Genomic DNA, 69645 nt, shown 5'->3' with positions numbered 1-69645 from the left:
TTTAAAAAAACTAACAAAAAAAAAGAATCTATCTCAGGCTTAAATATACACAAGGATTTTGTCCCCACAACTCTCAGTTCCAAAGACTCTCAGAAGAAATTCCTCCTCATCTCCGTCTTAAATTGACATCTCTTTATTCTGAGACCATGCCCTCTGGTCCTAGATTCTCCCATGAGAGAAACATCCTCTCCGCAGTTACCCTGTCAAACCCCTTAAGAATCCTGTATGTTTCAATGAGATCACCTCTCATTCTTCTAAATTCCAATGAGTAGAGTCCCAACCTGTTTAATCTTTGCCCCGAAGACAACCCCTCCATAATGGGGATCATCCTAGTGAACCTTCTCTAAACAGCCTCCAATAAAATAATATCTTTCCTTAAATAAGGGGACCAAAACTGCCCACAATTCTCCAGATGTGATCTCACCAGCACCTTGTACAGCTGCAGCAAGACTTTGCGACTCTTATACTCCAACCACCTTGGAATCAGGGCCAACATTCCATTAGCCTTCCTGATTACCTGCTGCACCTGTCTGCTAGCTTTCTGTGTTTCATGCACAAGTTCCCCAAGTCCCTTTGTGTTGCAGCTTTCTGCAGTTTTTCTCCATTTAAATAATACTGATCTTTTGTTCTCCCTTCCAAAATGAACTTCACATTTTCCCACATTATGCTCCATGTGGCAACATTTTGTCCACTTGCTTAACCTGGCAATATCTCTTTGCAAACTGTTTGTATCCCCCTCGCAACTTGCCTTTCCATCTATTTTTGTGTTGTCTGCAAATTTGGGCACAGTACGTTCGCTTCCTTCCTCCAAGTCATTAATACAAATTGTACACAGTTGCGATCCCAGCACTGACCCCTGTGGAACCCCACTGGTTACAGGTCACCAACCTGAAAAAGAACCCCTTATCCCCGCTCGCTGTTTCCTGCTCATTAGCCAATTCTCTATCCATGTCCATATACTACCTCCAACAACATGGGTTCTTATCTCATGACTTAATGTTTTGGGAGGTACCTTGTCAATGGCCTTCTGGAAGTTTAAATGCAACACATCTACTGATCCCCCTCTATCCACTCTGGTTGAGACTTCCTCAAAACACTCTGATAAATTAGTCAGACACGGTTTCCCTTTCACAAAGCCATGCTGACTCTGCTTGTTTAGATTATGATTTTCTGAATGTGCTCCTATTACTTCCTAATAATTGCTTCCAACATTTTTTCAATAATAAATGTTAGGCTAATCGTCCGATAGTGTCTCGTTTTTTGCCTCCCTCCCATTCTGAATCGGGGGGTTGTCACATTGGCAGTTTTCCAATCCTCTGGTACTTCTCCAGAATCCAAGCATTTTTGGAAAATTACAATCAGTGCATCCACTATCTCTGTAGCCATTTCTTTTAGGATCCTTGGATGCAGCCATCCAGGGGACTTATCTTATCCCCATTAGTTTGTCCAATACAACTTCTCCAGTGATGGTATTTAATTGTTCGTATTCTTTAGTATTAATGGGATAGTCAAAGTATCTTGCACTATAAAGACTGATGCAAAAAAAATCTGTTTTAACTCCTCTGCCATTCATTCCGTAGGGCAGGGACTCACTGGGGGTGCAGGTTGCCCGGGAGTGGGGGAGGCTTCGCAGGTACAATATCACTAGTTTGGTGGGGAGAGTGAAAGCCGATCTGGCAAGGTGGGATGGTCTCTTTCTGTCACTGGCGGGTCGGGTACAGGTGGTTAAAATGAATGTGTTGCTGCGATTTCTGTTTATTTTTCAATGCCTACCGATTTTCCTGCCAAAGGCTTTTTTCAGGGAGATTGAGGGAAGGATTACCTCGTTCATATGGGGAGGGAAGGTGGCCAGAGTGAGAAAGGTGCTGATAGAGGGGAAGGCAGGCAGGGGGTTTGGTTCTCCCGAACCTGATGTACTACTGCTGGGCGGCGAATGTGGAGAGGTGCGGGGCTGGGTCAGAGGGGTTGATTCCCAGTGGGTCAGAATGGAGGAAAGTTTGTGCAGGGGGTCGGGACTGAAAGCACTAGCAACAGCGCCGCTCCCGATAGCTCCGGGTAAATACTCAGGGAGTCTGGTAATAATAGCTTCATTGAAAATCTGGAGGCAGTTTTGCCAACACTTCGGGTTGGGGGCAGGGTCAAGGGAAATGCCGATTCGGGGGAACCACAGATGTGAGCCAGGGAGGTGGGATGGAAGTTTTCGGAAATGGGAAGAGAAGGGGAATAAGACTCTAAAAGATTTGTTTCTTCGGGATCGGTTTGCAGGATTGAGGGAGCTGGAAGCGAAGTATGGGCTGGAGCGGGGAGAAATGTTTAGATACTTGCAGGTTCGAGATTTTGCCAGGAAGGAGATACAGAACTTCCCGGAGGAACCGGCCTCCACATTGCCTAAGGAGGTGCTGACGACAAGGGGACTGGAGAAGGGGGTCACTGTCAGCGGTGTACGGAGCTATTTTGGAAGAGGATAAGGTACCACTGGAAGAGATCAAAGCAAAGTGGGAGGAAGAGTTGGGAGAGGTTATAGAGGAGGGGTTCTGGTGTGAGGTGCTCCGGAGAGTAAATGCCTCCAACTCATGTGCGAGGTTGGGGCTGATTCAGCTGAAGGTGGTATACAGAGCACACCTCACGAGGGCGAGGATGAGGCGATTCTTTGAAGGAGTAGATGTGTGTGAATGTTGCGGGGGGTGGGGGGCGCGCTAATCACGTTCATATGTTTTGGCCCTGTCCAAAACTAGAGGAGTATCGGAAGGAGGTTTTTAGGGTCATTTCCGAGGTGGTGCACGTGAAACTGGACCCGGGTCTCTGGGAGGCCATATTCAGGGTGTCAAATCAGCAAGGGTTGGAAACGGGGGCAGAGGCAGATATTGTAGCCTTCGTCTCGTTGATCGCCTGAAGACGGATCCTGCTGGGATGGAGAACAGCCTCTCCACCCTGTGCCCTGGCGTGGCGGGGGGACCTGTTGGAATACTTGACCCTTGAAAAGGTTAAGTTCGAACTGAGGGGAAGGATGGAGGGGTTCTACAAGTCATGGGCATTATTCATTATGCACTTTCAAAAACTGGATAACATCGAACATTAGTTGGGGGGGTGGGTGGGAGGGTTGGGGGACTGTGTGTGTTAATGGTGACTATGGGTAATCCCTGATTCCTTTTTGTCATTTGTTTATGTAAACATGCGGGCTGATGTTTGGGGGTTGGTGGGGGGATGGGATTGTTGTTATTGTTATGGGGATTAACATATTTGTTGCTGATTATTGTTTATTGTTGGTGGGTGTAAATTTGGCAGAAAATGTGAAAAAGGAGAATAGAAATATATATATTTTTAAACTCCTCTGCCATTTCCTTGTTCCCCATAACTGACACGGCAGCATGGAGGCACATGGTGGTTAGCACTGTTGCTTCATAGCTCCAGGGACACGTGTTCAATTCCCGGCTTGGGTCACTGTCTGTGCAGAGTCTCCACGTTCTCCCCAAAACTGCGTGGGTTTCCTCCGGGTGCTCCGGTTCCCTCCCACAAGTCCCAAAAGACGTGCTTGTTAGGTGAATTGGACATTCTGAATTCTCCCTCTGTGACCCGAACAGGTGCCGGAGTGTGGCGACTGGCGGATTTTCACATTAACTTCATTGCAGTGTTAATGTAAGCCTACTTGTGACACTAATAAAGATTATAATAATAAAGAATATTATTACTATCTCCTCAGATTTATTTTCTAAGGGGTCTCGGTGGAGTTGAGGTTTCAATCAGATCAGCCGTGAACTTATTGAATGGTGGAGCAGGCTCGAGGGGCCGAGTGGCCGACTCCTGCTCCTAATTCGTATGTTATTACATCCTTTATAATAGATTGTAGCATTTTCCCTCCGACTGATGTCAGGCTAATGGGTCTGTGGTTCCCCGTTTTCTCTCTCCCTCCTTAAATATTGGGGTTACATTTACCACCTTCCAATCTGCAGGAACCATTCCAGAATCTATAGAATTGTGAAAGATGATCACCAATGTAGCCACTATCTCTACAGCCACCTCTTTCAACACTCTGGGATGTAGAGCATCAGCTTTTGGGGATTTATTAACTTTCAATCCCATTAATTTCTCCAGTACTACTTTTTCACTAATACTAATCTCTTTCAGTTCCTCGTGCTCACTGGTCCCTTGGTTCTCTCGTGTTTTTGGGACAATTTCTGTATCTTCCTCCGTGAAGCCAAACACACATTGTTTAGTTTCTCTGCCATTTCCTTATTCCCCATTATAAACTCTCCTGTCTCTGCCTGGAATGGACCCACATTGGTCTTTGCTAATCTTTTCCTGTTCACATTCCTACAGCAGCTTTTCCAGTTGGTTTTTATGTTTCTCACCAGTTTGCTCTCATATTCTATTTTCTCTTTATCAGTTTCTTGGTCCTTTGCTGAATTCTGAACCAAGTTCCCAATCCTCAGGCTCATTAATATTTTACCCACTTTGAGTCTCCTCCATTGATCTAATAGAATCTAACTTTTCTTGTTAGCCACGATAGCTTCATTTTGCTGTTTAATTTTTGCTTCTTAAAGGAATCTATATTTTATGTAAATAAAATGCTAGTGGTTGCCTGTCTATTGTCTATCGTCATACAAAAACAACAAAGAACAAAGGACAGTACAGCACAGGAACAGGCCCTTCGCCCCACCAAGCCTGCTCGGATCATGATGTCTGTCTAAATTAAAACCTTCTGTGCTTCCAGGGTCCGTATCCCACTATTCCCATTCTATTCATGTATTTGTCAAGATGCCTTTTAAACATCACTATCGTACCTGCTTCCACCACCTCCTCTGGCAGCGAGTTCCAGGCACTCACCACCCTCTGTGTAAAAAAACCTCCCTCATACATCTCCTCTAAACTTTGCCCCTCGCACCTTAAAGCTATGTCACCTGGTAATTGGCTTTTCCAACCTGGGAAAAAGCTTCTGATTATCCACTCTTTTATCAGGTCGTCCCTCAACTCTGTCGCTCTAGTGAAAAGAATCCGAGTTTATCCAACCTCTCCTCATAGCTAATACCCTCCAGGCCAGACAACATCCTGGTAAACCTCCTCTGTATTCTCTCCAAAGCCTCCACATCCTTTTGGTAATGTGGTGACCAGAATTGGAGGCAATGTTCCACGTGTGGCCTAACTAAGGTTCTGTACAGCTGCAGCATGACTTGCCAATTTTTATACTCAATGTCCCGACCAATGAAGACAAGCATGCCGTCTGCCTTCTTAGCTCCTTATCCACCTGCGTTGCCACTTTCAGTGATACGTTTATTGTAATTTCCCAATCTACCACAGACAACTTGCCCCTCATACCATGACAGTTTCCTTCTGCTAGAAACACCCAGATAAATTAGACAAAAGAACCCTGTAACCACCATAGCCCATCTTCATGGCAACGTGGCTGCTTTGGGAACTAAATATCTTCCAACGTGCAAACACCTTTTCATTCGGTGCTCCTCTTCAAACTTGGAACCAGGTAATCGCAACTAGCGTCAAAAATGGTCAGCCCACCGGAGGCAGAGGTGTTAGACCGGCCAGTCCAGCAGAAAGAAACCCTCCAATCATCACCATTCACCAGATGTCAGAATGAACAAAATGCTGTCCTGGATGTCAGTGAGAGCAGAAACAATAACAACGGAGCCAACATCTGTAATTTATTGTGAAATTGTTGGAGTCACAACAGGTGTGATGAATCACAAAACCCCCTCCCCACATTGAGAACAGATGAATGGTGTTGCCCCAGAATTAACTCGCTAGTGTCTCCGGAGATGGGACGGATCATTGAATGTCTCCCCTGCTCAGAGCAGGTGAATGGCCTCTTCCAGGTGTGAACTCGCTAGTGTTCCTGCAGGGTGTATGGATATCTGAATCCCTTCTCTCACTCAGAGCAGGTTAACGCCTTCTCTTCTGTGTGAACTCGCTGATGTCTACGCAGGTGGGACAACTGAGTGAATCCCTTCTCACACTGAGAGCAGGTGAACGGCCTCTCCCCAGTGTGAACTCGCTGATGTCTCCGCAGGTGGGATAACACAGTGAATCCCTTCTCACACTGAGAGCAGGTGAACGGCCTCTCCCCAGCGTGATGTCGCTGATGTATCCGCAGGTTGGATAACTGAGCGAATCTCTTCTCACAACGAGAGCAGGGGAACGGCCTCTCCCCAGTGTGAACTCGCTGATGTATCCGCAGGTTGGATAACCGAATGAATCCCTTTTCACACTGAGTGCAGGTGAACGGCCTCTCCCCAGTGTGAACTCGCTTATGTTCCAGCAGACCCGATGAAGTAGTGAATCCCTTCTCACACTGAAAGCAGGTGAACGGCCTCTCCCCAGTGTGAACTCGCTGATGTATCTGCAGGTCGGATGATTGAGTGAATCCCTTCTCACACTGAGAACAGGTGAACGGCCTCTCCCCAGTGTGAACTCGCTGATGTCTCCGCAGGTGGTATAACTGAGTGAATCCCTTCTCACACTGAGAGCAGGTGAACGGCCTCTCCCCAGTGTGACGTCGCTGATGTTTCCGCAGGTCGGATAACTGAGTGAATCCCTTTTCACACTGAGAGCAAGTGAACGGCCTCTCCCCAGTGTGAACTCGCTGGTGTCTCCGCAGGTGGGATAACTGAGCGTATCCCTTCTTACACACAGAGCAGGTGAACGGCCTCTCCCCAGTGTGAATGCGCCGATGAGCGTCCAGCACAGATGGAAACCTGAATCCCTTTCCACAGTCCCCACATTTCCACCGTTTCTCCAGGGTGGGGGTCTCCTCATGTCTCTCCAGGTTTGCCGATCAGTTGAAGCCTCGTCCACACACAGAACACGTGTACGGTCTCTCCCCACTGTGAATGGTGTGATGTTTTTTCAGGCTGTGTAACTGGGTAAAGCTCTTTCCACAGTCAGTGCTCTGGAATACTCTCACTTGGGTGTGTGTGTCTCGGTGATTTTCCAATCTCACTAATGTTTTGAAGCCGTCAGAAAAGACAAACATTTCTCCTTCTCGATTCAAAGTCCGGTGATATTCAGTTCCAAGGAATTGAGAGACACAAGTCAGATTGAGACGTGACGATTGCGATTTCTGTCTGTAATTCCTCCTCTTCTAATATCCTGTAAAAATAATTTACAAAAGTGACTTTTCCGCTCCGCATTTTGGAGAAGGTATCCTGAGGGTAACTGCAGTCTGGCCGTGGGGTTAATCCTCCGGGTCCTCAGTCTTATTGAGGAATGTCCCCTTGGGTCTATTGTGGTGGTGATTCTTTTGTATTTTTGTTATTATGGGAGGGTTGATGTGTTGTTGACTTTATCCTACTCTGGTACAGACGGGGCTTTTATCCGTGAAAGGAGCAGTTTGAGGAAACTTTGGTAAAGTGAGTTGGAGGAGGGGATAATGGCGCACGCCCGATTGTGGTGTGAAATCTGTTCCTGTCTCTCTGTCGCCTAACTAATGGCGGCAGTTAATCTGCAAATTTTCTCAGGGAATGTACGGGGTATCCATCGCCCTATCAGAAGGAAAAAGATCCTCTCCTTTCTTAAGGAGAAAGTCGACATCGCTTTATTACAGGAAACACATCTGGATTATGAGAAACACTTTAAATTGAGGCGGGATTGGGTGGGGCAGTTTTTTTCACCTCTTTTTCATCCAGTAACAGACTTGTGGCAATGCTTATTATACACTATCCAAGCAGTCAGGGTAACTCTGCCGATTACAATGTGCATGTCAATTTCCTTTGTGCCAGTCCCCCCATCTCCCGTCCCTCCCCTCCGCTCCCTTCACTCGTTGTTTCTGGGTTCTTTCCTGGGCCCTTCACTGTACAATGGGAGTTATCTGTTATTTACAAGTGGAGGGTGCCCCCCCCCCCCCATTGATGGGCCTCCCCCTTCCACCCTGCGCACTCCCTGACCTGTTTTAAGCCTTCCCTTGGATGTTCCTCTTCTTGTGTTTTTGTTCGAGGCTCTCTGGTTTCTGTGTCAGTTGGTTTCTGGTTCTCCCTCCTTGTCCCAGTAGCCCCCCCCCTCCCCTTTTCCTGCCTGCTCCCTGTGATCCCCTTGGCTCCCGTACGCCCACCTCCCTCCCCAGTGTTCCATTGGCCGCTGGCTTCAAATAGGTCCTGGAACAAGTTGGTGAATGGCCTCCACACTTTGTGGGAACCATCCTCTGACCCTCGGACAGTGAACTTGATCTTCTCCGGTTAGAGAAATTCCGATAGGTCTGCCAGCCAGTCTGCAGCTGTGGGTGTTGCTGCTAATCGCCAGCCGAGCAGGATTCTCCAGCGGCCGATTAGAGAAGCAAAGGCAAGAGCGTCCACCCTCTTCCCCATGAATAGTTCTGGCTGGTCTGATACCCCGAAGACTGCCATTTGTGGGTACGGCTCCACCCTCATAACCATGGGCATTGCCTCCAAATAGGCTGTGCAGAATTCGACAAGTCTGGAGCATACCCAGAACATGTGGGCATGGTTTGCCAGGACCCGCTGGCACCATTCACATTTGTCCTCCATCTCCGGGAAGAACCTGCTCATTCGGGTTCTTGTCAGGTATGTTCTGTGCACAACATTCAGCTGCATGAAGCTTCGTCTTGCGTAGGAGAAGGTGGAGTTGGTCCCGTTCAGTGCTTCGCTCCAGAGTCTCCACCCTATTTCCGTCCCTCGTTCTTCCTCACATTTTTCCTGGGTTTTGTCAAGTAAGGAGCGTATCCTTATTAAGAGTTGTCCGTACAGGTCCCCAGTTTCCCTTCCCCAGACTGTCTGCGTCCAGTAACTCCTCTTGCATTGTGCTTCTCAGGGTTCCTGGGTATGCTGGTGTCTCCTTGCAGAGAAAGTTTTTGACCTGGAGCTCATCCCTGTTTGGTAGGTCCAGTCTCTCCGTCAGCTCCTCTAAGGTCGCTAGTCTATTTCCCGTGTAAAAGTCCCTAACCATCAGTGTTCCCCCGCCCTGTCTCCACCTCTTGAAGGTGGCGTCGAGAATGGCTGGTGCAAACCTATGGTTGCAGCAGATGGGGGCCATGAAGGACACATCGGTCAGACTGAAATGCTGCCACATCTGGTTCCAGGTTCTCAGGGTAGCTACCATCACTGGACCGGTGCTGGCGGGGATGGGAGTGTTGCTGTGGCGAGGGCCCGGAGGATCATTCCTGAACATGAGGACTCGTCCATCATCAACCATTCCATGTCAGGGTCCTTTACCCATCTCCTCACTCTTTCGGCTGTGGCTGCCCAGTGACAGTATTGCAAGTTCGGGAGGGCCAGGCCTCCCATGTTTCTTCTCCATTGTAGTACTGTTTTAGGGATTTTTGAATTCGTGCCCCTCCGCACAAACGATGTTAGGTTAGGTGGGTTGACCATGATTAATGCACCGGAGTATGGGAATAGGATGGGGAGTCTGCCTCTGTGAGTGCTTTTTCTGAGGGTCAGTGCAGACTTGAAGAAGCGAATGGCCTCCTTCTGCACGATAGAGATTCAATGTCATCGATGTTATTTTAATTCGACTATGTTGTTAGTCTGTTTTGTAATTTTTGGGGGTATGCGCCCTGCATTGTTATTCTTCTGTTTTCATATAATCTTACCCTCTTTCCCCGCTCACTATGTTAACCTGTTAACTAATCTGGCATTTCATCTTGAGGCTCTGGTCGCTCAAATATCCAGCTATGAATTAATTCTGCAATGTGTTGCTTGTATTTATGTGGCAGTATCAGTTGTTCTACACGTACCCATTTTCCATCAATATTTCTGTTATTTTGTTGCATTCATTATTTTAAAAATGGTTCAAAAAAACATAACAAAAGAAAGATTAAAAATCTGTCCAACTCATCCTTGAATATATTCAGTGACCCACAGACTCCACTGATCCATGTGGAAGAGAATTCCATAGACTAATAGCCTTTTGAGGGAAGAGATGACTGGAAATATATGAATAGCAACAGTACAATATTACACAACCAGAAATAATAGTAAATGTACTTTATTAGACATAAATAATATATCTAATTTTAAAATACTAGACATATCTCTAGCCGATATTAATTTACTGTCCCATTAAATGTCAGCCATCTCCTGGAGAAACCAGTCCTTTAATTGTGATAAAAGAAAATTACTGCGGGTGCTGGAATCTGAAACGTAAGAGAAAATGCTGGAAAATCTCAGGAGGTCTGGCAGCATCTGTAGGGCGAGGAAAGAGCTGACGTTTCGAGTCCGGTGACTCTTTGTCAAAGAGTGATCGGACTCGAAACAACAGCTTACTTCTCTCCCTACAGATGCTGCCAGACCTGCTGAGATTTTCCAGCATTTTCTCTTCCTTTAATTGTGAACATCAGGAAAGAGACCATCCTTTTATTTATTAATTTTTTTTAATGCATTTTATTCAAACTTGTGTCAAAGTAGGTTACAGCAAAGAAACACCCCCCCCCCCCCCCCGGGAAACATTCTTCCCAACAATCAACTGTACGGTTTGTACAGATTTTTCTCCTCTTTCAACCCCTCCCCCCCCCCCCCCCCCCCACCCCCCCCCACCCCCCCCGGTCGAACGGCTCCTCAAACATGGTCACAAACATCCTCCACCTTTTCTCAAACTCCCCTGCTGCACCCTTAACTCATACTTTATCTTCTCTAACCGCAGTAAGCCGTGCAGGTCACCCAACCGCGCTGTTCCCCCCGGTGGCGAGAGACCATCCTTTTAGTCAGACAAATAAATGTGTCGAGCTGAGGGAGCAAAGGATGTCAATGTCTTTGAGAGAGCGAGAGACCTGAGCCAAGCTTTCCAGAGTCTGCACTCTCCCTGGATTCACTTCCTTTCCCTTCAGTTGCTGCAAGTGACCAATTGAAGGTGAGAATGAGAAAAGAAATGGAAAGGGGGAGAAAGGAAAGTGTTTCACTCACAGATGTTGGAGACAGGTGTTTTTTTCCTTCACTTCCGCTGTGACATCACAATTGGGCCCCGCCTGAATCAGCCAATAGGAATTACTCTATTCCGCGCAGTCGTCACCGGGTTCCAGTGCGCAGGCCCGGCGCTCCCCGCCCCCACCCGTTGTTTCGCCCGCCCCCTGAACAAGGGAGAAAAGAACCCGACAACAGAACCGCCTCGAGACAAGGTTTCCAGGCAACCGGCTGACGGCCAGAGCGAGAAGCCAATCGGTGATCTGCCCACGACTGCGCATGTCCAAGGGAGAGGGGAGGCTGCGCATGTGCAAAGGGTAGCCCGCCTTCTGACCTTTTACCTGAGGTATTGACCAATGGCAAGAGTTGGAGGACCAGAGTTGGTCCTCCAGCTAATCAGCTCGGGCTGTGTGTGACTGCTCCATTGAACTTCACAAGGGCGCAAACTTCCTCCCGTCTCTAACATCTGTGAGTAAAACACTTTCTTTTCTCCCCCTTTTCATTTCTTTTCTCATTCGGACCTTCAATTGGTCACTTGCAGCAACTGAAGGGAAAGGAAGTGAATCCAGGGAGGGTGCAGACTCTGGAAAGCTTGGCCCAGGTCTATCTCTCTCAAAGACATTGACATCCTTTGCTCCCTCAGCTTGACACATTTATTTGTCGAGGTCTTCTCAGGAGCCCAAATACGACATTCACGAACCCTGCCGCTGCCCAGCTTGTAATATAATTAGGAGCCAATTTAGCTCAGCTGGTTAGTGATGCAGAGCGAGGTCAGACTGGTCCTCCCTCATGATTGTCAGAAGGAGGGCAGCACGGTAGTGCAGTGGTTAGCACTGCTGCCTCACGTCGCCGAGGTCCCAGGTTTCATCGCGGCTCTGGGTGACTGTCCGTTTGGAGTTTGCACATTCTCCCCGTGTTTGTGTGGGTTTCACCCCCACAACCCAAAGATGTGCCGGGGAGGTGGATTGGCCAAGCGAAATTGTCCCTAAATTAGAAAAAATGAATTGGGTACTCTAAATTTAAAAAAGAAATTGATTGTCGGAAGGATGCCCTCCAGCTTTCTCACCAAAACTTTAGACAGCAGTTTCAAGTCAATATTCAAAAGAGAGATTGGCTGATAAGAGACACACTCCCTAGATCCTTGTCCGCTTTAGAATCAAACAGACATAAGCCTCACAAAGAGTCAATGGCAGCATACTTGAGTCAAAGTGATAATACATACCCAGAAATAGTTCCAACAGTAAACCTCAAATCCCCTATAAAACCCACACCCACAGCCATGTGGTTCCAGCACTTTACCTGGCTGCAGCTCCTACATGGTCTTTGACATCACTTCCCTAGAAAGAGTAGCATTAAGAGCCTCACACTGGCTTTCTGAGGCCTCCGGAAGATTCAATGAAAATAAATAATGCTCCACACCGCCAACACATCACCAGACTGCTCAGACTTGTATAATCCTGCATAGAATTCCCGAGATTCCTGTTTATTTCCTCCGTCTTCATGACCTTTTTCCCTCCGCCATGCCGCACAGAGAAAATCGCTCCAAAGTCGGCCTTTGTATTTGCTCAGGTTACTCCCAAACTCGTACAACTTCTGCCTCACAAACTTTCAACTTTTCTGAACCTGCTGAGTAAATAGGGAGACTTGCTGCGTTAACCTCCTTCAGCAATAGCTTACTCAGGCCTCCTTATAATTCTCCTCGGACTTCGCCAAACAAACCTCCAGACGCTGCTGGTTCTCCAGCACCTGCACCTTTTATTAGCAGTGTAAGAAATAATCATCCCCCCCCCCCCCCCCACCGGCATGAGCTTTACACGTCTGGAGGGGGAAATACCAGGGGCCGAGTTAACGGAAGAACTCAAACTCTTCCTTACAATGTGTAGTAAATGAGGTCCTCTTATCAGGAAGGCATCAAACCTCCACTTTCTTGACCTGGGGGTGAGCCCTCGAGCAGAAGCTCCAGAAAAATGGGGGGTTGGTCCAAAATTATAATGTTTCCTGTGTTGCAGGAGGACACCAGGTGTCGGATCGTCTTTGGCACAAAAAAGTCGTTGATTCTAGTATGACATTGATGTGGGGCTGGAAAGAACATAAAATCTCCGCCCCTCGGGTGCAAAGTTCTCCAAACATCCACATAACCCACCTCCTCACAAGCCGAAGCTCCACCCTAGCTTGAAGCGTGGGGGGTTCTTGGTAACGGGGAGCTTATCTACCAGAGGATTTAAGTGGCAGTTGAAGTCGCCAACTACAAAAATGTTAGCTGAAGCTAACTCTGCGAAATCCACAAAAGCCTTCGCAATTAACTCCGGGAGTAATTCGGGGATCCATAAACATTCATTATTGAAACAACATCTCTATGCACCGAACCTCTAATGATCACATATGTATCTGCTTTGTCCTTGGTGCAGGTTTCAAATTTAAAAGGGATATTTTTATTAATAAAGATTGCCACACCCCTGCTACTTGATGAAAAAGAGGCAAAAAAACCTGCCTCACCCAATCCCGCCTCAGTTTAAAGTGTTCCTCATCACAGAATCCCTACAGTGCAAAAGGAGGCCATTCGGCCCATCAAGTCTGCACCTGCCTTTGAAAGAGCACTTCCTTAAGCCCATGCGTCCAGCCTATCCCATTCACCCAGTAACCCTACCAAAGCTTTTTGAACACTAAGGGGCAATTTAGCATGGCCAATCTACCTAATCTGCACATTTTTGGACTATAGGAGGAAACCGGAGATCCCGGAGGAAACCCACACAGACACTGGGAGAATGTGCAAACTCCACACAGCCAGTCACCCGAGGCCAGAATTGAACCTGGGACCCTTGAGATGTGAAGCAGCAGTGCTAACAACCATGCCACTGTGTCGCCCCAAATGAGTTTAATCTAGATGAGTTTCCTCTAATAATGCGATGTCGACTTTCTCCTTAAGAAAGGAGACAATCATTTTCCTTCTGATAGGGTGATGGATGCCCCATTCATTCCCTGCGAAAATATGGATTGGATTGGATCCGCTGGTGACTCAGCAGGCTGGATAATTGAGTGAAACCCTTCTCACACTGAGAGCAGGTGAGCGGCTTCTTCCCAGTATGAATGCGTCAATGAGCTTCCAGCAAACATGGGGCACTGTATCCCTTCCCACAATCCGAACATTTCCACGGCTTCTCCATGTTTTGGGTCTGTGGGGGTCAGAGATGTACAGCTTTTGGGGAATGGAAGAGGAAAGAATGTTCCATAGAAACTAGAATTGTCTGTTCTTAATTTCTGTCCTGTGCTGACATTGATGTATTTTGTAAATTGTTTCTGCAGGATATTAGAAGAGGACGAATTACAGACAGAAATCTCAAACGTCACGTCTCAATCTGGCAGAGTCACTCGATTCCTTTGGACCTGAATATCATCAGTCTTTGAATCTAGAAGGAGAAATGTTTGCCTCATGTGTTGACTTCAAAAGATTTTAAACATCAGTGTGACTGGAAAAGCACCGGGACACGCGCGCACCCGAGTGAGAGTGTTCCAGAGCACTGACTGTGGAAAGAGCTTTAACCAGTTACATTGCACCATTGATAGTGGGGAGAGACTACACGTGTTTGTGTGTGGTCAAGGCTTCAATTATCCAATCTGTGGAGACACAAGGAGATCCAAAACATGGAGAAACCGTGGAAATGTTCGGATTGTGGGAAGAGATACAGTGCCCCATGTTTGCTGGAAGCTCATCGACGCATTCACACTGGGGAGAAGCCGTTCACCTGCTCCCAGTGTGAGACGGGATTCACTCAGTTATCCAACCTTCACAGACACCAGCAAATTCACACTGGGGAGAGGCCATTCACTTGCTCTCAGTGTGGGAAGGGATTTACTCAATTATCCAGCCTGCAGAGACACCAGCAGGTTCATACTGGGGAGAGACCGTTTACCTGCTCTCAATGTGGGAAGGGATTCAAACATTTATCCAGCCTGCACAAACATCAGCGAATTCACACTGGGGAAAAGCCATTTAGTTGCTCTCAATGTGGGAACAGATTCAGTGCGTTATCCAGCCTGAAGTCACACGAGCGAGTTCACACTGGGGAGAGGCCGTTCACCTGCTCTCAGTGTGGGAAGGGATTCAGTCGTTCGTCCAACCTGTGGGCACACCAGCGAGTTCACACTGGGGAGAGGCCATTCACCTGTTCTCAGTGTGGGAAGGGATTCACTGAGTTATCCCACCTACAGACACACCAGCGAGTTCACACTGGGGAGAGGCCATTCACCTGTTCTCAGTGTGGGAAGGGATTCAGACATTCATCCACCCTGCAGAGACATCAGCAAGTTCACACTGGGGAGAAGCCGTTCACCTGCTCTCAGTGTGAGAAGGGATTCACTCAATTATCCAGCCTGCAGAGACACCGGCGGATTCACACTGGGGAGAGGAAATTCACCTGTTTTCAGTGTGGGAATGAATTCACGCAATTATCCAGCCTGCAGAGACACCAGAGGATTCACAGTGGGGAGAGGCCGTTCACCTGCTCTCAATGTGGGAAGGGATTCAGACATTTATTCATCCTGCGGAAACATCAGCAAGTTCACACTGGGGAGAAGCCGTTCACCCGCTCTCAATGATTAGGGGCTGTTTAGCACAGGGCTAAATCGCTGGCTTTGAAAGCAGACCAAGGCAGTCAGCAGCACTGTTCAATTCCCGTACCAGCCTCCCCGAACAGGCGCCGGAATGTGGCGACTAGGGGCTTTTCACAGTAACTTCATTTGAAGCCTACTTGTGACAATAAGCGATTTTCATTTCATTTCATTTCATGTGAGAAGTGAATCTCTCGATTATCCATCAGAGATACCAGCTGATCTGATTGTAACCTCAACTTCACATAGGTCATAGAGTCATACAGCACAGTAAAGGACTTTCGGCCCATCGAGTCTGCGCCAGTCCAAAACAACCACTCAACCATTCTAATCCCATTTCCCAGCACTTGGCCTATAGCCTGGGCATCGCAAGCGCCAATCTAAATGCTTCTTAAATGTTGTGAGGGTTTCTGCTTCCACCAGCCTTTCAGGCAGCGAGTTCCAAACTCCCACCACCCTCTGGGTAAAAAAACTTTTCCTCACATTCCCTCTAAACCTCCTGCCTCTTACCTTAAATCTGTGCCCCCTGGTCACTGATCCCTCCACCAAAGGGAAAGGTTTTTTCCTGTCTACTCTATGTCCCTCATAATATTTTACATCTCAATCATGTCCCACTCAGTTTCCGCTGCTCCAAGGAAAACAATCCAAGTCTATCCAATCTCTCTTCATAACTAAAACTCTCCAACCCAGGAAACATCCTGGTAAATCTCCTCTGCACCCTTTCCAGTGCTATCCCATCCCTCCTATAATGTGGATTCCAGAACTGCACACGATACTCTAGCTGTGGCCTAACCAATGTTTTATACTGTTCAAGCATAACCTCCCTGCTCTTAAACTCTATGCCTCACCTAATAAAGACAAGTATGCCATATGCCTTCTTTGCCACTGGATCCTCCTGCTCTGCCACCTTAAGGGATTGGTGTACATGCACACCAAGTCCCTCTGATCCTCGGTCCTTCCTAGGGTCTGTTTATCATGTATTCCCTTGCCTTGTTTGACCTGCCCAAGTGCATCACTTTACACTAATCCAGATTGAATTCCATTTACCATTGATCAGCCCATCTGACCAACCCGTCTATATCCCCCCTGTAATGAAAGGCTATCCTCCTCACTATTTACCACCCCACCAATTTTCATGTCATCTGCAAACTTACTGATCAACCCTCCTACATTCATGTCCAAGTCATTTATATAAACCACAAACAGCAAGGGCCCCAACACTGATCTCTGTGGGACCCTACCAGTCAGAGAAACACCCCTGAACTATCACCCTCTGCTTCCTGCCACTCAGCCAATTCTGGATCCAAATTTCCTTGGATCTCATGGGCTCTTACCTTCGCTATCAGTCTCCCATGTGGGACCTTATCAAAAGCCTTGCTGAAGTCCAAATAGACTCCGTCAAATGCATTTCCCTCATCTACACAGCTGGTCACCTCTAGGTTCAGTGCCCAGAACTGCTCACAGTCTCCAAGTGGGGTCTAACTAGAGTTTTGTAAAGCTGCAGCATAACGTCTGCGTCCTTATACTCCAGTCCTCTAAATATAAAGGCCAGCATTTCATTAGTCTTCTCGATGACTTTCTGCACTTGTTTATGACATTTAAAAAGATCTATGCTCGATTATAAAATTCTCCTGTCTCTACCTATAAAAGACCCATGTTTATCTTCACCAAATGTTTCCTTTTTATGTACCGACAGAAGCTTTTACAGTCCATTTTTATGTTTTTTTTTCTGGTTTACATTAATATGCTATTCTCCCTTTCTTTATCAGTGTCTTCGCCCTCCTTTGCACAATTGTTAAATCCTCCCAATCCTCAGCTTTATTATTTCTGGTAACTTTACTGGCCTTTTCTTTCAATCTTATACTGTCTTTAACTTCCTCTGTTAGCGGGCATAACGGTGGCACAGTGGTTAGCACTGCTGCCTCACGGTGCCGAGGTCCCAGGTTTGATCCCGCCCCGGGTCACTGTCCATGTGGAGTTTGCATATTATCCCTGTGTTTGCGTGGGTTTCGCCCCCACAACCCAAAGATAAGCAGGGTAGGTGGATTGGCTACGATACATTGCCCCTTAATTGGAAAATATGAATTGGGTTCTCTAAATTTTTTATGTTTTTTTAAACTTCCTCTGTTAGCCACGGTTGACTGACTTTTTGGGATTTTTGTACCTTGAAGGAATGTAAACTGTGTAATAATTCTATAAAATCTCTCCATTTCCTGTGTACTGTCACACCTTTAATGTATTTTCCCCAATCCACCTCAGCCAATTTGTCCCTCACACCGTCATCATTTCCTTTGTTCAAATTTAACACCCTGGCTTCAGATTGAAATACCTCACCTTCAAACTTAATGTAAAATTCTGTCATAGTGTGGTCATTCAGCTCTAAAGGTTCTTTCACAGCAAGATTATTATGGGTGGCACGGTAGCACTATGGGTAGCACTGTTGCTTCACAGCGCCAGGGTCCCAGGTTCGATTCCCGGCTTGGGTCACTGTCTGTGTGGAGTCTGCACGTTCTCCCCGTGTCTGTGTGGGTTTACTCCAGATGCTCCGGTTTCCTCCCACAATTCCCGAAAGACGTGCTGTTAGGTAATTTGGACATTCTGAATTCTCCCTCTGTGTACCCGAACAGGCGACAGAATGTGGCGACTAGGGCTTTTCACAGTAACTTCATTGCAGTGTTAATGTAAGCCTACTTGTGACAATAAAGATTATTATTAATTAACCCTTTATTGCTACATAATACTGGATCTAAGACAGCTGGTTCTCTAGTTGGTTCCTCAATTTACTGTTCTAGAAAACCGTCCCTACACAGTCCGGAGACTTGTCCTCCACAGCATCAGTGCTCATTAGGTTCACACAGTCTATTTGCAGATTGAAGTCACCCATGATAACTGTTTTACCCATGCTACAAGCTTCTCTAATCTCCTGATTAATCCCATGCCCCACCACTACTGTTTGGTGGTCTATAAACAACTCTTACCAATGTTTGCTGCCTCATGCTGTTTCTTAGCTCCACCCAAATAGATTCCTGACTGAGATCCTCCCTTACTAATGTACTGATGCCGTCCTTTATTATCAGTGCGACATCACCCCCTCTTCCTTTTTGCCTGCATCATCAGCAAACTTAATGACAATACCGTTGGTCCCGTCATACGAGTCATTGATATAAATTGTAAAAAATTGAGGCACCAGCACTGATCCCTGTGACACACCGCTCATTACATCTTGCCAACCAGAAAATGACTGATTTATGCCTACTCTCGGTTTTCTGGTAGCTCGCCAATCATTCACCGTGAAAGATTGTTCTGGGGTTAAAGGCTGCCAGACAGAGAAAAGAATGGAACCCTGGGGAATGAATCATCACTTTGGACTGATTCTGAAACGATTAAGTTTCGACTTCCGGGGTAGAGTAAAATATAATTGTGAAGTGCGGTTTTTGATTGTGTGAAGGGCAATGTTCTATTTTATACTTTAATGTGTAGGTTTCCTACAAAAGTAATGTTTAGTCAATGCTGTTTCTAATAATAATGAGTTGGATGATGGAATCGAATGCATGGCGGCTAATTTAAAAAAAATAAAGTTAAAGTACCCAATTCTCTTTTTCTTCCCACTTAAGGGGCAGTTTAGTGTGGCCAGTTCACCGACCCTGCACATCTTTGGGTTCTGTGGGTGAGACTCACGCAATTACGGGGATAATGTGCAAACTCCACTAGGACAGTGACCCGGCCTGGATCAAACCCGCGTCCTCAGAGCTGTGAGGACGCAGTGCTAACCGCTGCACCACCGTGACGTCCTTGACAGCGAAATTTGGTTACGACACAAAGATAGGTCAGAAAGTATTTTGTGACGTGGACTTAAGGAGTCTGCAAAGGACAACAAATAGGTTAAGTGAATGGAGAAAAATGTTACGGATGGAGCATAATGTGGAAAAACATGAGCTTGTCCACTTTGGCAGGAAGGATTAAATAAAACAGCAGATATAAATGGAGAAAGATTTCAGAACTCTGAGGTACAGAGGGATCTGGGTGTCCTGATACAGGAATCTCAGTAAATTTGTTTGCAGGTACAGCCAGTGACTGGGAAGGTGAATGGAATATTGGTGTTTATTGCAAAGGGACTGGAATATAAAAGTCGGGATGTTTTACTGCAGTTGTACAGGGCCTTGGTGAGACCATATTTGGAGCACTGTGTACAGTTTGGGTCTCCTTATTTCAGAAATGAGATAGTTGCAGTAGAAGCAGTTCAGAGGAGGTTGACTCCCCGGATTCCTGGAATGAGGGGGTTATCCTCTGAGGAAAGGTTTGACAGGTTGGGCCTTGTTCCATTGCAGTTGAGAAGAATGAGAGAGGATCTTATTGAAACTCGAGGGCCTGAGTGGAATTGGCAGAGAGAATGCTGGGAGGATGTTTCCCCTTGTGGCAGAGACTAGAACTCGGGGACACTGTTTAAAAACCGGGGCTGTGATTCTGTTTTCTGCTGCAGTGCGCCCCGCTGGCTGTGGGATTCTCCGTCTCACCAGCCGGTCAATGGGGTTTCCCATTGTGGGCAGCCCCACGCCGCCAGGAAATCCCCAGCATGGGTGCACTGCTGGCAAGACGGAGAATCCAGCCCAAGGGGTTTCCCAGTTAAGATGCTGATGAGGATATTTGTTCTCCTGAGGACCCTGGGTCTGTGGATCTCTCTTCCCCAGAGAGTGGAGGGGCAGGGTCAGTGAATATGTTTTAAGGCTGAGTTTGATAAATTCTTGATTGACGAGGGAGTGAAAGGGTGGAGGAAGGAAAGTGGAGTTGGGACCACAATCAGATCAGCCCTGATCTTATTGAATGGTGGAGCAGGCTTGAGGGGCGGAATGGCCCACTTCTGCTCCTAATTTGTATTTATAGACCCTTAACACCCGCTTCCCCAAACTCTGAAATGATTCACAGTGATAACCCTCATTGGTGACAGTGGTTAGATGTTATTCAGAGCTGACACATGCTAATGTCTGAGCAGTAGTATCAAAGTGCAGCAGCATTCCCATTACACTCTGGGTGGAAGCACCATCTCCAGGTAAATGCTCCCTGCTCTGCCCCAGATGCCATGGTCTCAGCCAGTGGAATATGTAAAACCTCAACAAATCTCTGTGCTCGGGGAATCCCTTCTTGTACTTGATTACATCACAAAGTCTATGGAGACAGATTTAACCCAATCATTGCTGAGCTAACATTCGAATGGACCAATTACAAACCTGTCATTGATCCACCTGTACCCGCCCAAGCCACGTCAAACTCTCAAACAATTGTCTTCCCCACGCTCCGTCCCCGGTACGGGGAGTCAGCATTCCCATGCCAAGCAGTGAAAACATGGTGGCCTTGACACCCAGGTGTTGTCCAGGATTCCAGGCACTCTTGTTTTCTCTGTCCTCTGGGAGCTGTTTATCTCCCTATTCCACACAGCAAGTCGTCTGTTCTCAGCTCTGCTCGATTTCTGCTGGAGTTTGGTCCCTTTTACACCTTTCGGATCAATAAAACATTTGGTCAGTGAAGACCCAAACCACAATTTCCCATCCTGTCACCTGTCAACCATCCTTATCCAGAGCGTAATCACAACAGGAATAAAAAAACAGGAGAAATGGAACAATCAAATTCAAAATAAATCCACAGCCAGTCAATGAATTTAATTTAATGTTCACTAATTAGCAAGAAAACCTGAAGTAGGAAGTCCCCCAGGATTTTTACAGCCCACACCGCGAGGGGGAGGAAAACTCTCTCTCCGACCCCTCAGTCAATTTCACTTTGTGGGGCTGGGGGAGAGAATGGAGCAGTGGGACTGACTGGTTGGCTCGACATATATTTGACATTGTCTCGATGGGCCAAATGGCCTCCTTCTCTGTCCTTATGGCTCTGATCTAAAGAGAAAATTTCAGCCTCTATAATCTCTCCAACTCACTGAAGTCCCTTATCCCTGGTGCCATTCTCGTCAATCTCCCCTGCAATCTCTCTGAGAACTTCACATCTTCCCTGCGATGCGGGGCCCATATATAGGGTTCCATTCTGGAGGGAGAGAATTGAAAAACGGGGTAATGTTGTTTAGAACCAGGGTTAGATTACACAGGGAGCACTGACAACATTTATGATTTCCATTCAGAAAAAGGAAATAGAGGCACTGGATAAGGTGTAACAAAGATTCACAAGAATACCAGAATTGAGAGCATTTCACCCTCTGGAAAAGCTGGGGCTTTTCCCTAGAATAGAGAAGACTGAAGGGTGACCTGATGGTAGTTTGAAGTTTGCAAAGCAACAGGGGAACATTGGACTTAGGAGCAGGAGTAGGCCATTCGGCCCCTCAAGCCTGCTGCACCATTCAATAAGATCGTGGCTGATCTGACTGTGGTCTTGGCTCCACCTTCCTCTCTGCTCCCACCCCCATAACCCTGGACTCACTTGTCTGTCAACAATCTGTGGAACTCAGTCCTGAATAGATTCAGTGAGCCAATGATCCACTGCTGTCTGGGAAGAGAATTCCACTCTCATCACCCTCTTGAGGCACAAAATAAAAATCATCATCTCTGTCTTTAATGGGAAACCTCTTATTCTTAAAATCTGCCTCTGAGTTCCTGTGTCCCCCACAAGAGGAAACATCCTCTGGGTATCTACCTTGTCCAATCCCCTCAGAATATTCCATGTTTCAATAAGATCACCTCCCATTCTTTCAAACTCCAGTGGGATTGGGCCCAACCTGTTCAACCTCTTCATCCAATCAGCCCCTCATCCCAGGAATGGGCCAAGTGAACCTTCTCTGAACTGATTCTAAAGCAATTATATCTTTATTCCCAAATACGGAGACTGAATCTGTACACAGTATTCCAGATGTGGTCTCACCAAGGCCCTGTACAGCTGCAGTGAAACTTCCCTCTTTTATAATCCTTTCCCTTTGCAATAAATGTCCATATTCCATTTCCCTTCCCAATCACCTGCTGTGCCTGCACACTAAGCTTTTGTGATTCCTGTACCAGGACACCCAGATCCCTCTGTGCCTCAGAGTTCTGCAATCTCGCTCCATTTGAATAATATACAGCTTTTCCATTCCTCCTGCCAAAACAGACAAGGTCACATTTACTCCCGTTATTCTCCATCTGCCAGATTTCTGCCCACTCACTGAACCTGGCCACATCCATTTGCAGAATCTCCACCTCCTGGTGACATCTTTCCTCTCTACCCTGATGTCTTTGCTCAATTTAACTTTCATATATTTGATCTCTTCATCTAACTCATTGATGTAGATTGTAAATATTTGAGGAACCAGCACTGATCCCGGTGTCACTCCACCAGTTACAGCTTGACAATCAGAAAGGGATCTATTTATCCCTACTCTTCTTTCTGTTAGTTAACAAATCCTTTATCCATGTAAATATGTCCCCCCCCCCCCCCCCCCCCCCGCACCATGGCATCTTATCTTGTGCAGTAACCTTTGATGTGACACCTTATCAAATGCTTTCTGGAATTTAAAGTCCGCCACATCTACCGGTTCCCCTTTATCCACCTTGAATGTTATTGCATGAAAAAACTCTAACAGATTAGTTATACACAATTTCCCTCTCACAAAGCCATGTTGGCTCTGCCTGAGCACATTATGATTTTCTAAGTATCCTACTGTAATCTCCTTAATAATGGATTCTCAGACTTTCCCTATCACAAAGTCAAACAATTATAGGCCGGTTAGTCTTATGTAGTGGTGGGCAAATTACTAGAATCAATCCTGAGAAATAGGATTGACTGTCACATAGAAAGGCATGGACTAGTCAAGGATAGTCAGCATGGATTTGTTAAAGGAAGGTCTTGCCTCACAAATTTGATTGAATTCTTTGAGGAAGTGACAAACAAGAAAGGTTGATGGAGGTAGTGCAGTGGATGTTGTGTACATGGATTTTAGCAAGGTGTTTGACAAAGTCCCAATTGGTAGATTGGTCAAGAAAGTGAAAGCCCATGGGATATAGAGCAATGTGGGAAACTGGATAAAAAGTTGGCTTAGTAACAAGAAACAAAGAGTAATGGTCAATGGCTTCCCTTGCAATTAGAAAGTTGTTTCAAGTGGTGTTCCACACGGCTCGGTTTTAGGACCCTTACTGTTTGTGTTATAGATTAACGATTTGGACGTGAACGTGGGAGCACGATTGGGAAATGTGCAGTCGACACAAAGATTGGCCAAATGGTGGACTGTGTAGAGGATAGATACAATCTCCAGAATGATACAAATGGATTGGTGGAGTGGGTGATAAAGTGGCAGATGGAATTTAACACAGAGATGTGTTTGGTCATGCATTTAGGGAGGTCAAACAGTTGTAGGGAGTACACCATAAATGGGAATGTACGAAGAGGGGTAGATGAAGTGAGAGATCTTGGTGTACAAGTACACGTATTGTTGGGCCCAGAAAAGTGTCGCTACGGGGAGAGATTGGATAGTTTGGGGTTATTTTCTTTGGAACAAAGAAGGCTGGTGGATGACTTAATTGAGGCGTACAAAATTATGAGGGGGAGAGATAGAGTGGACAGGATAAAATTGTTTCCCTTGATGGAGAATTCTAGAACCAGGGGACATAAATTCAAGATAAGAAGCAGAAAGTGGAGAGGGGACATGAGGAAGAACTTTTTTATGCAGAGGGTAGTTGGTAGGAATCTGGAATTCGCTGTGCGAGTTGGAGGAGGAGGCAGAGATCCTAAACTCTTAGTACCTGGCCCTGCACCTTAAGTGCTCTAAGCTACCAGGGCTATGGACCGGGTGCAGGAAGGTGGGATTGGAACATGCCAAGTATTCATCCAGATACTTTTTAAAGGATGTGAGGCAACCCGCCTCTACTACCCTCCCTGGCAGTGCATTCCAAACTGTCACCACCCTCTGGGTCAAAATGTTTTTGCTCAAATCCTCCATAAGCCTCTTGCCCCTCACCTTGAACTTCTGTCTCCTCGTAGCTGACCTTTGAACTAAAGGGAACAGCGGCTCCCTATCCGTGTCTATGCCACTCATAATTTCTTACACTTTGATCAGGTCATAGAATCATAGAATCCCTACAGTGCAGAAGGAGGCCATTCAGTCCGTCGTGTCTGCACCGGCCCTCTGAAAGAGCACCCTACCTAGGCCCAATTCCCCACCTCAAGGCAATTTAGCATAGCCGATCCATCTAACCTGCACATCTTTGGACTGTAGGAGGAAACTGGAGCACGCGGAGGAAACCCACGCAGACACAGGGAGAACGTGCAAACTGCACACAGACAGTCGAACCCAGGTCTCTGGCGCTGTGTGGCAACGGTGCTAACCATTGTGCAATCATACCGACCTTCAGTCTTTTTTGCTCCAATGAAAACAACCCAAGCCTATCCAACCTCTGTTCACAACTTAAATGTTCCATCCCAGGCAACATCCTGGTGAATCTCCTCTGCACCCTTCCAGTACAATCACAGTCTTCCTATAATGTGGCAACCAGAATTGCACACAGTACTCCAGCTGTGGGCTCACCAACGTTCTATACAACTCCAACATGACCTCCCTGCTTTTGTAATCTATGCCCCAATTAATAAAAGCAAGTGTCCCATATGCCTCTTTTCACCACCCTATTAACCTGCTCTTCTGCCTTCAGAGATCTATGGACAAACCCACCAATGTCCCCTTGTTCCTCGGAACTTCCCACTGTCAGGCCAATTAGTGAATACTTCCTTGTCAAATTTCAACTTCCAAAGTGTATCACCTCACACTTCAGGGTTCAATTCCATCTCCTTTTTTCTGCCCATTTGACCATCCCGTCTGTATCTTCCTGCAACCCAAGACACTCAACCTCACTGTTTCTTTTTATAAATTTAGAGTACCCAATTCATGTTTTCCAATTAAGGGGCAATTTAGCGTGGCCAATCCACCTAGCCTGCACATCTTTGGGTTGTGGGGGCGAGACCCATGTAAACACGGAGAAATGTGCAAACTCCACACGGACAGTGACCCAGAGTCGGGATCAAACCTGGGACTTCGGCATTGTGAGGCCACAGGGCTAACCCACTGCTGCCACCGTGCTGCCCATCTCAATCTCACTGTTAACCACCTGGCCAATCTTTGTGTCATCTGCAAACTTACTGATCGTACCCCCCACATCGTCATCTATGTTGTTTATATAAATGATGAACAATAGGGGACCCGGCACAGATCCCTGTGGGACACCACTGGACACTGGCTTCCAGTCACTAAAGCAGCCGTCTGTCATCACCCTTGGTCTCCTACAGCCAAGTCAATTTTGAATCCACCGTATCAAGTTACCCTGTATCCCATGTGCATTTGCTTTCTTAATAAGTTTCCCATGTGGGACCTTGTCAAAGGCTTTGCAGAAATCCATATAAACAGCATCAACTGCACTACCCTCATCTACACACTTGGTCACATGCTCAAAAAATTCAATCAAATTTGTTAGGCATGACCTCCCTCTGACAAAGTCATGCTGACTAATCCTGATCAATCCTTGCCTCTCCAAGTGGAAATAGATTCAGAATTTTCACCAACAGTTTCTCTACCACTGAGTGAGACTCACTGCTCTTTAGTTCCCTGGCTTATCTCTACAATCTTTCTTAAATAGTGGGACCATATTAGCTGTTCTCCAGTCCTCTGTGGCCAGAGAGGAGTTAAGAATTTGGGGCAGAGTCCCTGCAATCTCCTCCCTTCCCTCCCACAGCATCCTGGGACATACATCATCTGCATATGGAGATTTGTCCACTTTTAAGCCTGCCAACATCTCCAATACCTTGTCATTCCTTATTTGCTGAGGAATCTCACAGTCTCTCTCCCTGAGTTCCATATCTACCTCATTCTCTTGGGTGAAGACAGATGTGAAGAATTTTTCAACATCCTGCCAATGTCCTCTGGCTCCATCCACAGATCCCCCTTGTCCCGAATGGCTCCTACTCTTTCCCCGGTTATTGATATACTTACAGAACATCTTGGGATTTTCCCTACTTTTGCCAGCCAGAACTTTCTCATATCCCCTCTTTGCTCTCCTAATTGCTTTCTTAAATTCCATCCTGCACTTTCTGTACTCCACTAATGCCTTTGTTGATTTGCTCCCCTTGTACTTGCTAAAACCCTCTCTTTTCCATCTCATCGTATCCTGAATGTCTCTGGCCATCCATGGTTCTCTGTGCTTGTTACCCTCGAGGAAACATGTTGGGCCGATACCCTCCCCATTTCCTTTTTGAATGCCCCAGTGCTCTTCTGTAGATTTCCCCACAAGTAACTCTTGCCCTCCCTTGGCCTTATTTTACTAAAATCCACTCTCTCCCAATACACAACCTTTTTTTTGCAACTTATCCATTTTATTTTGTACCATGTTGTGGTCGCCATCACTAAAATGCTCCCCCACCAACACATCAACCACCTGCCGGCTTCATTGCCCAGAATTAGGTCCAGCACTGCACCATCCCTTGTTGGACCCTCTACATATTGAGCTAAAAGGTTCTCCTGCATACATTTTCAGAACTCTACTCCATCTGCTTGTTAGGTGGATTGGAAATTCTGAATTCTCTCTCAGTGTACCTGAACAGGAGCCGGAATGTGGCGACTAGGGGATTTTCACAGTAACGTCATTGCAGTGTTAATGTAAGCCTACTTGTGACATTAATAAAGATTATTATCTAAACTCTTAACATGATGACTATTCCAATTAATGTTGGGAAAGTTGAAATCACCTTAGATAATTACCCTATTATTATTTTTACACACCTCCATGAATTGCGCACATATGTGCTCCTCAATTTCCCGCTGACTATCTGGGGGTCTATAATAAACACCCAGCAATGTGACTGTCCTTTTCCTCAAGTACTATGGACGAGGCTGTTTGTTGGCAGTTCCAAGCTGAAGTTCTGACCTTAATTCCCAACTGTATAAATCATGCCACATCTGATTCTATCTATTTATATATTCGAGCTAGTTTACCCTCAGACTCAATTTCCTTCCTACCTCTTTATTATATTTTTGGTCATTTTTTGCTGCTTCTTAAAATCGGTCCCAGCTTTGACCGAACACAAACCTTTTCAGATTTGTACAGCACTTTCAGTTTAATCCTTGCAGAGACGGACCGCCTGGTAAAAGAGATTCTACGAGTCGATAGGAGGTACGCGGAGACTCCAGAGTTAGGGCATTTAAGGGAACGGCGGAGGCTACAGGCGGAGTTTGGCTTGTTAACCACAGGGAGGGCAATGGAATAGCTCAGAAAGGCGAGGGGGGGGGCGATATACGAGCATGGTGAGAAGGCCAGCAGGATGCTTGTACAGCAGCTTAGAAAGGGAGAGGCAGCTAGAGAAATAGGGAAAGTTAGCGTCGGGGATGGGAACTTAGTTGGGGACTCGGTCGGGGTTAGTAAAACGTTTCGGGATTTTTACAGCAGGTTGTACGGGTCAGAACCCCCTGTGGGGCCGGAGGGGATGAGGCACTTCCTGGAGGGGCTGACTTTCCCGAAGGTGGACCGGGAGCTGGTAGTAGGACAGGGAGCCCCGATCGGGTTGGAAGAGATAGTGGAGGGTTTGAAGGCCAAGCTGCCGGGTAAGGCCTGGGATTGGACGGGTACCCAGCGGAGTTCTATAAAATGTTCTCCGGGATATTGGGACCGGTGCTGATGAAGGTGTTTATCGAGGCAAGGGAAAGGGAGGTTCAGCCCCAGATGATGTCACATGCAACAATTTCGCTTATGGAATGGAATGGAACGGGGGGGGGGGGGGGGGGGGAGTGGGATGGAACAGGGGGGGGCAGTGGGATGGAACGGGGGGGGGATGGAACGGGGGGGTGGGGGTGGGATGGAACGGGGGGGGGGATGGAACGGGGGGGGGGGGGATGGAACGGGGGGGGGGAATGGAACCGGGGGGGGGGGCAGTAGCATGTATGTAGTCCCCTCACCCCCCCTCCTAGAATCCCCCCATCCACTTCCTCTTGCAAACGCCTGACCCAGTATCGATCCCCTCCCCCCACCATTCACACCTCCCAGGTCCATTGAAACCTGTTTGACCAGGCTCCAATGTCTGCGCCCCCCCATCACACTCCCGTTCTCTAATCACCCGACGTTTCCTCGTGTGGTGACCCCTGCCAGAGCCCCCCCTCTTCAGTAACCCAGCCCCACGTGCTCAAAACCCATCTCCCTGAAACCAAGAAACTATATAGAACTGCACCCATAAGGAAAAAAACACAACACACGTAGATAAACTCCTCCCCCCCCCCCCCCCCCCCCCCCCCCCCCGCCATTTAAGCAACAGAAACCAAACCCCAGTCAAGTAGAAAACCCTCAATAAGAGAACACAATCCCCGTCCCCACCAACCAAGCCCAAATCCCAACTCTCATCTCAGTCCCAGTCCTTCAGCCTTAACAAACGCCTCCACCGCCTCAAAATAAAAGTCCTTTGAGTTATGAGTCACTCTCAGCTTTGCTGGGTAGACCACTCCAAATCTCACTCTGCTGCCGTACAATGCCCCCTTCACCCGTCCAAAGGCCGCCCGCCTTCTCACCAACTACTCCGTCAGATCTTGGTATCTGCATCTACCAACACCTTCCCACTTCATATCAGCTAACTAATGGCATTCTGCTCTTTTTTACTGCTCTGGTAGGGAAGGCCACCCGAGGCTGCACTTAGCATTATTCCTGCACTGAGGATCTCCTCCGTGCAGGATGAGATCGGGATGCCGTTTTGAAATGGCGTCCTGAGCTCTTGACCCCCTGACTCGACCCCCGGACCAACTCACCTGTAGGGGGGTCCTCGGGCCTCCCCACACCACCTCACATGGGCAGTGCACCCCCGGGCTTGAGCCCTGGAGCGAGCAAAATGCCAGCCTGACACCTTGGCATTGCCCAAGTGGTACCCTGGCAGTACCCCTGCCAGCCTGACAGTGATATCTGAGCACCCCAGAAGTGCCAGGCTGGCACCTGGGTGGCACTGCCAGGGTGCCTACATGGCATTGCTAGGTTGCCCAGCTCAAACCTTCTCCTTCACGTGGTAGCTGTGGAAGCAGACTATAACTGCCCTTGATGGCCCATTCACTCCAGACTTCAGCCTGAGTGACCGATGTGGCCTGTCCCACTCGGAGCGGAGGGTTCTTCCCCCCTCCCCCATCAACTCAGCAAAAATCTTTGCAAAGTACTCGGTCGGCCTAAGGCCCTCCACTCCTCAGGCAGGCCCACAATGCTCAAATTCTGCATCCTTGACCAGTTCTGCAGGTCCCCTACCTTAGTTCTGAGCCTTTTGTTGACCTCTGTCACCCTCCACAGCTCCTCCCCCATCGAGGTGAACTGGTTGCTGTGTTGCAACAGTGTCTCCTCCACCCCCTTCAACTTCTTTCCTTGCTCCCGCACCTTGACCGACGTCTTCTTCTCTGCCGCCTTTACCAGGGCAATCGCCTCCTTCACCACTCTAAAGTGAAGCAGGCATCTCCCTCCAAAGCACCTCCAAATGCTTGGCAAACAGCCTTTCAAACTTGACTGTAGTGGTAAGACCCTGTTTGTGCTAAAATGACTGATTGCAGGCATGATGGGAAGGTATTGGTCAACTTGAAATGAGGCCTGGTACCTTTTGACCAGTGACCAGAGTCTGCAATGCACTGATGGAAAAGATTGTGAAATGCCGAGCAGAACCTGAGTTGACACCTTTAACCCCAATGTCTGAAGAATGGATCTAGGGTTAGAAGAAAAATGTCATTCGACAGTTCGAAGTAGAGTAAATTTGACCTGTCTGGGACACGGGTCAGAAGGAGAATAAGAACCAAGCCTTGAAGATTCCATTTCAGCGACGACCGAGGATCAACCGGGACAAATGGGTGAGGCTCAGAGAATAGAACAGACCTCCGAGAGGAATGTGGCCAATTCAGTTCAAAGGGGTAATATCTACTTATGTCTGAAGCTCTGACATCACCTCGGTCAGAGTTTCCCCGGTGAGGGGAGCGGTCCCACCCGACGACCCAGCCCCCGCCATCTTCCTTCCTGCAGGACTCACAGCAGCACTCGCTGGCGGACCTTCGCTCGCCCCCTTCGTTCCAGCACCTTTCCTCTGGGACTTCAACATTCCTCAACGTCCTTATGACTTCCCTCAACAACTCATCTAAAAACTGTCCCTAAACCAGGCATTAACGTCCAAAAATCCGAGACTCGCAGGAGCCACCTAACGTGTGCCATCCACCTACATGTTGTCACCGGAAGTCCCCGGAATGAACAATATCAATATGACACCAGCATCAACATATTAACGACAGGCCATTCATCTGCTCTGTCTGTGGACAGAGCTTCTCTCAGTCAGGCAGCCTGCTGGCACTGGGGAGAGGACATTGAAAAATGTTCCAGGAGTGGGATGGAATTCAGCCAATCCTCCAGCCTGTTGACACACCAGCGAGTTCAAACTGGGGAGCTGCTGTTTCCATGTTCTCTGTGCGGATCGAGAGTCACTCACTCATCCCACTTCCTGACACACCAGCGACTTTGTGTTTGACTGCAGGGGTTGGGCTCTGCTGAGGGAAATATTCACTCTATGTGAGCCCCTCAGAATTACACACAACTCAATTCAATCTCCCCTCAGCCTCCTCTGTTCCAATGAGAACAACCCCAGCCTCTCCAATCTTTCCTCATAGTTAAAATTCTCCCTCCTGGGTAACATCATCATAAATCCCCTCTGCAGCCTCTCTCGTGTGATCACATCCTTCCTGTCATGTGGTGACCAGAACTGTCCACAGTGCTCCGGCTGTGGTCTAATTGGTGTTTTATACAGTTCCAGCACAATCTCCCTGTTCTTATATTCTTGGCCCTCGGCTCCTAAAGGAAACAATCCCACCTGCCTTCCTTTTCTTAAATATAAATGTCGATTAACCAATTAATTTTTTCCAATTACGGGGCAATTTACTGTGGCCAATCCATCTATCCTGTGCATCTTTGGGTTGTGGGGGCAAAACCCACGCAAACAAGGGTGAATTTCATTTCATTTTTCATTTTAATTTCATTTCATGTGCAAACTCCACACGGACAGTGACCCAGAGCTGGGATCAAACCTGGAACATCGGTGCCGTGAGGCAGCAATGCTAACCACTGTGCCATCGTGCTGCCCCCACCTGCCTTCCTAAGCATTGAAGAGAGAGAGAGAGGCAGCTGAGAGAGACGGGGAGAGAGAGGCAGCAGATGGAGAGAGAGGCACCAAAGAGAAGAGAGGAGCACCAGAGACAGGAGAGAGATAACAGAGAGACAGAGGGCAAGAGGGGCAGCAGAGGGAGAGAGAGGCACCAGAGGGAGTAGCGCCAGACACTGAGAGAGGCAGGAGAGGGAGAGAGAGAGAGAGATACCCTAGTCGGTAACAAAAATAAGTAATGAAATTGAGTTCAGACAGAGATCTGCATGAACTGACACCACTTTGTTCACAGATTAACAGAGTAATCACTGTACTTGAATCAATGTTATTCACTTTTGGAATTGAATGAATTCAGGGTCAGATTAACTGTATCATCCCCAGTATCAGATAGGTCTGTTTAATACAAAACAGGGTTAAACCCAGTGTCCAATATTACAGGTCTCTGTGGCTGTTGGATGCCTGGTTTCACTGTACAGCTGACAAGTCCACAGCTTCAGTGAACTCATCTACCCAGGGTCTGTTTCTAAACCCTCATCACAACATATTACCTGGTTAGCTATTGTATATATCATCATGGTCAGACAGCTCACACAAAGCTCAACCAGAAACTATGGTTCTTCTTTCTACTGATCCCAGCTCCGACAAGGGGTCACAGCATCTCCAGCCCTCAGCTCTGTTACTAGGCTGTAATTGACACGAACAACAGAGAGACAGCAAGTTGCCTGAGGCATAAATGGAAAGTTGAAACTTGTGACTCAAAACCAACTGTGTAAGATCTCTGAAAAGATCAGGAATTTTGAAAGATGAATTCTAAACCCAGTGAACAAATTAATGAGTCATAAGACAAAAACTTCAGGTTTTATGACTTTACTGCAACAAACTAGAAGCAATAATGCCTAAACACTATTTTTATAGGGAACGTATCCCTTGAACTATAAAGAGAATGTTGCCCTTTTACTTTTAAGGCAATCAAAAATCACACTCCATGGTTACGTCGCTGAAGTTGTCACTCAATTCTCCTGGAACCAGCCCAATGTGATTCTTCATTCCTGTGTTTACTTCCATTCTGTTCCTTTGCCTGACTGGCAAACCTTCACCCCAGAAGTGTCTTTTGCAGTGATGGTTCTCCTGATGATATTCAGGTCCCCATAAACCAAGTGACTCTTCCAAATCCTGAAGTGGCGTTAGGTTTTTTTTCTGAAAATCTTCATCTAATATCCTGTAAAAGGAACTTACAAATGGAAATTGAGAACAGGCAATTCTAGTTTCCATCCAACACACTCTCCCTCCATTCCCACTCTGCTGTAATATTCATCCTCCTAATTCTCTAAAGGTGCTGATTCAGACTGACTGGCATATCCCTGCTCACTGCTTCCCGTTTTGGAGAGGCCTGAAAATCTCCATGCAGACTGCCAGGCATAAATATGTCTATATTACTGAACTCAAAATGTGTGAAACATACAGACTAGATTCACTTCCTTTCTCTTCAGTTGCTGCAAGTTACCAATGACCCCTCAGAATGAGAAAAGAAATGGAAAGATAAAGTGGACTTGGAGCGGCTGCTGCCTCTTGTGGGGCATTCCAGAACGAGAGGTAATAGTCTTACGGTAAGCGGTAGCAAATTCAAAACAGTTTTAATTTAAAAAAAATTTTTTTTTTTTAGAGTACCCAATTATTTTTTTTCCAATTGAGGGGCAATTTAGTGTGACCAATCCACCGATTCTGCACATCTTTGGGTTGTGGGGGTGAAACCTACGCAGACATGGGAAGAAAGTGCAAATTCCACACAGACAGTGACCTGGGGCCGGGATCAAACCCAGGTCCTCAGCACCGTAGACAGCAGTGCTAACCACTGGGCCACAGTGCTGCTCTATTCAAAACAGAGTTGAGGAGAAACTGCTTCTCCCAAAGGGCTGTGAATCTGTGGAATTCACTACCCCAGAGTGTGGTGGAGCTGGGACAGTGAGTAAATTTAGGGAGGAGTTGGACAGATTTTTAATCGGGTTGAAGGGTTCTGAAGCACTCAGGACGGTGGAGATAAGGCCAGGATGAGATCAGCCATGACTCGGTGGGCCAAATGGCCTAATTCTGCTCCTCTACCTATGAACTCCTCAGAAGACAAACATGGGACACAACCGGCAGAATACCCTTCGTCGTCCAGTACTTTCCCGGAGCGGAGAAACTACAACATCTTCTTCACAGCCTTCAACACGTCATCGATGAAGATGAACATCTTGCCAAGGTCATCCCCACACCCCCACTACTTGCCTTCAAACAACCGCGCAACCTCAAACAAACCATTGTTTGCAGCAAACTACCCAGCCTTCAGAACAGTGACCACAACACCACCCAACCCTGCCATGGCAATCTCTGCAAGACGTGCCAGATCATCGACATGGATACCACTATTACACGTGAGAACACCACCCATCAGGTACGCGGTACATACTCGTGCGACTCGGCCAACGTTGTCTACCTCATACGCTGCAGGAAAGGATGTCCCGAAGCGTGGTACATTGGCGAGACCATGCAGACGCTGCGACAGCGAATGAACGGACATCGCGTGACAATCACCAGGCAAGTTCTCCAAGGCGGACTTCAGGACGCGCGACAACGCAGAATCGCCGAGCAGAAGCTTATAGCCAAGTTCCGCACACATGAGTGCGGCCTCAACCGGGACCTGGGATTCATGTCGCATGACATTCATCCCCCACCATCTGGCCTGCGAAATCCTACCAACTGTCCTGGCTTGACACAATTCACACCTCTTTAACCTGGGGTTACCCCATCTCTGGATCTGTAAAGATTTAATCACCTGCTAATGCTCTCATTCCAAGCATTGTCTGGCAACTTTGAATCTGACTATATATATGTTTCTGGAACAGACCTCTTCATTCACCTGAGGAAGGAGCAGCGCTCCGAAAGCTAGTGACATCGAAACAAACCTGTTGGACTTTAATCTGGTGTTGTAAGGCTTCTTACTGTGCCCCAGTCCAACGCCGGCATCTACACATTATGAACTTCTGAAAGGGGCAGACATTGATTTGCTCCCAGATGTTGCCCAGAGGAGGAAGTTTTCGTCTGAAACCCATTGTTCAACCTCCACATTGTTACATCACAAAGGAGCTAATCCTCTAAATCAGCCAATAGGAATCAATCCGCTCCGGGGTGACGTCACTGCATTAGTGCGCACACGCCGGCGCGCGGACACGCGAACCCCGCCCCCACCCTATGTTCCCTCTCCTCCAACACATCCTCGAGACGGTTTCCAGGCAACCGGCTGACAGTTCCGGCCGTCGGAGATCTCCCCCTCCCGGGACTGCGCATATCTCAGGGGAGAGGGGAGGCTGCGCATGCGCGGGGTGCTCACTTCCGCTGACCCTTCCACTCAGGCGTTGGCCAATGGGAATACTTGGAGGACCGGAAAGACTCTGCCCCTCCGCCAATCAGAACTCCCCCATTGTCTCAATGCGGAAGTTGGACATGGAGGTTTCTGCCGAGCAAAGCTGTTGTTCCCCCAACCCTGAATGAGTTTGAGCTGCAGACAGACTCCTGTCTCCAACATCTGTGAGTAAAACACTTTCTTTTCTCCCCATTTCCATTTCTTTTCTCATTCTCACCATTCTCATCATTTCAATTGGTAACTTGCAGCAACTGAAGGGAAAGGAAGTGAATCCAGGGAGGTGCAGACTCTGCAAAGGTTGGCCCAGGTCTCTCTCTCTCAAATACATTGACATCCTTTGCTCCCTCAGCTTGACACATTTATTTGTCTGTCTAAAAGGATAGTCTCTTTCCGAATGTTCATAATTAAAGGGCTGGTTTCTCCAGGAGATGGCTGGCATTTAAAGGGTCACTAAACAGGCCAAATCAAACCCCGCCAATTATTTCCCTGTCAGAATACACTCCATCATCAGCAAAGTGATGGAAGGAGTCATCAAAGGTCCTATTAAGTGGCACTTATTCTGCAATAACCTGCTCCTGGATGCTCAGTTTGCGTTCCACCAGGGTCACTCAGCTCCTGACCTCATTACAGCCTTGGTTCAAACTTGGACGAAAGAGCTGAATGCCAGAAGTGAGGTGAGAGTGACTCCCCTTGACATCAAGGCAGCATTTGGCAGAGTGGCATCAAGGGGCCCCAGCTAAACTGGAGTCAGTGGGAATCAGGGGATAATTCTCCACTAGTTGGAGTCATACCTGGCCCAAAGGAAGATGGTTGTGGTGATTGGAGGTCAATAATCTCAGCTCCAGGACATCACTGCAGGAGTTCCTCAGGGCAGAATCCTAGGCCCAACTATCTTCAGCTGCTTCATCAATGATCTCCCTTCCATCATAAGGTGAGAAGTGGTGATGTTTGCGGATGACTGCACAATGTTCAGCACCATTCTCAACTGCTCAGGTGATGAAGCAGTCCATGTCCAAATTCAGTAAGTCCGGGACAATATCCAGACTTGGGCTGATAAGTGGCAAGTTACATTTGCACTACACAAGTGCCAGGCAATGACCATCTCCGACAAGAAAGGATCTAACCACCACCGTTTGACATTCAGTGGCATTCTCATCGCTGAAACCCACACAACCAACATCCTGGGGGTTACCATTGATCAGAAACTGAACTGGACTAGCCATATTAATACTGTAGCTCCCAGGGCAGTTCGAAGGCTGGGAATCCTATGGCGAGTAACACACCACCTGATGCCCCAAAGCTTGTCTACCAGACATCTACAAGCACAAGTCAGGAGTGTAATGGAATACGCTCCACTTTGCTGGTTGAGTGCAACTCCAACAACACTCAAGAAGCTCGACACTATCCAGGACAAAGCAGCCTGATTGATTGCGTCGCCTTCCACAAATATTCAAACCTTCCACCACCGACAAACAGTAGCAACTGTGTATACCATCTACAAGATACACTGCAGTAACTCATAAAGGTTCCTCAGACAGCACCTTCCAAACCCACGAACACTACCATCTAGAAGGATAAGAGCAGCAGATACCTGGGAACCCCACCACCTGGAGGTTTGCTTCCAAGTTACACACCACCCTGACTTGGAAATATACTGCTGTTCCTTCACTGTCCCTGGGGCAACATCCTGGAATTCCCTCCCTAACAGCACAGGGGATGTAGGGCAGCATGGTGGAGCAATGGTTAGCGCTGCTGCCTCACGGCGCCAAGGTCCCAGGTTCGATCCTGGCTCTGGGTCACTGTCCGTTTGTAGTTTGCACACACTCCCTGTGTTTGCGTGGGTTTCGCCCCCACAACCCAAAGACATGCAGGGTAGGTGGATTGGCCACGCTAAATTGCCCCTTATTGGAAAAAAATGAATTGGGTACTTTAAATTTATAAAAAACAAATTTAAAAACAACAGCACAGGGGATGTACCAACACCTCAAGGACTGCAGCAGTTCAAGAAGGCAGCTCACCCCTACTTCAGAAGGGCAACTGGGGATGGGTAATAAATGCTGGCCTGACCAGCATTGTCCACATCCCGTAAATACATTTTTAAAAATGTAATATCGGACAGAGATATGTCTAGTGTTATATGGTATGTATGATGGATATTATTGATGGTTCTGTAATAAAATATATGTATTATTATTTCTAGTTTTGTGATATAGTAATGTACCTACATTATATATATCCAGTCATACAGCCATTGCAGCACTGACGGAATCCATTTGGTAACTCAAGTCAATGCTGACTCTCCGCAGTAATCCAGTCAGTCCCATTCCCCCTTGACATCCCTGTTCCCCTGCAAGTGTATTTTCTTCAAGTAACCATCTTATTTTATTTTAAATTATTGATCATCTCAACTTCCGCAACCCTTGTGGGCAGTGAGTTCCCTGTCATGACTACTCCATGACTAAATAAAATTCTTCCTCAGAATTTCCCTATCTCTAATCAGGAGAATGTATGGAGAATCTCTACTCTTGTACAGGTTTTAGTGAGTTTAGATTTGTTGATCAGCACCTTCGGGAAAGTAAGTGAATACAGGTCTCTGCGCCCAGGACAGGAAACAGTGAGCTTGGATCTGTCAATCAGCCTGGATCAGCATCTTCAGGAGAATTTGGAGGGCGAATATTAGTTATAGCAGAGTGCGAATGGAGGGAGATTGTGTGGGATTTAGATTTAGAGCATTTCAGGGAAAGAGCGAGGAAAGAATGTTCGATAGAAACTAGAATTGTCTGTTCTGAGTTTCTATCCTGTACTAACAATGATTACAATTGTAAAATCTGTTTGCAGGAAGTTCGAACGAGAGGAATTTGAGGCCGATATCTCCAACTAAATATCACGTCAAGAACTGACTGAGTCACTCCATTCTTGGGATCATCGGCCTTTGAATCTAGAAGGAGAAATGTTTGTCTATTCTGTCTGCTTCAAGAGATTTTAAACATCAGTGTGACTGGAAAAGCATCGAGACACACACACCCATGTGAGACTGTTACAGAGCACTGACTGTGGAAAGAGCTTTAACCAGTGACATAGCCTGAAAAAATACTACACCATTCACAGCAGGGAGAGATTGTATAGGTGTTCTGTGTGTGGACGAGTCTTCAACTGATCGTCCAACGCGGTGAGACGCAAGATCCCCCGGACCATGGAGAAACCATGGAAATGTGAGGATTGTGGGAAGGGATACATTGCCCCACACGAGCTCGCAAGGCATCAACGCAGTCACACTGGAGAGAGGCCTTTCACCTGCTCTCAGTGTGAAAAGGGATTCACTAACATTGGCAACCTGCGGAGACACGAACGAGTTCATACTGGGGAGAGGCCTTTCACCTGCTCTCAGTGTGAAAAGGAATTCACTGACATTGGCAGCCTGCGGAAACACGAACGAGTTCACACTGGGGAGAGGCCTTTCACCTGCTCTCAGTGTGAAAAAGGATTCACTGACATTGTTGGCCTGCGGAGACATGAACGAGTTCACACTGGGGAGAGGCCTTTCACCTGCTCTCAGTGTGAAAAGGGATTCACTGACATTGGCAGCCTGCGGAGACACGAACGAGTTCACACTGGGGAGAGGCCTTTCACCTGCTCTCAGTGTGAAAAGGAATTCACTGACATTGGCAGCCTGCGGAGACACGAACGAGTTCACACTGGGGAGAGGCCTTTCACCTGCTCTCAGTGTGAAAAGGGATTCACTCACATTGGCAACCTGCGGAGACACGAACGGGTTCACACTGGAGAGAGGCCTTTCACCTGCTCTCAGTGTGAAAAGGGATTCACTGACATTGGCAGCCTGCAGAAACACGAACGAGTTCACACTGGAGAGAGGCCATTCACCTGCTCTCAGTGTGAAAAGGGATTCACTGACATTGGCACCCTGCGGAGACACGAACGAGTTCACACCGGGGAGAGGCCATTCAACTGCTCTGACTGTGGGAAGGGATTCACTCGGTTATCCAGCCTGCAGAGACACCAGAGAGTTCACACTGGGCAGAAGCCGTTCATCTGCACTGTGTGTGATAAGGGATTCACTCGGTTACCCCACCTGCAGGGACACCAGCGAGTTCACACCGGGCAGAAGCCGTTCATCTGCTCTGTGTGTGATATGAGATTCACTCAATTATCCAGCCTGCTGAAACACAATGTCACTCACACCAAGAGCAGGCCCTTTAAATGCTCTGACTGCAGGAGGGGTTTCAAAAGCTCTCAGCTACTGATGTCCCACCAGTGCATTCACTCTGAGGAGAGACTGTTCAGCTGCTCTCACTGCACAAAGAGCTTTAGAACCTCCACCAACCTGATGAAACACGAGCGAGGTCACACCGGGGAGAGCCCGTTCACCTCTCCAACTGGGAAAAGATTCACTCGGTCATCACTTGCTGAGCCACAATGTCACTCACACCAATGAGAGACCCTTTAAATGCTCCGACTGTGGGAGTAGGTTTAAAAGCTCTCGGGTACTGATGTCCCACCAGTGCATTCACACTGAGGAGAAACTGTTCAGCTGCTCTCACTGCACAAAGAGGTTTCAAACATCATCCACATTGCGGAAACACCAGCGAGTTCACACTGGAAAGAAGCCATTCACCTGCTCTCACTGTGGGGAGCGATTCGCTCAGTCGTCCAACATACTGAGACACCAAATGGTTCACAAGTGATGATGGGTTAGATTCTGCTGTTATTCCTGCTGTTAATCACATCCAGGACTGAACCTGGAGTGGGTGAAGGGGTTTTTCTCCTCGTCAACTCCTCCTGGTGCTCGGACGTAGCGACCCTGGCGAACTACTGCTCCCCGGACCTGGAATACCCGACTGTGAAGTGCCGCCCATACTGCCTTCCACGGAGTTCACTCCTGCCATCATCACGGCGGTCTACATCCCACCCCAGACGGAAGTGAAGAAGGCGCTTGACGAATTGTAACCGCTATAAATAACAATGAAACAGAATACCCGGAGGCCATGTTCATCGTGGCCGGGACTTCAACCAGGCCAACCTCAAGAGTGGGCAGCACGGTAGCATTGTGGATAGCACAATTGCTTCACAGCTCCAGGGTCCCAGGTTCAATTCCGACTTGGGTCACTGTCTGTGCGGAGTCTGCACATCCTCCCAGTGTGTACATGGGTTTCCTCCGGGTGCTCCGGTTTCCTCCCACAGTCCAAAGATGTGCAGGTTAGGTGGATTGGCCATGATAAATTGCCCTTTGTGTCCAAAATTGCCCTTAGTGTTAGTCGGGGTTGCTGGGTTATGGGGATAGGGTGGAGGTGTTGACCTTGGGTAGGGTGCTCTTTCCAAGTGCCGGTGCAGACTCGGTGGACCGAATGGCCTCCTTCTGCACTGTAAATTCTATGATAATCTATGAAAATTCCACCAACTCATGTCCTGTCCCAACAGTGGCCCCAACATCCTTGACCACTGCTACACAAACATCATGGGCGCCTGATGATCCATCCCGACTGCACTTTGGAAAGTCGGACCACAAGATGGTGCTCCTTCTCCCGGCATACAAGCAGAAACTTAAGCGGGAGAATCCGGTTAAGAAGGTTGTGCAAATGCTGGTCTGAGGCAACAGAAGAGCTCCGACGCAACTGGTCCATATTCAAGAACTTGGCAGCTAACCTAAACGGGTATGCCAGCACCATCAGAGTTCATCAGCAAGTGTGTAGAAGATTGTGTGTCAAAGAAAGTAGTACGTACGTTACCCAACCAGAAACCATGGTTTAATCGGGAGATTCACTCCCGACTGAAGGCCACGTCTGAGGCGTTCAAGTCAGGCAACCTATACAAAAAAATCTAGGTACAACCTTATCAAAGCCAACAGGGATGCCAAGAGACAACAGAAGAGTTGTCCAGACTGAGCTAGAATCATGGACTCTCATCGATTGTGGCGAGGCTTAAACAACATAATGTGCTAAAAAGCAAAGCTGAGTAGAATCTTTAGCAACAGCGCACCCCTTCCTGACAAACTCAATGCATTCTATGCTTATTTCGAGCAGGAAACCAACAAACCTTTGTCATCTGCCCCAAGCAGCCTTGGGCACACCCATGCCCACCGTCCCAGCCTCCAAAGTCAGATTGGCCTTCTTGAAAGTGAACCCTTGGAAAACGGCGGGTCCTGACTGAGTCCCTGCCATGCACCCAGATCCATCGCGGACCAACTGGCAGGTGTGTTCGCGGACATCCTCAACCTCTCCCTACTCCGTTCTGAGATTCCCACCTGCTTCAAGAAGACCACCATCATACCGGTGCCAAAGAAGAACCAGGTAATGTGCCTCAATGAATACCGTCTAGTGGCCTTGACATCGATCATTCTGAAATGCTTGGACCACAGCTGGAGTAATGTGTGCAGTTTTACTCCCCTTACCTTAGGAAAGGTATTGCCACAGAGGAACAGCAACAAAGTTTTACCAGATTTGTTCCATGTTTGGCAGGACTGTCCTATGAGGAGAGATTGGGGAAACTAGGCCTCTTTTCTCTAGAGTTCCAAGGAATGAGAGGGGATTTCATTGAAACTTACAAAATCCATAAAGTAATAGACAGGGTGGGTGCAGGTGAGATGTTTCCCCTGGTTGGAGAGTCTGGAACCAGGGGACACAAATTCAAACTAAGGGGGAAGCCACTTAGGATCGGTCTCAGAGGAGACATTTCTTTACTCCGAGGGTTGTGAATCTTTGGAATTCTCTACCCCAGAGGGCTGTGGGAGCTCAGTCACTGAGTGTGTTTAAAGCAGAGACTGACAGATTTCTTTTTTTTGTTTTTTTTTTGTTTAATAAATTATTTTCTTCTAATTAAGGGGCAGTATAGCGTGGCCAATTCACCAATGCTGCACAACAAGTTTGGTTGTGGATCTGAGACCCACAAGTCACTAGGAGAATGTGCAAACTCCACATGGCCAGTGACCCGGGGCAGGATCGAACTCAGGTTCTTGGTGCCGTGAGGCAACAGTGCTAAACACTGGGCCACCGTGCCACCCAACTGACAGATTTCTAAATATCAATAACACAAATGGATATGGAGATAGTGTGGGGAAAAAGACATTGAATCATAGAATCATAGAATTTACAATGCACAAGGAGGCCATTCGGCCCATTGAGTGTGCACCGGCCCTTGGAATGAGCACCCTACCTAAGTCCACAACCCCACCCTATCCCCGTAACCCAGTGACCCCACCCAAACTTTTTGGACACTGAGGGCAACTTGGAATGGCCAATTCACCTAACCTGCACATCTTTGGACTGTGGGAGGAAACCAGAGCACCCGGAGGAAACCCACGCAGACACAGGGAGAAAATGCAAACTCCGCACAGACAGTGACCCAACACAGAATCAAACTTGGGACCCTGGAGCTGTGGCGCAACTGTGCTAACCACTGTGCTACCGTGAAGTGGATGATGAGCCATGATCGTATTGAATGGCGGCGCAGGATCGATGGGCTGAATGGCCAACTCCTGCTCTGACCCTCCAATGGTATAAAGATAGGTAGGAAAGTAATTTGTGAAGAGGACATAAGGAGACTACAAAGGATAGCGGTAGGTTACATGAGTGGGAAACGGAGAATAATGTGAGAAAATTAGAAATTGTCCATGTTGCCAGAAGAATATAAAAGTTTTTGATCTGAATAGTGAGAGATTGCAGAGCTCTGAGACTCCGAGTGATCTGGTTGTCCAAGAGCATGAATCAGAAAAAGGGAATTGAATACAAAAGTAGGGAGGTTATGCTTCAGTTATACAGGACATTGGTGAGACCACATCTGGAGCACTGTGTACAGTATTGCTCTCATTTAAGGAATGATGTAAATGTGTTGGAAGCAGTTCAGAGAAGGCGTACTGGACTCACATCTGGAATTGGAGGCTGGTCTTATGAGGAATGATTGGACAGGCTGGGCTTGAGTACAACTGAGTTTTGGTGACTTGATTGAACCGCATAAGATCCTGAGGGGCCTTGACAGGGTGGATGTGGAAAGGATGTTTCCTCTTGTGGGAGAATCTAGAAATTGGAGTCACTTTAAAAGTAATAACTTGCCCATTTAAGGCAGAGGAGAACTTTTTTCTCTCAGGGTTATGAGTCTTTGGAACTCTCTTCCTCAAAGGACAGTCTTTGAATATTTTGAAGACGGAGTTGAATAGATTCTTGATAAGCAAGGGGGTGAAAGGTTATCGGAGGGTCAGCGTGAATGTCGTTTTGAGGTTACAATCAGATCAGCCGGGAACTTATTGAATGGTGGAGCAGGCTCGAGGGGCCGAGTGGCCTACTCCAGCTCCTAATTCGTATGTTATCACATCCTTTATAATAGATTTTGGCATTTTCACTCCGACTGATGTCAGACTAATGGGTCTGTGGTTCCCCATTTTCTTTCTCCCTCCTTAAATATTGGGGTTACATTTACCATCTTCCAATCTGCAGGAACCATTCCAGAATCTATTGAATTTTGAAAGATGATCACCAATGTATCTCTCCAGCCACCTCTTTCAACACTCTGGGATGTAGGGCAGCAGCTGCCCATATAGTTAAGTGTGTAATTGTAAGGTTCAATTTGAGTAGTATCTGTAATATGTAACTGAGTTTAGTGTTAGGGCCTTACTTAATAGACAGGTGACTGGGGATGCTGTGCAGGTATTGGTTCGAAGTCTGTGATCTACCACGCTTCGCGTTCAGGATCAAGAGGTGGGATATGTGGCCGCCTAAAGTGGCGTCTGGCAAAGGATGCTGGGAAAAGTGGCCAAGTACTGGGACAGACAGGCTTGTAAGAATCTGTAATTTATGGGATCTTAACCTGTCGAACTACACCAAGTTGGGGGAAGCTTAGTTGATGAATCAAAGTCCTGGCGCAATACGACAAGTTGTAAGATTTGTAATATTTCTGGATTATGCCAAGTTGTTGGATTCCTAGTATTATTCGCCTGTGTAAAGTTGAAGGAATTTATATCATTTCTGCTATTCGGTTACCAGTAGCACTTTGCGAATACTGGGACTCAGCAGAAACTTCAGTTAAAACTTCTCAGGTGCCAAAAAGAATTGTTTTATTTGTAGTTGCTTGATTACAATTTGAAAGTCATTTAAAAGGCAATTCGTAGACAATTCGAAGCTTTCAGAGAATTACAGGGATTATCTTTTTTTGCTTAGGCAGACAGCTCGAAAGTAACTTTTAAACGGTCAAAGTCTGGCAATGAAACATGAAGAGAGAGCTAATCTTCAGCTAAACTCAAACTCAAAGTCAAAAGTGCATTACATCACTGACACAGACTGACAGAACCCCCAAAAGACATCTCTAAACTAACAGAAAGACTATTAAGGACAAAACTGACTAAACTAACAGAAAGACAACACAACACAAAGACAACACTAAAATGGCGGGCGGAAACTTTTCAGTTATACACTTTCATATCTGTCTTAAGTCATCTAATTACACCCCAATATAATCCTAATTGGTTTGGGTTAGATTCAAACACATTTGATTTGATGGCAAGCCGTCCATCTTCAATGTGCAACATTAGCTTTTCTGACTTAGCTGTTATCTGCATTGTGAACAATGGTGCCTTCCTGTTGCTATGGTATTCAGTCCCGGTCCTTGACAATTAGCACAAGCAGTGTCAAATTATCTTGCAACTGTGCTGTTTTAATGTCACACTGACTCTGAAAATATGCATTTGCCAGAACAACGGACCTCAGTAAAAGTGAATTATGCTGTATAAATGGGTATTTAAAACTGGGGCTCAACACTCATGCTTAAACAGCTTTTACCTATACTAGTTGTATTCGAAATACCTGGCTTCTACAAGGCTGCAGTTTCCAAATAGACAAAAAGCTGCAGACCAGACTTTTGCTAACAGCCCAGGAAAAAGGCCATTGAAAGGCCATCCCGGGACAATGGGCTTAAATGGAAATTGACAAAGTGGCAGACTTGGTGGCGTCAGTTTTCCTCATTTGGGAAGGCCTATGTGCCTCGGACACCAACGGACATGGCCGGTCGGGACAAGCCCCGCGACAAGGTAGCGGACTTAATTGGACATTATCGATCAAGGTGATCAAGCCCTGATGATTGATTGGGCCTTCACCTGGGACCGCCCAAAGGGGCTCAAACTCCTGGGAATAAAAGGTGCTGCGCAGCCCACCATTCGCTCTCTCGACAGCAGCTCTCAACAGTAACAAACAACGGTGACCTTTCACCGGCCGAAGAGGAAGACCATCCACGCCATCGATGGAAGGACCAGAGCCGAGTATAACAACGACCAGCAACAGACTTTCAACACTGCCAGACTGCGGACTCCAGATAAGGCCATATCTGCCCCGTACTTGCCAGTCACTTGAAAGTTAAGTTAAGGTCTTGTGTGCATTAGTTTAGAGTTCAACTTGCATGTGTGTGAGATTAATTAACAGTAACAATTGTGTGATCGTAAATAAAGTATATTCTTGTATGATACAACTTATGGTAATTTGTCCATCGTATAAGGGTTAAAGACACGCTATGGTTTTGGTACAACAGATCCTTGTGAAATTTGAAGCCATGTATTCGCAACAAGGCTCAAAGAGCAACAGCCCACTGCAGGCAAAGTCGGGAGATCGGCCAGTCCAGCAGAAAGAAACCCTCCGACCCTCCCCATTGACCAATTGTCAGAATGAACAAAATGCAGTCCTGGATGTAATTGAAGCAGAAACAATAACAGCAAATTCCAACCCTTGTAATCAATTGTGAACTTGTTGGTGTCTCAGCAGGTGCGATGAATCACTGAATCCCTTCCGACACAGAGCAAGTGAACAGCCTCTTCCCAGTGTGAACTCGTCGATGTCTCCATAGTGTGGATGAGTAATTTAATCCTTTCCCACACTGAGAGCAGATGAACGGCCTCTCCCCAGTGTGAACTCGCTGGTGTAACTTCAGGCTGGAAAACTGAGTGAATCCCTTCCCACACTGAGAGCAGGTGAATGGTTTCTCTCCAGTGTGAACGCGCTGATGTCTCTGCAGGGTGGAGGAATCACTGAATTCCCTCCCACATTGACAGCAGGTGAACGGCTTCTCCCCAGTATGAAGTCCCTGATGTGCCTGCAGGCTGGATATCTGAGTGAATCCCTTCCCATAGAGAGAGCAGGTGAATGGCCTTCCCCCAGTGTCGATGAGCTTCCAGTGCAGATGGGGCCTTGAATCCTTTCCCACAGTCCACACATTTCCATGGTTTCTCCATGTTTTGGGTCTCCTTGTGTCTCTCGAAGTTGGACAATTGAAGCCTTACCCACACAGAGAACACATGTATGGTCTCTCCCCGCTGTGAATGCTGCAATGTTTTTTCAGGGTGCGTAACTGGTTAAATCTCTTTCCACAGACCATGCTCTGGAACACTCTCACTTGGGTGGGTGTGTCTCGGTGCTTTTCCAGTCACAATGGTGTTGAAAATCTGTTGATGCCGACAGCTCAAGCAAACATTTCTCCTTCTAGATTCAAATGCCGAAGATATTCAGATCCCAAGGAATCGAATAACTGTCAGATCTAGATGTGACGTTTGAGATTTCTCTCTGAAATTCCTCCACTTCTAATTTCTTGGTAAAACAATTTACAAAAGTCAGCACTGTCAGTACAGGATAGACATTCAAAACAGACAATTCTGGTTCCTATGGAACATTCTTCCCTCTCTCATTCCCCATCCATCCCACACACTCTCCCTCCCAATTCTCCTGAAGCTGCTGATTCAGACTGATTGACAGATCTATGCTCACTGCTTCCTGTCCTGGACACAGATCATAACAAATAGGAGCTGCAGTCAGCCATTTGGCCCACTTGCCCCATCCTTTAATGAGCTCAATGGCCAATCGACCTCAGCACCATTTACCCACACTACCCTCATATTCCTTGGTGACTTCAATGTTTTGGGGAGGGGGGGGGGTGTCACAATCAAATCCAGTGACTACCTGCATGTACTTTGTGTCAGGTTGAGGTCAATGCCACCCCCACTTTTCATCCCAGTCCCAGGAGATTAGATATTGGGCTCCAAGCAAGTGAGGGCGGCCACAGCTCCCACAATTCCCCCGTGCTGGAGAAACTGCTCTATCTGCCATGCAGGCAGATGGCCCGGAACTGCACATGTCCAAGGGATGGGGGCCCTTAATTGAAAAAGACTGGGCACTTTAAATTGAAAAAATAAATCTGTCTAACTCATCCTTGAATATATTCAATGACCTCTAGACTCCACTGGTCCCTGTGGAAGAGAAATCCCGAGATTAACAACCCTGTGAGGTAACAGATTACAGAAAATATATGATGTAGTTACAGTACAATATTACACTACTAGAAATAATAATAAATGTACTTTACAGAACCATAAATAATATATCTAATCTGTACCATATAACAACACTAGACATATCTCTGGCTAATATTAATTTACTGACCCTTAAATGTCAGCCATCTCCTGGGGAAACCAGCCCTTTAATTGTGAACATTGGGAAAGAGACCATCCTTTTAGCCAAATAATTGTGTAAAGCTGAGGGAGCAAAGGATGTCAATGTCTTTAAGAGAGAGAGAGAGACCTGGGCCAAGCTTTACAGAGTTTGCACCCTCCCTGGATTCACTTCCTTCCCTTCAGTTGTTGCAAGGCACCAATTGAAGGTCAGAATGAGAAAAGAAATGGAAAGGGGGCGAAAAGAGTGTTTTACTCGTTGATGTTGAAGACAGGAGGAAGTTTCAGTCTGTGTGAAGCTTCGTTCAATCTTCATTCACACAAAGTCAGTGCTCTGATTGGCTGGAGGACCAAAGACCTTTCGGGCCTCTCAGTTTCTCAAGAGCCAATACCTGAGCAGGAAGGTCAGAGGGTGGGCTCTCCTCTGCACTGCGCAGTTCCCTATCTCCCTTGGACATGCGCAGTCCCGGGCTGGGTGGAGATGGAGATCACTGGGCGAGTTCTCGCTCTGGCCGGAAGCGTCAGCCGGTTGCCTGGAAACCTTGTCTGCAGGATGTGAAGGGGGAGGGGGAACAAAAGGAGGGGTCGGGGCTAGTGCGCGCCCGCTGGGCCTGCGCACTGGAACCCGGAGACGTCACCGCGGAACAGAGTGATTCAGGCAGGGCTTCTTTGGGTCGTCACAATGACTCAGAGGGGCGTTCCCAGCACACTGGAAGCAACACCCCTGGTCACAGAAACAAAATACTCCGGATTGGACGGGGTTGGACAACAGCTCAGCATCGGGAGGTCAAATACCCGCCTACCTCACGTGGGCCGAGATCCGCCCCTCATTGTCTCCATGAGGGAGATTGGCCAATAGGAACCTGTGGAGGACTGGACAGGCGCTGATCCTTCAGCCAATCAGAGTCTGGGGCCTGTGTCACTGGCTGCACGGAGCTTCTTTCACTGTCTGCCCAGCAAACCTGTTGTTCCTCCAGCTTCACACAGACTGAAACTTCCTCTCACCTCTGTAAGTAAAACACTTCCTTTTCTCCCCATTAAATTTATGTGCTTATTCTGCCCTTCAATTGGTGACTTGTTTAAATCCCCAGGCCCAGATGAGATGTTTCCCAGGCTGCTGTGGGAAGCAAGACAGGAGATTGCAGACACTCTGACAATTTTCAAATTTTTCTGGTCACAGGAGCGGTGCCAGAGGACTGGAGGACCGATAATGTGGTTCCATTGTTCAAGAAGTGAAGTAGGGAAAATCCAGGAAATTACAGACCAGTGAGTTTAACTTGAGTGGTCAGGAAATGATTGGAAAATATTCTGAGGGACAGAATTAATCTCTGTTGCGAAGGCAAGAACTAATTAAGGATAGTCAGCATGTCTGTGTGGGTTTCACCCCCACAACCCAAAGATGTGCTGGTTAGGTGGATTGGCCACGCTAAATTGCCTCTTAATCGGAAAAAAAATAATTGGGTACTCTAAATTTATTTTAAAAAAGGATAGTTAGCATGGCTTTGTCAAAGGAAGATTATGTCTTGTAAAGACCTACCCAAACAAAGACTGTAACAGGTTTCAGAGCAGCAATAGCAGTGCCTCGGTTCTGCACCAGAACAAGGAGATGGAGCTGAGGTTGTGGACAGGGCACGTTCTGCACAATGTCCTCTGCCAATTTGGAGGCTTGGAGCCAGACCTCTACATGCTGCTTGACAGTGAAGAGGAGACTGTCTGACAAGCCAAACAATCCACCCAGCATCTCAATATACACCCTCATCAGTGCCTATTAAAATCCTCATCTGATCCACCCGAAGCAGCACCCATCTCTGACCACACCCTCCAGTGAACTGGCAAGCAAACTATATTTCACCCTGTCCTGGATCCAGTCCAGTATGTCACCACAGCTGATCCCAACTCTATAGTGGCTGCTAAGTTTGTGCAGTGTTGTATCTGAGCTGGTAGCAGTGAGGGTCATATCAAATGGCTACCTGTCTTCATGAAGTGCTGAGCTGTTGCTCTCTCTTTTCATCTTTGACCTGCTGTGGCTGAACAGGCAGGATTTTCACGATGGGCCGAAGAGCATCTTTCTCTGCTGTAAAACTCTCTGACTCTAAGTCTTTGAGTCCCTGAAAGCAGGAAATCAGAAAGGGAAAGTTGGTTTGAAGGAAGAGGGTGGGGAATTGGAAAGGAAGAGATCTAAGGTATACACTGTGTGGAATTTGCTCGTTCTCCCCCTGTCTGCATGGGTTTCCTCCGGACGCTCCAGTTTCCTCCCACAGTCCAGAAGATGTGCAGGATAGGTGGATTGGCCATGAACAATTGTCCCTTAGTGTCCAAAAGGTAGGTGGGTTTAAGGGGATAGAGAGGAGGAGTGGACCTGGGTAGCATGCTCTATCGGAGGGTCATTGCAGAAGGATTCTGTGGATTCTATTTCATTTGCATTTTCCGTGGAGGTGACTAAGCGTGTCGTTGAGGGTAGTGCAGTTGATAATCTTTATTGTCACAAGTAGGCTTACATTAACACTGCAATGAAGTTACTGTGAAAATCCCCTCGTCGCCACATTCTGGCGCCTGTTCAGGTGCACTCAGGAGAATTCAGAATGTCGAATTCACCTAACAAGCACGTCTTTCGGGACTTGTGGGAGGAACCCAGAGCACCCGGAAGAACCCCACACAGACACGGGGAGTACGTGCAGACTCCACACAGACTGACCCAAGCCGGGTATCAAATCTGGAACCATGGCACTGTGGAGCAAAGTGCTACCAACTGTACTTCCGTGCCGCTCACATGTAGCCCGGAAAAACTTCAGTAAGGTTTGTGACAAGGTCTCACATGGGGGACTGGTCAAGATGGGCTCCAGGGCAAATTGATACCAAAATTGGCTTCCTGGCAGCAGGCAGAGGGTGATGGTCAAAGATTGTCTTTGTGACTGGAAGCCTGTGTCCAATGGTGTTCCACTGCGATCGGTGTTGGGTTCCATGTTGTTCGGAGCATACATCAATGATCTGGATGTGAATGTTGGAGATATGATAAGATCGCAGATGACACAAAAATTGGGGGTGTGGGAAATGGTGAAGAACGCCTCAGATTTCAGGATGATATGGACGGGCTGGTTAGATGGCAGAACAGTGGCAAATTGAAATTAATCCTGAAAAGTGAAGAGGTCAAATTTGAGTAATCTCTCCTAACTCAGCAACTGGAGTTGTGTATATAGTTAATGTTAAATAAAATAAGTTTTGTTTGTCTACAACTCGGTGTTATACTCTTCATTGTCCCGTATTAAATATCCATATCCCCACACTCTCCTGCCACTCAGCCAATTTCCTAACCGTGTCAATAATTTGCCCTCAACTCCGAGGGCTTCCACCTTAACTAACAGTCTCTTGTGTGGGACTTTATCAAATGCCTTCTGGGAGTCCGTATAAATGACATCCATAGACAGTCCCCTGTCCTCTACTTAGTCACCTCCTCAAAAGATTCAGTAAAATAAGTCAGGCTGGCTGTCCCTGATCGAACAATGTTTTTCAAAGTGTTCAGTTACCCTATCCCTGATTATACATTCCAGCAGTTTCCCCACCATAGATGTTCATAACAATCTTTATTAGTGTCACAAGTAGGCTTACATTAACACTGAGGGACTGAATTCAGACTGTCCGATTCACCGAACAGCTCGGCTTTTGGGGTCTTGTGGGAGCACCAGGATAAAACCCACGCAGACACGGGGAGAACGTGCAGACTCCACACAGACAGTGACCTAAGCCGGGAATCGCACCTGGGTCCCTGGGGCTGTGTAGCAACAGTGCTAACCATTGTGCTACCATGTCGTGTTTGGCTAACTGGTCTGTAATTCCCTGTTTTTCCCCTTTCACCCTTCTTAAAAAGTGAATCCCTTCCCACACTAAGAGCAGGTGAATGGCCTATCCCCAGTGTGAACTCGCTGGTGTATCCGCACTTCAAAAAGTGAAATTTTCCAATCCAGAGGGACTACTCCTGAATCTAGGGAACTCTGGACGATTATCGTTGGGGCATCTACAATGTGCTCCCCGACTTCTTTTAACAGCCTCGGATGGAAACCGTCAAGTCCTGGGGATTTGTCACTCTTCAGTTTCCTAGTTAGTGATGGTATCGGTATCATTATGTTAATTGTATCAAGTCCCTGTCCTCTATCGACTATTAATTTTTTCGGGACTTATGGCAAGTTATCCTCCTTTTCAACTGTAAATACTGAGGCAAAGTAATTGTTCAGCGTGTCTGCCATTCCCCCATTATCACTGACAATATCTCCATTTCCAGCTTTTACTGGGCCTACATTGCTCTTCACCACCCGCTTTCCCTTTATATAATGAAACATTTCTTCTCAGTGATATTGATGAACCTTGCAAGTTTCCTTTCATAATCCCTTTTAGTCGCTCTCACAAGCTGCTTTGTGATCCTTTGCTGGTCCTTGTACCTATCCCATTCGTCTGGATCTGTCCTGTGTCTTGTATTTTTGTGCGCTATTTCTTTTAGTTTTAAGCTGTCCCTAATCTCTTTATTTGTCCGTGGCTGTTTTTTTTTTTGTGAAATGGAGCCTTTTCCTCTCAGGGGTATATACTTGCTCTGTATCTCGTTAAATGTTTCTTTAAATATGCTCCACTGATCTTCAGTTGTTTGACCCATTAACAGATCTCCCCAGTTTACCGTGGACAGTCTCTGTCTCATCCCGTTAACGTCAGCCTTACCCAAGTCTAAAATTCTACTGTCTGTAACGTGCTTTTCACTTTCAAACACTACACTGAATTCAATCATGTTGTGATCAATGTTCGTGCACAGATAGGCTGCTAATTAAATTGGGCTCATTACTCATAACTAAATATAATATTGCCTGTCGCCTTGTTACATCTGGAACATATTGCTGCAGGAAACTATCCCAGACACATTCCAGAAATTCACTCCCTTTCTGACAGTTGCTTGTCTGCCCCTCCCAATCTGTGTGTCAGTTATAATCCCCCATTAATACTACTCTGCCTTTGCTACACACTCGCCTAATTTCGGCCTTTATACAATCTAGCACCTCCGAGCTAACCAGACAGTCGATACACAACACCCATTACAGTTTGAGATTTTTTTGTTCCTCAGTTCCACCCATGTGGGAGGGGATTCTCCGTCCTGGCAGCTGGCCAATGGGGTTTCCCGTTGTGGGCACCCCCATGCTGTCGGGAAGTCCGCGGGCATGAGTGCGCTGCCGGAAAGCGGAGGATCCCGCCGACGGAGAATCCAGCCCATGGTCTTCGCTGGATCCTTCCCCTCATTATATCCTCCACAGCAGACGCCATCTCCCTGACGCTACACTCACTTGGAGCATCTCGACAACAAGGACTCCGACATCAGTCTCCTATTCATTGACTACAGCTTCAAATTCCGAGGTGTGCACATCACCAACAACCTGTCCTGGTCTACCCACGTCAACACTACGACCAAGAAAGTACAACAGCGCCTATACTTTTTCAGGAAACTAAGGAAATTCGACAGGTCCACATTGAATCTTTCCAACTTTTACAGATGCACCATAGAAAGCATCCGACCTGGCAGCATCACAGCCTGGCCTGGCAACTGCTTGGTCCAAGACTGTAAGAAACGACAGAGAGTCGTGAACACGCCCAGTCCATCACGCAAACCCGCCTCCCATCCATTGACTCTGTCGACACCTCCCGCTGCTTTGGGATAGAGGGCAGCATAATCAAAGACCCCTCCCACCCGACTTGTTCACACTTCCAACTTCTTCCATCGGGCAGGAGATACAAAAGTCTGAGAACACATCCAAAGACGTGCAGGTTAGGTGGATTGGCCATGATAAATTGCCCTTAGTGACCAAAAAGATTAGGAGGTGTTATTGGGTTATGGGGATAGGGTGGAAGTGAAGGCTTAAGTGGGTCGGCGCAGACTCGATGGGCCGAATGGCCTCCTTCTGCACTGTATGTTCTAACAGATTCAAAAACATCTTTTCCGCTGTTCCCAGACTCCTAATCGACCCTCTTATGGACTGACCTGATCTCTTCACACATCTCCTCCACTGAGTAGTGCTTCACTCCTGTATGCTTCACCCGATACCTGTGTCTATGTATTTACATTGTGTATTGATGTTTGCCCTGTGTATTCTCATGTATGGAATGATCTGTCTGAACTGTACACAGATCAATACTTTTCACTGTATCTCGGTACATGTGACAATAAACAAATCCAACCCTCACCATTGAGGTGATAGTATTTCTAATCAGTAAGGCTACTCCACCCCCTCTGCCATATTCTCTGTCCCTCCTGTAAACTTTATAACCGCTATATTTGGTACCCAGTCCAGACCATCCTGCTACTTGTTTTTGGAACTGTATTGAGTTCCCCTGAGGCCTTCCTCTCCCCCACCATTTGTTAGTTTAAAGTCCTTCTGACCTCCCTATTTATCCTTTCCACGAGGACACTGGCCCCAGATCGGTTCAGGTGGAGACCGTCCCAACGGTACAGATCCCTCCTGTCCCAATACTGATGCCAGTGCCCCGTGAAATGGAACCCCTCTTTCCTGCACCACTCCTTTAGCCACGTGTTTACTTCTCTAATTTTCTCATCCCTATGCCAATTTGCACGTGGCTCAGGGAATAATCCAGAGATTATAATCCTTGGGACCTGTTCTTTAATTCTGTTCCTAATTTCTGATATTCCCAAACAGGTCCTCTTTCCTAGTCTTGCTGATACTGTTTGTCCCAATGTGGACCACAACAACTGGATCCTCCCCCTCCCTCTCCAATATCCTTTCAAGCCGGTTAGAGATGCCCCTCACCCTGGCACCGGGCAGGCAACATACCATGTGGGACTCTCGCTCCTGCTTCCAAAGGATGTTATCAGTTCCCCTAATTATAGAATCCCCGACAACTACCACTTCCTCCCCCCGCTTGAATGGCCTCCTGTACCAGGGTGCAGTGGCCAGCCAGCTCATCCTTCCTACAGTCTCTGCTCCGATACCCTGCCCCTCCGAGTCCACTCCCTGGAGACGAGGTATTGGGGAATGAGAGGAAGGAATGTTCCATAGAAACTAGAATTCTCTGTTCTGAATTTCTATCCTGTACTGAGTGTTGACTTTGAAAACTCCTTTTACAGATATTACAAGAGGAGGAATTCCAGACAGAAATCTCAATTGTCACGTCTCGGTCCCACAGAATCACTCGATACCTTGGGATCTGAATGTCACCGGCCTTTGAATCTAGAAGGAGAAATGTTTGCCGAATCTGTCAGCATCAAAATATTTTAAACATCAATGTGACTGGAAAAGCACCGAGACACACACACCCGAGCGAGAGTGTTCCAGAGCACTGACTGTGGAAAGAGCTTTAAACATTTACACAGCCTGAACGAACATTGCACCATTCACAGCGGGGAGAGACCGGACACTTTTAGTGTGTTCTGTGTGTGGACGAGGCCTTAACTGATCGTCCATCCTGGAGGGACATGAGGAGACCCAAAACATGGAGAAACCGTGGAAATGTGGGGACTGTGGGAAGGGATACAGATTCCCATCTGAGTTGGCGACTCATCGACGCATTCACACTGGGGAGAGGCCATTCGCCTGCTCTGTGTGTGAGAAGGGATTCACTCTGTTCTCCAGACTGAAGAAACACCAGTGAATTCACACTGGGGAGAGGCCATTCACCTGCTCTCAGTGTGGGAAGGAATTCACTCAGTTAACCCACCTGCAGAGTCACCAGCGAGTTCGCACTGGGGAGAGACCGTTCACCTGCTCCCAGTGTGGGAAGGGATTCACTCAGTTATCCCACCTGCAAAGTCACGAGCGAGTTCACACTGGGGAGAGACCGTTCATCTGCTCTCAGTGTGGGAAGGGATTCACTCAGTTCTCCAATCTGCAGACACATCAGCGAGTTCACACTGGGGAGAGGCCATTCACCTGCTCTCATTGTGGGAAGGGATTTGCCCAGTTATCCCACCTGTGGACTCACCAGCAAATTCACACTGGGGAGAGACCGTTCATCTGCTCTCAGTGTGGGAAGGGGTTCAGTGAGTCATCCAAACTGCGGACACATCAGCGAGTTCACACTGGGGAGAGGCCATTCATCTGCTCTCAGTGTGGGAAGGAATTCACTGACTTATCGAACCTGAAGAGACACCAGCGAGTTCACAATGGGGAGAAGGCAATCACGTACTCTGAGTAGGGGAAGGCAATTAGTGATCCATCCCACCTGCAGACACACCAGCGGGTTCACACTGGGTAGAGGCCATTCCCCTCTGTGTTAGAAGGGAATCCATGATTCATCGCACCTGCTGAGACACCAACAAGTTCACAAGTGATTACAGGGGCTATTGCTGTTATTGTTTCTGCTCTCAGTTACATCCAGGACTGTATTTTGTTCATTCTGTCAGTTGGTCAATGGGGAGGGTTGTAGGGTTTTGTTCTGCTCGACTTGGCAGTCCTATGGCTTTGCCTCCAGATGGCTGATGCTCTTTGAGCCTTGTTGCGAATACCTGGTTTCAAATGTCACATGGATCACTGAGTGAGGCGGTGTTTCGAAGAGAGAAGATATTCAGTTTGCATTTCTGTTTGGATCCCCGTAAATCATGCCACATTGCCATGAAGATGGACATTGGTGGTTACATGTTTTTTGTTTAATTTATCTGGGTGAACACCCAATCAGGGTATGAGGGACATGTTGTCTGAGGTAGACTGGGAAACCACATTAAATGGTATGATGGGAGACAGGCAATAGCTAATATTTTCAGGCATTATTATTCATCTGCCGGGGGAGTCAGTTAGCTCAGTTGGCTGGATGGCTGGTTCATGATGCAGAGTGACTCCAATAGCAGGGATTCAACTGTCGTACTGGCTGAGGTTATCCATGAAGGGTCCACCTTCGCAACATTGCCCCTCGCCTGAGGTGTGGTGACCCTCAGGTTAAACCACCAGTTGTCTCTCTCTCTCGCTCTCTCAAAGGGGAGAGCAGCCTATGGTCTTCTGGGACTTTTGCAACTCATTTCACATATATACGCCAAAATTGATTCCTTTAGGGGAAAAAATCCAACAGGAAAAGTGATGCAACCGCGGCTAACAAGAAAAGTTAAAGATTCCATTAGATCAAAGGAAGAGGCTCATAAAGTGGCCAAAATAGTAGTAAGCCTGAGGATTGGGAACTGAATGAGATTAATAAGTAAAAAAGTAGTCCTGGAGAAATTAATGTGGTTGAAAGTTAATCAACCCTCAAACGTGATGCTCTACATCCCAGAGTGTTGAAAGAGGCAGCTGTAGAGATAGTGGATACACTGGTGATCATCTTTCACAAATCTATAGATTCTGGAATGGTTCCTGCAGATTGGAAGGTGGTAAATGTAACCCCACAATTTAAGGAGGGAGAGAGTAAACGGGGAACCACAGACCCATTAGCCTGACATCAGAAGGTGGGAAAATGCTACAATCTATTAATGGGGTGGCACGGTAGCACAGTGGTTAGCACCAGGGATCCGGGATCGATTCCAGGCTTGGGTTACTGTCTGTGCGGAGTCTGCACGTTCTCCCCGTGTCTGCGTGGGTTTCCCCTGGGTGCTCCGGGTTCCTCCCACAAGTCCCGAAAGACGTGCTTGTTCGGTGAATTGGACATTCTGAATTCTCCCTCGGTGTACCCAAACACGTGCCGGAATATGGCGACTGGGGGATTTTCACAGTAACTTCATTGCAGTGTTAATGTCAGCCTCCTTGTGACAATAATAAAGATTATAATTATACTATTAAAAGAACTCAACCCATGTCAATAGAATTTGGTTCACATGAATTGATATCTTCAGTCTGGATAGGCCCAGTGGACCAGGCTATTCTGGGTCTGGATATTTTATCCTAATTGAATTCTCCCTTAAGCTTTGAAAATGGGACAGTAACATGGTCAGTCAGAACCATCAGGAAAGATCAGCTTTATGAACATCCAATGTGGCAAAAGATAAGAATGATTATGACCAATTACAGATGGAACCAGCATCATTCACTGGAAATGTTCCACCATGTACCAAACGATACCCATCAACCCGTCCTCAACCGAAGCGATTTTACCCACAGTAGAGCAACTGGAGGAAAGAGGGGTGTTAATTAAAACACGCAGTTCGTCAAATAGTCCAGTTTGGCAAATGGTACAGAGCGTCTGACCATTGACGACTGAAAGGCAAACCTATATCAATCTGGTATCCACCTGTGTTCCAGTGAAAGTCTGGAATGTTTAGATGGGATTAATAAATTGATCACTTTCTCCTGGAAATATTTACATCCTGGCCCATGAACTTTGTTTTAAAGAAATCCACATTTGAAAGCCCGGCCACAACATGAAATATCAGCACCATAACAGGGCAGATAAGACAGACAGACAGTCACTTTGATCTTCAGCGCATCTGAGAGTTAAAAAAATGTGACATGATTTTGGGATCCCGGTGTGGGTGTGCAGTTGTGATTTGTTCCTTGTGAAAAATAACAAGCCTAAATTCACAGTGAAATGGACTGAAGACCGGGTCCCAAACACACACAGCAACTGGAGACACAGCAGGAGATGAAATGGTTAATGTGGCCAGGAGATTGAGACACCATTGTGACATCATCAAGACATTGACACACACTCCAGAGAGAAACTGACTTTAAAACAATCAGGATAGAATTAAACACACTGGACATGGGCAAAGTGGGAGTGAAATTAAAGCGATAATGGGACAATGAAGGGCTTGGGAGAAATAATACTGAGTAAGAACTGTCCACAAAGAGAGAGCTGGAGAATCTTTTACATCCATGTTTGATCTGTTGCTTGAAGCATCTGTCCTAATGTACCAGTAACCTGGAACTCATGGTGCTCCTTCAGGAGAAGAAAATATGGAGTAGATGTTACCCCAGGCGGAGCCAGAACTGGACAATAATGGAGTGAAATTGAGTGAGGTTTTGTGGAGAGAGTTTTGTAAATTCTGAATGGGATGTGGAAGTCGCTGGACCAGAATTTATTGCCCTTGAACTGAGTGGCTGCTTGGACATTTCAGATTTTAACCGGGTCTCCCCGATTTCTAGTCTCTGCCACAAGGGAAACATTCTCTCAGCATTCTCTCTGTCAATTCCACTCAGGATCTCACGTGTTTCAATACGATCATCTCTCATTCTTCTCAACTGTAATGGATACAGTCCCAACCTATCAAACCTTTCCTCAGACGATAACCCCCTCATTCCAGAATCTGGGAGTCAACCTCCTCTGAACTGCTTCTAATGCAATTATCTTATTTCTGAAATAAGGAGACCCAAACTGTACACAGTGCTCTAAATATGGGGCGAGATTCCCCGTCCTGTGGCGCGCCCTCACCAGCCGCAGGATTCTCCGTCCTGCCAGACGGACAATGAGTTTCCCATTGTTGCCAGCCTGTCGTCTGGAAATCCCCGGGTGTGAGTGCGCTGCCGGTGCAATGGAGAATCCCGTCAGTGGAGAATCCAGCCCATGGTCTCACCAAGGCCCTGTACAACTGTAGCAAAACACCCCAACTTTTATATTCCAGTCCCTTTGCAATAAATAACAATATTCCATTCACCTTCCTCATCACTTGCTGTACCAGCTGTAATTTCTGCCGTTACATTTTTGGTCCATGGATGATTAATGGACATGTCACTTTAAGGCAAGCAGCCTGTATCTTTAATTCAAGCAGAAGAATCCAGGTGCCTGTACTGGTTTAAACTGGAGCTGAAGATCTTTCGGCACCAGTGTGAGAATTGGGGTTGGGACTCGGTTTGATTGATTCGCTGGTGGCCAATGAATTGGTCCAAACGGCTGTGCTCCTAGGTAACAGGCGGTGATTGGATCCTATCCCACTGGGATGTTTTTCAGAGTCCCAAGCTTTCAGTTTGATTCTAGCAGCACAAGAGGCAGAACTGACTAACTCTCTCTCCAGAAGGCAGCTGTGAGTGCTATCTCTCTTCCCAGATAGCCTGTGGGTGCTATATTCCTGAAACCACGGAGACCTGAATACAAACCACAAACTGAAAGAAAAGTTTGAACAGAGGTGAGGTGTGTCTCCAGAAAAGTGTGAGTACTGCATTTCTAAACTACAAAGAACGTGAACAAATTAACCTACAGAGAAGATCACTACAGACTGTAAACTAAAGACTTTAACCTGCAAGCTTGCTGTGAAGTAAAGTGTGCTAAAAATCATCATCTGAAAAAAAGAATTTCTTTCACTTCTGATCTTATCCCTTTCCACCCCTCGGTGTTTGTATGTCTTTGTGTGTGTAGAGGTTGGGGGCAGGTTAAAGTGGGAATTAGGAATTGGCTTATTGTAAATCAGTTGTGTTTGCTGCATATTTTATTATTGTTCTTGTTATAAATAAACAGTAATCGTATTTACATTTGCAACCATGGTGACTGATTATTGGGCAGCCAAGGGCCAAAGACATAGGGTATTTTTGTAAGAATTATTGGTTAATTGACTAGTGCTGTGACTCTGGGGCACGTGGGGCTGGAATTGACAGCGCACTAGCCCAGGGTGTCGTAACACAGCAAACTAACTTGTGATTCCTGTATCAGGACACACAGATCCCTCTGCGCCTCAGAGTTCTGTAATCTCTCTCCCATTTAAATAATGTGGACACATTCACATTTTCCCAAGTTATTCTCTATCTGTCAATTTGTTCCCACTCACTTAACCTATTTGATGTCCTTTGTATTCTCCAAGTCCACTTGACAAATTAATTTCCAATCCCTCTTTGTGTCATCAGCAAATTTAACCACATTCAACTCATTAATATAGATTGTAAATAGTTGAGGGCCCAGCACTGATCTTGTGATGCTCCACTTGTCACATCTTACCAACCCAAACATGACCCATTTATACCCACTCTCTGCTTCCTATGAGCTAACCAATCCTCTATCCCTGCTGACATGTTGCCCTCTACACCATGAGCTCTTATGTTGTGCAGAGACCTTTGATGTGGCACCTTGGGAAATACCTTCTGGAAACCTGAATAAACCACATCTGCAGGTTCCCCTTTGTTGACATCCCATGTTACTCCCTCAAGGAGCCTCAATAAATGAGTCAATCAGAACCTGAACCCCATTTTGCATGTCAAAAGAAAAATCACATCTCCTCTACCCCTCTGGTTCCTTTGCCAATCGCCTTAGAGGGACTCACTTTCTGTTAAAGAGCCTGTCAACCTCTCACCCACTTTCCCTGAACTACATCAATCTAATCATGAAAAATCCAACAAAATCAAATATTTTTACTGTTAATTGTTTATTAATGAAACAACATGGATAAAAAAACTAACAGAAAATTACTTGAGAATAAATAGCAAGCAGAGTAAAAGGATGTTCACAATGTTCAGAACCCAAGTGGTTTCTCTTTACTCTGTTCCCGTGACTCCCCACTTTGGACACCGGGGCACTGAATACCGGGGGGTCACTACCAGCCCTGGTCACCTCCTTCTGTGTCCTAATTGGTTGGAGGCCCATTTCCCAGTCAGTCCTCCAACACCTTCCTGTCTCTCTATTAGTGCGACGCCCATTGCAGTTTCCCAACTGGGGTGCAGGCCCCGTTATTGGTAACTTAAATTCAGCCCTCAGCTCCATCTCCTGGCTGTCACTGACACAAGAACAGTGAGCCAGAAAACTGCCTGAGGCTCAAATGGGAAGTCAAAACTTGTGGATTAGGATCTCTGTACAGATCAATAACTTTAAAAAAAAATCAATTCCAAGTCAACAATGTAAAGGATCACACAACAGGAGTTAAGGTTTTGTGGCTTTTACTGCAGCAAACAAACTAGAAGCAACATTTTGTTTTTAATTTTTCCAATTAAGGGGCAATTTAGCGTGGCCAATCCACCTATCCTGCACATCTTTGGGTTGTGGTGGTGTGACCCGCGCAGACACGGGGAGAATGTGCAAACTCCACACGGACAGTGACCCGGGGCCAGGATTGAACTCGGGTCCTCAGCGCCATGAGGCAGCAGTGCTAACCACTGCACCACTGTGATGCCTTAGAAGCAACGTTAACTCAACACTATTTTTGCCAGAAACCTCCATCTTTATTTATAAAATAGAACTTTGTCCTTTTACACAATCTAAAATTCCACTCCACAGTTATACTTTACTCTGCACCAGAAATCCAAACTTATGTGTCTCAGGACCAGTCAAAAATGATGATATAAAGATAGTGGATACATTGATGATCATCTTCCACAATTCTATAGATTCTGGAATAGTTCCTGCAGATTGAAGGCAGCAAATGTCACCCCACTATTCAGTAAGGAAGGGAGGGAGAGAGAAAATGGTGAACTGCAGATCTGTTAGCCTGACATCAGTATTGGGAAAATACCAGAATCTATTATAAGGGATGTGATAAATGGACACCTGGATAATAATAATTAACCTGGATTTATGATATGGAGATGCCGGCGTTGAACTGGGGTGGGCACAGTAAGAAGTCTTACAACACCAGATGAAGGAGCTGCGCTCCGAAAGTTAGTGATTCAAAACAAACCTGTTGGACTTTAACCTGGTGTTGTAAGACTTCTAACATGGATTTAGGAATAGGTAATCATGTTTGACAAACTTTTTGGAGTTTTTGAGGATGTTATTAACAGAATTGATATTGGGGAGTCCGTGGATGTGGCGCACTTGGATTTTCAGAAGGTTCATGATAAACACCCGACAGGAGGTTAGTCAGCAAAATGAAAACACATGGGATGGGAGGTAATATACTGGCATGGATTGAGAATTGGCTAACAAGCAGAAAACAGAGAGGAGGAATAAATGGGTCATTCTCACCTTAGCAGTTGGGACGAGTGGGTTACTGCAAAGATCAGTACTTGGGCCCCAGCTGTTCATAGTTTATATAATGATTTGGATGTGGGGACGAAATGGAATATTTCCAAGTTCACTGATGACACAAAGCTAGGTGGGAATGTGTGTTGTGAGGAAGATGTAAAACGGCTACAGGAGGATTTGGACAAACTTAGTGAGTGGGCAAGGACATGGCAGATGGAATATAATGTGGAAAAATGTAAGATTATCACTTTGGTAGGAGGAACCGATGAGCAGAGTATTTCTGAAATGGTCAGAGATTAGAAAGTGTAGATGTACAAAGGGACCTGGGTGTCCTCATCAATAAGTCACTGAAGGCGAACATACAGGCGCAGCAAGTTATTAGGAAGGCTGACGGGATGTTGGTCTTCATCACAAGAGGATTTGAGTACAGGAGTAGTGAAGACTTGCTTCAATAGTGTAGTACGTTGGTTAGACCACAGCTGGAGTATGTGTGCAGTTTTACTGCCCTTAACTTCGGAAAGGTATTATTGCCACAGAGGGAGGGCAATGAAGGTTCACCAGACTTGTTCCGGGGATGGGAGGTGTTGTGTCTATAAAACCTCAGACACTTCGACCAGTTTATTAAACAAATGTTTTACCCAGGTATCTTTATTGACCAGGTAAACAAAGGACAACGGAGTGTAGAAATCACATAACTTTATTCCACAAGCAGTAAAACAGTTACCCTTAAATTATCCCACTAATTACAGTTCCAAGATTCTGAATAGTACCCGAGCCGATGAACTCATTCGAGCTGCGGGTTTGATTCTGTATCTCAATCTCCTCGGGGTCTTCTTCCGAGAAGATGGGTCTCGCCGCTGCTTCTTTCCGTCTCTGGTCAGCCGGCTCGATTACCTCTGCGTGGAGTCTTCACTGCTGGGCGGTCCGAGGGTTCGATCGTTATACCCTTTCTGTGTCCTTCCAGAATGTTCTCTGACCCCAGCCGATGAGGTCACAGGGTGGGAGTGGCACCACCCAATGGAGTTACCAATGGCCACTCAGCAGGACACCGGGAATCTGTCCACAGGAGTCCATTTCCCGGTGCATTGTTTGTTATGTAACTTTGTCTATTCAAAACAATCAATCGATGAATAGAGCCAATTATCTCTTGATTGGTGATTGTTGGAGCAGAGCAGCTCCAGACATGTGCTGGCAGCTTGTCGGAGTTCAGTGTATTCAGGCTGGTTGCTGGAGCTGGCTGTGGCTTGATTTAAAATGTCCAATTTTTAATTTAAAGTGTCTGATTTTATCGAGTCTAAAATACAGGCCACGGCACATTTTACCACCGAGGACTGTCCTATGATGAGACATTGGGGAAACTGGGCCTGTATTCACAGTTGTCTGTGCTAGATTGGGAAATTACAATAAAAGCTCGGACGATAGACAGGCAATCACAAATATTTGAGGAATTGTTACATATTTACAAAAAATATAGACTCCCTTAATAAACAAAACTCCAACAGAAGTTTTGCAACCGTGGCTAATAAGCAATGTTAAAGATTCCATTAGGTCAAAGGAAGAGGCTCATATAGTGGCCAAAATCATAGTAAACCTGAGGATTGGAACTTGGTCTTCCTTTGCTGAATACCAAACCAAGAGACTGATAAAGAAAGAGAAAATAGAATGTGAGAGCAAACAGGCGAGAAACATAAAACCGACAGGAAAAGCTCCGATAGGAATGTGAAAAGGAAAAGATTAGCAAAGACCAATGTGGGTCCATTCCAGGCAGAGACAGGAGAGTTTATAATGGGGAATAAGGAAATGGCAGAGAAACTAAATAATGTGAGTCTGTCTTCACGGAGGAAGATACGGAAATTTCCCCCAAACATGAGAACACCAAAGGACTAGTGAGCCCGAGGAACTGAAAAAGATTAATATCAGTGAAAAACTAGTACTGGAGAAATTAATGTGATTGAAAGTTAATAAATGGTATTTTTTCCCTGTATGGAGTGATCTGTCTGGACTGTACGTAGAAAAATACTTTTCACTGTACCTCGGTACACGTGGCAATAAAGAAATAAATCAGAAATCCCCAAAAGCTGATGCTTTACATCCCAGAGTGCTGAAAGAGTTGGCTGGAGAGATAGTGGATACATTGGTGATCATCTTTCAAAATTCTCTAGATTGGAAGCTGGTAAATGCAAACCCGCGATTTAAGGAGGGAGAGAGAAAACAGGGAACCAGAGACCACAGGGGATGGCAGGACTGTCCTATGAATAGAGATTGGGGAAACTGGGGCTGTATTCACTAGAGTTTTGAAGAATGAGAGGCAATCTCACCAAAACCTCTAAGATACTGAATGGAATAGACAGGGGAGGTGCAGGTGAGATGTTTCCCCTGGTTGGGGAGTCTAGAACCAGGGGACACAATTTCAAAATAAGGGGGAAGCCACTTAGGATTGGTCTCGGAGGAGACATTTCTTTACTCACAGGGTTGTGAATCTTTGGAATTCTCTACCCCAGAGGGCTGTGGGAGCTCAGTCATTGGGTGTGTTTAAAGCAGAGACTGACAGATTTCTAAATCCCAATAACACAAATGGATATGGGGATAGTGTGGGGAAAAGGCATTGAAGTGGATGATCAGCCATGATCGTATTGAATGGTGGAGCAGGCTCGACGGGCTGAATGGCCAACTCCTGCTCCTATGTTCCAATGATATAAAGATAGGTAGGAAACTAAATTGTGAAGATGACATAAGGAGGTTACAAAGGGATATAGATAGGTTACGTGAGTGGGAAAAGATCTGCCCAATCGAGTATTATGTGGGAAAACATGACATTATCAATTTTGGCAAAAGAATAAAAAAGCTTATTATCTAAATGGTGAGAGATTGCAGAGCTCTGAGATTCAGAGGGATCCGGGTGTCCAAGAGCATGAATCACAAAAGGCGAGTGTACAGGTACAGCAAGTAATTAGGAAAGCTAATAGAATGTTATTGTTTATTGGGAGGAGGATTGAATACAAAAGTAGGGAGGTTATGCTTCAGTTATACAGGACATTGGTGAGACCACATCTGGAGCACTGTGTGCAGTATTGCTCTCATTTAAGGCTGGACTTGTGAGTGATGAAATGTAGGTGACTTGATTGAAGCGTACAAGATCCTGAGGGACTTGACAGGGTGGATGTGGAAAGGATATTCCCTCTTGTGGGAGAATCTAGAAATTGCAGTCACTTTAAAAGTTAAAACTTGCCCATTTGAGGCAGAGGAAAACTTTTTTTCTCTGAGGGTTGAGAGTCTTTGGAACTCTCGTCCTCAAAGGGCAGTGGAAGCAGAGCCTTTGAATATTTTTAATGCAGAGCTGGATAAATTTTTGCCAAGTAAGAAGGTGAAAGGTTATCGGGTGGTCGGCTGGAGTGTGGAGTTGAGGTTAAAGTCAGATCAGCCGTGAACTTATTGAATGGTGGAGCAGGCTCGAGGGGCCGAGTGGCCGACTCCTGCTCCTAATTCGTATGTTATCACATCCTTTATAATAGATTGTAGCATTTTCCCTCCTACTGATGTCAGGCGAATGGGTCTGTGGTTCCTGTTTTCTCTCCCTCCTTAAATTGTGGGGTTACATTTACCACCTTCCAATCTGCAGGAATCATTCCAGAATCTATAGAATTTTGAAAGATGATCACCAATGTGTCCACTATCTTTACAGCCACATCTTTCAACACTCTGGGATGTAGAGCAGCAGCTTTTGGGAATTTATTAACTTTCAACCAATACTACTTTTTCACTAATACTAATCTCTTTCAGTTCCTCGTGCTCACTTGTCCCTTGGTTCTCTCGTGTTTTTGGGACAATTTCTGTATCTTCCTCCGTGAAGACATTATTTAGTTTCTCTGCCATTTCCTTATTTCCCTTTATAACCTCTCCTGTCTCTGTCTGGAATGGACCCACATTGGTCTTTGCTAATCTTTTCCTTTTCACATTCCTATAGGAGCTTTTCCAGTCGGTTTTTATGTTTCTCGGTGATTGTCGCAGATTGGGGACCAGACCGATGCTCCCACATGCCCCCTCCACTGCCCCCAGACTCTCAAGGCCGCCACCACCATGGGACTGGTGGAGTACTGCGCCGGCGGGAACGGTAGAGGGGCAGTATGCCGACCCCCCACCCCCAGCCACTTCCTAACCATGGCTATGTTAGCCTCCCAGTAATAATTGCTAAAGTTCGGCAGTGCCAGCCCGCCCTCCCCCCGGCTCCGCTCAAGCATTACCCTCCTCACTCGCGGGGACTTACCCCCCCATACCGAGAGCGGCGGGGACACAGGATAAAAGAGCGCAAGGAGAGCGGCGGCGACACAGGATAAAAGAGCGCGAGGAGAGCGGCGGGGACACAGGATAAAAGAGCGCTAGGAGAGCGGCGGGGACACAGGATAAAAGAGCACGAGGAGAGCGGCGGGGACAAAGGATAAAAGAGCGCGAGGAGAGCGGCGGGGACACAGGATAAAAGAGCGCGAGGAGAGCGGCGGGGACACAGGATAAAAGAGCGCGAGGAGAGCGGCGGGGACACAGGATAAAAGAGCGCGAGGAGAGCAGCGGGGACACAGGATAAAAGAGCACGAGGAGAGCGCTGGGGACACAGGATAAAAGAGCGCGAGGAGAGCGGCGGGGACACAGGATAAAAGAGCGCGAGGAGAGCGGCGGGGACACAGGATAAAAGAGCGCGAGGAGAGCGCTGGGGACACAGGATAAAAGAGCGCGAGGAGAGCGGTGGGGACACAGGATAAAAGAGCGCGAGGAGAGCAGCGGGGACACATCTGCCAGAGAAGCGACCTTCAGATTGTCGGCGGGAGCAGTGGCCAGGGGTCTGTCGGGAAGGTAAGTTTTCCTCTTTAAAAACTTACCTTGAAGAGTGACATCACAGCAAAGCAGTGACCGGATTGGCTGGTAAGGAAAGTGCTCCAATTAGCAGTAGCTGGGAGAAATTAAACTCTTCGTGTGTTGGTAAGTATTGTGATTGATAAGTAAAATCTTTATTCCTTTCACTTATTCATTATTTGATATTATATTTGAAATCAGTTAAGGTAAAAGTGTAAAAATGCCAGGAGATCCCAGACCCATGTTATGCTCCCCGTGCTCAATGTGGGAGTTCAGGGACGCGGCTGATGCCCCCTAATTCTTTCATGTGCGGGAAGTGTGTGCAGCTGTAGCTCCTGTTAGACTGCATGACGGCTCTGGAGCTGTGGATGGAATCACATTGGAGCATCCGCAATGCTGAGGAGGTCGTGGATAGCATGTTCAGTGAGTTGGTCACACCGCAGATTAGGGTTGGTGAGGGAGACAGGGAATGGGTGACCAAAAGGCAGCAAAAGAGCAGGAAGGCAGTGCAGGTGTCCCCTGCGGTCATCTCCCTCCAAAACAGGTATACCGTTTTGGATACTGTTGGGGGAAATGACTCACCAGGAGAAGGCAGTAGTAGCCAGGCTCATGGCACCGTGGCTGGCTCTGCTGCACAGAAGGGCGGGAAAAAGACTGGCAGGGGTATAGTTATAGGGGATTCAATCGTAAGGGGAGTAGACAGGCGTTTCTGTGGTCGAAAACGAGACTCCCGAATGGTATGTTGCCTCCCGGGTGCACTGGTCAGGGATGTCTCAGATCGGCTGCAGGACATACTGAAGGGGGAGGGTGAACAGCCAGTTGTCGTGGTGCATATAGGCACCAACGATATAGGTAAATAACGGGATGAGGTCCAACAATCAGAATTTAGGGAGTTAGGAGATAAGTTAACAAGTAGGACCTCAAAGGTAGTAATGTCAGGATTGCTACCAGTGCCACGAGACAGTCAGAGAAGAAATTCAAGAATAGTCAGAATGAATACGTGGCTTGAGAGATGGTGCAGGAGGGAGGGGTTCAGATTTTGGGGACATTGGAACCGGTTCTGGGGGCAGTGGGACCATTACAAATCGGATGGTCTACACCTGGGCAGGACTGGAACCAATGTCCAAGGGGGTGCTTTTGCTAACACTGTTGGGAGGTTTTAAACTAATGTGGCAGGAGGATGGGAACCAGATTAGGAAGTTAGAGGTCAATAAAGAGGCAGCAACTAAAGCCAGTAAGGTACTAGATAATAAACTCAATGTGACTAAGGGGAAGAGTAGACAGGGAAGAGATGATGAACGCAAAGGGACAGGTGGTCTGAGGTGCATTTGTTTCAATGCAAGAAATGTAGCAGGTAAGGCAGATGAATTTAGGGCTTGGATTAGTTCCTGGGAATATGATGTTATTGGTATTACTGAGACTAGGTTGAGGGAAGGGCAAGACTGGCAACTAAATATCCCAGGGTATAGATGCTTCAGGAGGGATAGAGAGGGAGGTAAAAGGGGTGGAGGAGTTGGATTACTGGTCAGAGATGATATCACAGCTGTGATTAAGGAGGGCACGATGGAGGATTCGAGCACTGAGGCAATATGGGTAGAGCGAAGAAATAGGAAGGGTGCAGTAACATCGTTGGGACTTTACTACAGGCTTCCCAAAAGCGAGCGAGAAGTAGAGGTACAAATATGTAGACAGATTATAGAAAAATGTAGGAGCAATAGGTTGATTGTGATGGGAGATTTTAACTTCCCCAACATTGAATGGGACTCATGTAGTGTTGGAGGCGTAGATGGAGCAGAATTTGTAAGGAGCATCCAGGAGAGGTTTTTTTTAGAACAGTGTGGAAATAGTCCAACTCGGAAAGGGGCCATACAGGACCTGGTATTGGGGAATTATCCCGGCCTGGTGGTTCAAGTTTCAGTCGATGATTACTTTGGGAATGGCGATCACAATTCCGTAAGTTTTAGAATATTCATGGACAAAGACGAGAGTGGTCCTAAAGGAAGAGTGTTAAATTGGGGAAAGGCCAAGTATAACGAAATTCGGCAGGAGCTAGGGAATGTGGATTGGGAGCAGCTGTTTAAGGGTAAATCCACATTTGAAATGTGGGAGTCTATTAAGGAAAGGTTGATTAGAGTGCAGGACAGACATGTCCCTGTGAAAATGAGGGATAGAAATGGCAAGATTAGGGAACCATGGACGACGGGTGGAATTGTGAGACTAGCTAAGATGAAAAGGAAGCATACATAAGATCTAGGCGACTTAAAACTGATGAAGCTTTGGAGGAATATCGGGAAATTGGACAAATCTCAAAAGCGCAATAAAGAGGGCTAAAAGGGATCATGAAATATCTTTGGCTAACGGTTAAGGAAAATCCCAAAGCCTTTTATTCATATATAAGGAGCAAGAGGGTAACTAGAGAAAGGATTGGACCACTCAAAGACAAAAGAGGGAATTTATGCGTGGAGTCAGAGGAAATGGGTGAGATTCTTAATGAGTACTTTGCATTGGTATTCACCAAGGAGAGGGACATGACTGATGTTGAGGCTAGGGATGGATGTTTAAATACTCTAGGTCAAGTCGGCATAAGGAAGGGGGAAGTTTTGGGTATTTTAAAAGGCATT

General features: G+C 46.8%; 3 protein-coding genes, 1 long non-coding RNA gene and 1 pseudogene across 4 annotated transcripts; 3 read left to right on the top strand and 2 right to left on the bottom strand.

Annotated features, from left to right (window-relative positions):
- Positions 1 to 5633: 5633 nt before the first annotated feature.
- On the bottom strand, positions 5634 to 6784 carry LOC140418032 (uncharacterized; the record flags this gene model as incomplete). Its single annotated transcript, XM_072501461.1, has 1 exon — positions 5634 to 6784. A coding segment is annotated over one exon (906 nt), but the record flags the coding sequence as incomplete, so codon positions are not given.
- A 4478-nt stretch (positions 6785 to 11262) lies between these two features.
- LOC140420553 (uncharacterized) lies at positions 11263 to 17139 on the top strand. The gene is made up of 2 exons (XM_072504545.1): positions 11263 to 11327; positions 14163 to 17139. Exon 2 carries the CDS (start codon positions 14502 to 14504, stop codon positions 15453 to 15455), a length of 954 nt encoding a protein of 317 aa, XP_072360646.1. The 5' UTR covers positions 11263 to 11327; positions 14163 to 14501; the 3' UTR covers positions 15456 to 17139.
- Positions 17140 to 32413: 15274 nt separating this feature from the next.
- Positions 32414 to 34876, bottom strand: LOC140420551 (uncharacterized). The gene is made up of 2 exons (XR_011946440.1): positions 34508 to 34876; positions 32414 to 32781 (listed from the first exon to the last, which is right to left on the bottom strand). It is a non-coding gene; the product is annotated as an uncharacterized lncRNA (long non-coding RNA).
- Positions 34877 to 35007: 131 nt separating this feature from the next.
- On the top strand, positions 35008 to 40114 carry LOC140420550 (uncharacterized). Its single transcript, XM_072504543.1, has 2 exons — positions 35008 to 35129; positions 37804 to 40114. The coding sequence occupies exon 2, from the start codon at positions 38159 to 38161 to the stop codon at positions 39416 to 39418; it is 1260 nt and encodes a 419-aa protein (XP_072360644.1). The 5' UTR covers positions 35008 to 35129; positions 37804 to 38158; the 3' UTR covers positions 39419 to 40114.
- Positions 40115 to 54871: 14757 nt separating this feature from the next.
- On the top strand, positions 54872 to 56889 carry LOC140418031 (uncharacterized; annotated as a pseudogene).
- The last annotated feature ends 12756 nt before the right edge of the window (positions 56890 to 69645 follow it).

This window comes from Scyliorhinus torazame, chromosome 5 (assembly GCF_047496885.1).
Source record: "Scyliorhinus torazame isolate Kashiwa2021f chromosome 5, sScyTor2.1, whole genome shotgun sequence".
Classification (NCBI taxonomy): Eukaryota; Metazoa; Chordata; class Chondrichthyes; order Carcharhiniformes; family Scyliorhinidae; genus Scyliorhinus; species Scyliorhinus torazame.
This window is presented reverse-complemented; position numbering and strand designations above follow the sequence as displayed.

Excerpts from the sequence above, each read along its gene's own strand:
- LOC140420553 (XM_072504545.1), top strand. The coding sequence starts at position 14,502 with ATGGAGAAACCGTGGAAATGTTCGGATTGTGGGAAGAGATACAGTGCC.
- LOC140420550 (XM_072504543.1), top strand. The coding sequence starts at position 38,159 with ATGGAGAAACCATGGAAATGTGAGGATTGTGGGAAGGGATACATTGCC.